General features: G+C 31.7%; 2 protein-coding genes across 2 annotated transcripts; both read left to right on the top strand.

Moving 5' to 3' along the window:
* The first annotated feature begins 18,727 nt into the window (after window positions 1-18,727).
* On the top strand, window positions 18,728-26,263 carry LOC110103149 (protein GAMETE EXPRESSED 3-like). The gene is made up of 11 exons (XM_020831739.2): window positions 18,728-18,865; window positions 22,296-22,480; window positions 23,435-23,447; window positions 23,524-23,732; window positions 24,056-24,302; window positions 24,386-24,670; window positions 24,763-24,849; window positions 25,044-25,076; window positions 25,167-25,226; window positions 25,293-25,435; window positions 25,528-26,263. Exons 1-11 carry the CDS (start codon window positions 18,775-18,777, stop codon window positions 25,999-26,001), a joined length of 1,827 nt encoding a protein of 608 aa, XP_020687398.1. The 5' UTR covers window positions 18,728-18,774; the 3' UTR covers window positions 26,002-26,263.
* A 14,344-nt stretch (window positions 26,264-40,607) lies between these two features.
* On the top strand, window positions 40,608-51,461 carry LOC110103146 (selenoprotein F). The gene is made up of 4 exons (XM_028695651.1): window positions 40,608-40,905; window positions 43,167-43,225; window positions 45,730-45,911; window positions 51,039-51,461. The coding sequence occupies exons 1-4, from the start codon at window positions 40,743-40,745 to the stop codon at window positions 51,112-51,114; spliced, it is 480 nt and encodes a 159-aa protein (XP_028551484.1). The 5' UTR covers window positions 40,608-40,742; the 3' UTR covers window positions 51,115-51,461.
* The last annotated feature ends 20,628 nt before the right edge of the window (window positions 51,462-72,089 follow it).

Here is a 72,089-nt window from a genome sequence, read left to right as displayed (position 1 = left end):
ACGATGTTGCACTCTAAAGCATAACACTATAGCACCCACAGTTATAGTGCAGCAATGCTCTAGTTAAAAAAGTTTAAAATTTTCATATTTTTCATTTTAAGATAATTTTCATTATTATCAGATTGTTACAATCTCTCAATCAGACACAACCACTTGCGTTCAAATAACTTATGAGGAACTCATGTGTAGCTCCTGTTAAAACCCTTCTGCATTACTATTCATAATTTCATCAGAGCAAAAAACTTGATCCACAAAATGGAATATTATTATTTGTTTCATAAACTATTAAATAAGGATAAACTCCACTTACCTTCTTCCTTATAGAAAATTTAATAGAGGGGTGATACTTATGGCTTACCAAAAAAAGACATCTAAAACCACAGACATAATTTGTCATCACCCTTCACACAAGTTTTGAGAAATCTAAATATTAGAATCTTTGTGGCAAACTAGTTGGTCTATTTCAAACATCCACTATAGATGATCGGTAATAGCGGTTTGTGAAACTCTTTAATCTGATCACCAAGATCGATGAACCCTTCAAAGTTTCTTTGAATCTATCTTGTGCCCTTCTATTTATATTGATTTTTGCCTACAACATGCCATATCCCTTTACCAAGGCGTTGAGCTTGTAAAGTTTATTGAGGATAAACTATAACATGGTCAACCCTTTTCATACATATCCTTATAACAATCCCATCCTTCTTCCACTTCCCAGCCACTTCTTATTCCAACACAAAACAAATCTCCCCATTACATTCTTTAGTAATATATGTATAAGAAAATAATTATCTCTTTTAGTAAACTCTAATGAACCCATGACAGATTCCCCTTCTGTAGTTGAACCAACCATGGATGATACCATCACTTACAACCATATTGATAAGCCATATGGCTTCATGCTGAGGAGGGGGAACCAAATCCAAGTAATTTTTATAGGTTCCCTTAACAATTCAAGGTCCAAGTTGATGCAGCACCAAGATAAAGCCAAAGGAAATGGTACAAAAGAAGCTATTGCATTAAGATTTTTCATCATACAAAACTCTCTATGAAAGTCCATGTACATCTAATAATAATCCTTGTAAAATAAAAAACGGATAATTAAGAAGCTTAATATAAGGTTCCTTGATGCATAGGTGGGATATACAAGTCAAAAATGAAAAAATCTTCATTAATTAAATGAGTAAAATTTTTAGAATGGTTAAAACAAAAGGATTTTCTGTATTAGTACAATATAAAGGATTATTGCACACAATTCTTTTAATGATTAAACTTTTAGTAGGACTAATAACTTAGCCAAAGAACATAGGAATGGTAAAAGCCAATGTACTTAAATTGAGATGAATAACTTCTAAAAGCTAAATACTATCCTCGTTTTCATGATAAACATCTATATGCCTGTTATGAATACCAATAAGTCTCTCCTATCAATGAAAAATTTCTTTGACCTTGACTGAAAATTTGGCAATAAAATGTTCTCTATAACTTTAAATTTAAATTGAAGTTAGGTGATGTAGAACAAGGGAAAGAACATATGAAGAGCAAGCCATGAAGGAGCCATATTAATTTACAACATTTTATATTTTTTAATGTATTTTCATGTTATGGATTTAATTTGTGCAATGACTTAGTTTTTTTTTTTTTTTTTTTTTAATGATGCAACCAACTGCATTAATGACTAAAAAAGAAAAGACAAACTACAAACTATTAACATCATATTCCTCATTTAACAAACTAAAGAAGTAAGGATGAACCTTATTCATACTAATATCTTCCCAAAGAAAAGAACTAAAAAGAGTATAGTTAGCACATAAACCCGCTAACTTATTACAATTCCTATATGCATAGTTGAAAGTCACATAATTGAAATCCTTGATAAAAGCAAGATCTTCCATCTCCTGACCAACTCTCCTAATTGCATCTTGAAGAGACATAATGATGTTAGCATTGTCACCTTCAATGTTAAGACACTTATAATTAAACATCCAATTTTGTATAAAATCTTTCATAGATTAAATAGCTAAAAACTCCAATCAAGAAACATTCTAATGAACACAAGCATGTCCCAATGCCAGAAGAAACCGACCTTTGTAGTATCTTAAAACACCACCGATTCCATCTTTATACGAAGGTAATAACAATGCGTCAACATTAACTTTGATCCAATCGGGTGGAGGAGGGTGTCAATGATTACCCAACAGCCTAAATGGCTTATTAGCACCCCAGCGGCCCGAGTTAAAACTATCATTAGATGCAAAAACTGTAGCATGGCTCACAGAATTAGAAGCAATCACCATTGAGCTCTCCTCTTTGCCTTCATGAATTAGCTTACTCCTAGCCTTCCATGAAAAGTAAACAACATTACAATACAATTTAACTAACAAATTATTCTGTAAAGCCAACCACTTACAGCAGTCTTCAAAATAGTCCAAGGATGGAATACCAAAGCCTCATCTATTTAAATGTTAAAATACTTCCTTCAGCTTCTTACATTTGGTTGCAACATGTTCAATGTCTTCAATCTCATTATAGTTTCTAGGATAACAATTCCCCCCTTGCAATCTTCTATATGACAAAAATTGATATGTAGGAATAGCATTGTTGAAAATTCTCCACCAGAAAAACTTCCAACCGTGGGATAAGCTTAGCCTTTTTAATACATTCCCAGATTTGACAACCAGAATGATTATTAATCGATGCTTCAAAGGCCAATGCAGAAATGGACTTTCTAGATTTTTTATAGATAAGCTTCGTCCTGTCTTTACCCTAATTCTGATAAAATCTGTATTTGATGGATCAGATCCGCCCTTTTTTTTTCTAAAGAACTTACTGAGTTCACCTTTCCAATAGCAATTTGTAATGAACTTATCCGTCACTTCAATGTTTTCTAGAGACAACACAAATGTAGGCCACCTATTTTTACTTATATGTGACTTAATATTGGGTAGACTTATATGTGACAAATGACTATTTTATGAGTCAAAGGGTTAGAGAGAGTGTAGTTAAGTGGTTAGGGAGTGATTTGATTGGCCAAAAAAGTTGCTAGAGAGTTGGTTGAGAATGAAGGAGGGAGTAGTTGTTGTTGATAAATAAATTGTAGCCATTTATACAATTTATGCTTCTTTAATCAAATATGTATCACTAACATTACATTATCTTAAAAAATAGACTAATATTCACTATCGATTTGACAATAAAATTGGCATTTACTTTCTTAATCAAATACAACATAGGGATTATAAAATTAATCTTCGAAGATAAAAATAACATTGCCCTATTATTTTAAAAATGATACTAACCAAGGAAGAAAGCTCTAATCTACATCCAAAGATTTTTTCCCATACTTTAGAGAACTAAAATAGTGTTCATTTTTTACTATGCTCTAGAATCTATAGTTAATTTTATCTTAAGATAAGTCTTGAGAAAACCTTTGTTTAAAGTGGATATAAAAACTTTTTATTTAATATTTAACTATTATTTTTAAAAAAATTTAAGTTATTTAATTTAATTTGTTTTGAAAAATTTTATTTAAAATTTCATTTATATTTTCTAATATATTTTATTTATTTAAACTTTATTTGATTTATTATTTGATTTTATTTTATTTATAATTAATTTCTTTCATTTATTTAATTTAGTTGATTTATGTTATTTATTTAATTTAAATTTAATTGATTTAATTTTATTTTTTTATGAGTTTATGTTTACCAAATTTATTTTACAATTACTTATTATTTATTTATTTATTTATTTTGTACTTTGAATTTCATGTGAGTTTTGTTCTTTATTTAGTCTAGTTGCCCGACTTTTTAATTTTACTTAAAATTTTTTAGGTTTATCATTTATAATAAATTCTATATTTTATCAGGAGCTGAAAACAAATTGGTTTATATTTTTTTTTTTTGATATTTATCGATTTCGTTATGATTTTTATAAAATTAGCCTATTTAAATGAGTTAATGAATTCGAGCAATTAGGCTAACTTTGATTTTTGAACCAAATCAATTCTAATAACTTTGAAATCATCACTAGAGGTCATGAGTGATCATTAATAATGATTTCAAAACCTTGGAGTAATTTAAGAATTATTTGGTATTTTTAATTATTTATTTGATCTCTTTTATATTCAATGAATTTTTATGTTGAATTTTTAGGAAAAGGATTTTATTTTTTCTTCAAATATTTGTTCATTTAGAGTTAATTGAACTTTAATTTAGATTTTTAGAATTTAGTTTAAATTTTAAACAATTTATTGATAATTCATTTTTTTTAGGGAAATCCACAGAGGGGCCTATGCACTAATTAAAATAAAAATTACAAGGTCTTTAAAAGGGACCTCGAGCTCAATACCGTTCAAAAAAGAACCTACGAGCTCAAGTTCCCTACTAAGCAAAAGCACAAAATAACCTAGGTATATTCTAGGGTGGCGGGTAGCTATCACCCAAAAAGAAAAAAAGATTAACTTATTATCTTGTAGCACCTTCTTTTCACCAAAAAAAATTAAGGAGGCAAAGTATTTGCATTAAGAAGATCCTGCAAAATAAAGTAAAAAATAAGGGGGGAATGGCTAGGCAAGAAATAGCAATGTAAAATATAATTAGATCAAAGTTATAACATATATAATTAGAAAAACAATATAAAAGATATGACTAAACTGAATCTAGAAAATAATGACCATTAGTTTCAAAAAAAAATAGGAACTCCGCATATCCAACTAGCTAGTAAATTTTAACCCCAACAGCAGTAGGAAAAGAGAGAGCTCAACAACACGGGAAATTATTAGGTTCAGTCATCTGATATAGAGATACATCCGGATTTGTCTCTGTCTACTGTAAAAGCGCAGTCAAAACGTACAATAACTGCATTTTAACTACGCTTTTACTGTAGACAGATAGAAATCCGGATGTATTCTCTGTCAGGTGATCGGACATAATAATTTGCCCAACAGCACATTGCAAAGCATTGGAATATTACCCCCATACCCTCCAGTAAATTAGCAGTATACAGAGATGTTACATAATATTATCTAGGTTTTGTTGACTGGTAGTTTTCAAAGTACTTGAACAATGCTGAATGAGTTCCAAGATGAGGATGAGATCAATTTTTAAGAAAGAATTTCCTTTAGTTAATTCCTTTGGGAATCCATGGTCAGATCTCTTATTGTGTTCATCGGGAGGAAGCTAATAAATGGCCTTAGGCGATTTTGATCACCATAGTTATCGAACTACATGGGCGTGTTTGTCCTCTCTCTCCTAATAACTTCAGTACTAAGGTGAGTAGATATAGATGATCCAAGTTGAATGCTTCTTTTTACGACAGTTAATCCTTGCCAATGCACTTCATGCTGGATAGGATTTTTATTCTTTAACGTATCAGCTTGGAGGACTGATATAATCGATCTCTTTGAGAAAGAAGAGCAAGAGATTATTACGTGCGGAGTCTGGACGGAAAAACCGTCCGATTTTATGACTGTGAATCGTAAAAACACATTGATGAATAGCACTGTGATTTTATTGTTCACGTTCACAAAATTAGACGGTTTTTTTTCCGTCCGAACTCTACATACAAAAATTTCTTAGAATGAGTTGAGAGTGGATGGTTTTTGCATGATGTTAGCTTTCTTCGCCATCAATAGTTCCAACCAATGTAAAATAATTAAAATACCGAAATTGAAAACTATCAGAGAGGAACCAAATCCAAGTTTGCTTACCCTACATGGATTAATTTCCGGCAAGAACAAAAAAGCGACTTGCTATATTAGAAAACACTCATTCTTCGGGGTTGAAACTGATAGTTTGGCAGCAAGTGTCTTAAAATCCATATCCACATATTGAGAAGGAATAACCGACAAAATTGTCACAGCTTGCAATTTATTTCATTTGATTTGACCTTTGTGTGGAAGCAAAAATAAAAATAAAAATAAATCTGCCTTGCACGTGCCGCTCCTCACATCATGCATAATGAAATTGGAATGGACGTTTACAGAGAGAAACTCAAATGTTTTTGCACGTAGGCACTTAAGAGTAGTAAAGCATCAAATTTCGAAAAGATTTTAGTTCAACTTTATTCGTCTATGGCATCCGGCCTTACTAAAAGAAAATGTAAGAGATTGAAAATAAAAAGTTCGTAGTGAGTGTAAGAAGATGATTTGATGGAACTATTTTATAAGTTTAGCAGTATATTTAAAAAGTGCCCAAAAAGACTCAAAACGTGATTCTGTATTTGTAATTTATGATGAATCAAGGGTTATAAGAAAAGTTATATTGTCAAATAATAATAATAATTGATATGTCATATGAAAATCATCCTGATCAGACACGAATCTCGAGGAAAATGCTTGTTGGAAACTTCAAAAATTAAATTCGAGATCAACTTCCCCCGAAATATTACGATCGGTCCCGATGACCACGGGCTTGTGTTCTCTGTGTGTGTGCTAGTTATACGTACAACGTTAAGACATAGAATCAAGTCTCTATCGCCGTGTAATTTCTAGCCCGCAACAATAATAATAATGAGTACCATAATAAATAACATCCAACATAAACTATCTTGAACACATGTCATGTTTTGATTGACACTAAGAATGATCATTATTTTTCTTGTTTAACTCCGCAGCCTCGAAACAAGTCCCATTACGTCGACTACTCATGGGCGAATAAACGAAGTCAAGGTTACAAATGGGGTAGGTTAGAAGGACTATTGTTGTCAAGTCCTTTGGTTGCTCTGGAAAGTATTTTAAATGCAGTCCCATAGGTGCTTCAGTGTGGGGGATGAGTCCGCATACGCTGTGATGGTAGTGCAGTCTGTGGTTGACCAAGTATGAGGAGGTGAGTTTGAGTTTTCTTTGGTGATCCTTCTATGCAAAAAAGTGTATTGGGTCCTCCAATAACTAGTTGCTTGTGGCGACAGCTAGTTGTTTTGGAAGTGTTCATCTCACAAGATGGGAAAGTCGTTCTTTCTAGAAGAATCTTATGTGATCTCACGATGTTTCCCTGAGAAGAGAAACCTCTTTTGATAAGTTCAATGACCTGGGGTTGATGACCCTCTGGTGTGACTTCATTGTTGAGGTCCACAAGGCACGTCTTTATGTATTATAATCAATCAACTAACTGTTAAACACCTGAAAAGACATATATGAGTGTATATTTAGTTTCCATATTTACTTGAACATTTTGTGGGTAATTGATGAAATAAACAAGTGAATTAATGATGAGTATTTAATTATTATACTATTAAATAGTCAATGGAACATAAATTCAAAGTTACTACCCTATTTTTATTGTAGCCTTTATTGTCTCATATTTTTCTCAGATGATAGTGATGTGATGTCACTTATATATGTTTCCTATATAAAGTTATCTAGTGCTTGAGGCTTTTACACCTTTTAACTTTTAGTTGAACCTTTTTGTACTATGAACAGGATAAAAAGGATTCAATCAAGCTTGCAATGTTGAGTGTGAAGCTTGTAATGAGGGATGCAATTCATCTTTTGAAGGGAAAAGAATTGCAAAATGCTTTGACCCTTTGGTGAGTCGAACAATGTTGAGGTGGGTTGCCAAAAACTTTGGGGGTCTACTGGGTGTGTCACACTCCTCTAGTGAAGAAGATAAAAGTGGAGCCAAGTGTGATCAAGGCAACTATATAATTGCAAATAAAGCTATGGAACCTCATAAACAACTATTCAGGGTGAAATAGTGTCGAGTCAAAGAAGGGTGATCCTCTCCTCAAGTTCTAAGTATGTTCCCTAACCTTGAGGATGACAAGGTGAGTTCATTTAGGGGTCCTAAAAGAGAAAGTAACTATTGAGGAGGTAACTTTCATGGAGGTCATGATGACCTCGATCAGAGCATAGTTTGCTACACCCTCCAAATAAAATAAGAACAATTTATAATCCTTGGAAATTATTCTTTTTGGCTGCTAGACATCCTACTAAACTAGTGATCCCATAATGTGCCTCTCCTTATATGAGTTATTTGGTCACTGATCAAGTGAGTTTAAGGCATTGGAGCTGAGGATATGGGCATATGGGATATATACAGAGACAATGATCCTCCAAAATAAATTACTTAAGGTTCCTTTATTTTTTTCTAATAAGGTCTACTCAATCTTTAATCCTTTATTATTGATTACATGGGTGACAAAGAACGCTCATTTCACTGAGCTTGCATTTAGAGAACAAATGTAAATAAGGGTTGAGTTTGGTAAGAATACTACATAGGAATAGGAGAAGGTGACCAATATGCAATACACCCCAACCACCGCTAAAATGGTGATGCTTGGAATGCCACTACTCTTTCTCTTACTAGGTTCATCTAATGATGATATTGTATCATATGATTTGACAACACTTGAAGGCTTGGTAGAGTAAGCTAGTGTTATAGAGAAGGTTCCCTACAGAGGGTTGTTGGTGAAGGAGAAGGAAGTTTCCAAAAGGCCACCATCAAATATGTGGGCATTCAACTTAGAATGAAAGTTATAACATTTCATGTTGAGATGATTGAGACATATCGCCTCTTGCAATCGAGTCCCTTCATTGATGGAGGGTGATCCCACCTGTTGCACCAATAGGAGTTAGGGTTTTTGTCACCCAAGATGGATACTATCCTTGTATGAGAGATTTTTTATGATGGGGAGTAGATTTTCCCTACTTTTTGTTCTTATGTATGTAAAAAAATAATGTAAAAAAAAAAAAAAAAACTTTTTAAGTTTGAAAGTTTTAACATTGAGTTTAATACTTTTATATTGATTATTTGTATAGTACTATGATTTTACCTTTTTCAGTATATATATGTTTTAAATATTATGATGTGTGTTACAAGAAAACATATATTATTTTTATATTCATTATTTTTTGGTTTGATATTATAATGAGTAAATGACTTACCTCTAAGTGGTGAGTCTATTGCTGACTCACCAAATGGTGAGTTCATGGTGTTTAAAATGTTGATTTCCTTATAATAAAATAGATAGTGAAATGAGATGTGTGGCATGATGTTTATAGGTGATTTTTAGATATGCACTAGGTGGTGATTGTTCATTAGAGTGTGTAAGAAAAGGTTCACCATATCTAGATATAATGATGAAAGTATTGGAGAGATTTAGGCATTAAATACATATTTGATTGGGGTGTCAATATTTGTTACTTCCCCATCCTCTATAAGTATACGTCAATTAAGTCATGGGTGTGAGCACTTTGTTATCTATCTCTGCTTTCCTCTATTTCTAAGAAAGTGCTAGGAATTATAATGGCTACCCAATGAAAGTGTGTTGTTGCCTCCAAGGATGTCAATTGTTGTCAAACATTAAAGTTGATGACTTAAATAGCTAAGCGCACCTTCTTATGGTATTATTATGTGAACAGCACATTGTATGTTTGTGTTCCCACCAAGGAAAAACACATTATTGCCTTCTATCAAGAGGAGATTTACAATCCTTGCGGCCATTTCAAGTTGGGGATTTGAATCAAATTCTGCAATTAGTACATAGAGATTTTGATTTACTAGTGAAATTTTTCCATGCAAATTGTGTCAAATGTGGTCTCAAGTGCGACATCCTTTTTCTCTTTCCTATGGAAGCACAGGCAATCATGGATGCTAATGTTCTTCCATCATGTCTTTGTTGTGAGGCATTCAAGGATGATTGTGTGTAGTTTTCCTCCACAATGATGTAGACAAGAAGCTTAGCAAATAAGATCTTAGTTTGGAAGATCAAGTTCATATTTGTTTGCAATTCCACTAAGCGATTCGTACTGTTTGCTCTAATTCTATTTCCTAAGAACAAGTGACTATAGTTGAGTTGAATTATGAGGAAGCCAAAACATTGAAGCATTAATACCTTTAACACCATTTTGTCTATAGAGATATATACAACGTCCTCTATAGTAAGAAACTTGAAATCATTTTAGTATTTCAATAATTTTTTATGTGTTATGCCCACCCTAACTAGTATATCATTTACTAACAAATGATAAGTCGAGTTGCTCCTTCTCTAATTACCTTACAGTACTAGCATACTTGGGTGAAGACTCTCCTTTGGGACAGGAGATAGGATGCAAAGAGAGGGAAGCAAGCTCGATTAATGAATCCCAAAAAGGCATAAAAGTCTAAGAAAAGGGGATGATAGATTGGCAGTTATATTTTGCAAGGATAAATAAGTCATTCTGAAGGTTCATAAAGAAGAGGAGTAGCCAAGATTCTCATCAGACCCTTTACACTTTGAAGAGGCAGGTTTCTTCAAGTGAGGTCAATTTAATCCATCCTCCTAAAACAAGTTAATTCCATAGGGGTGGTCTTCTCAAGTTAGTTGTAGGTAGTAATAATAATAATCCCATAAAATGAACTTGGCTTTGAGATAATAATTTTAAAGAGAAATGCAAGGCTAATCACCTTCACACTAGCTAGCTTATAACTAGTGGTGAGCTAAAATAAAGGTAAAGTCCTTGAAGAAGGCCTACACCAGAATCCAAGGTTATCTAATTGAGTAGAGGTTGGCCAAATTTATCATTAAGGTTGGGAGTGATGAACTATAGTTCATTTTCACTGAGAATGATAAAGCCTTCATGGTAAAGCTTTAGTAGGATTTAGCCTTGGAGGAAGCTACATAGTAGGTGAAAGATCACAGAGAAGTAGATGTCACTTGGTTATCAACAAAGGTGAAGGCAATTAAGGATAGGAATGTTGACTTGTTCTAAATTGCCTTATACTAGAATATCCTCAGCCTTAATTATAAGAAAGGGATAGATTGTTACTAAGGAAGCTCATCTCCATATGTAAGCTCAAATTAAAGTTTGAGGATCTAGTGGACTTCTTTAATGCAACGTTGATTGATATAGAATGTGATAGCTTGAGTGTAACTGGTAATTTAGTTAACTCGCCTCTTCTATAATTTTTTAGCCTCTAAGGCTAAATGCAAATGTAAGTTTATAATGAAATGAAACTTATTTCAAATTTACATTTTCCATTAATTGGATATGTGTTCATTCTAACTATTTTAAATTTCTCTAAGTACTGAACTTGGCTTCTTTAAGTGACTGACAGATATAGCTTGTAATGCAACATCACATGCAAAAGAATAAAATTCTTTTTGGTTTTTAACTCGACTATGATTAAATAACTATGCAAAGTATTCACCTTTGTTGTTAAGCTATAGTTCATGCTTATCAATTTATGACCATTGCATTGGAACATGTTAATGAAAGTTGGCCATTGGAAGGACAAAAGAGCTGGATAGGAAACCACACTTTTTGCAGATGTTATGGTTTTTTTTTGCACGGAATACTATTACAAGCCAAAAAAAGAGTAATAATAACGTACTATATGTAAAAAAAAAAAATAACTTTGGGTTGGAATGTGATGACAAAATTTTGATCAAGAGTGATTTCAAAATTGTTGGATTTGTTATGAGATGGGTGCAATACATGACAAATCAGTCAAAATTTGTATTACACCCATCTCAAAATGAATCCTAGACATTTCACATTTTTATTGCAGGTGGATAAACTTTTTAGTGCATTTGCAGTTAAATTATATAAATAGATAAGCTTAATTTTATTGCATTAAACTTCAAGATTTATTATATTTAATATCTATCACCACCTTAGTTGAAGTGTTAGAATCAATTCTATGATTGTTTCATTGTTTGTTTGCCTTTTTTCATATATGCAAGTCTTTGATTTAGTATTAAGTTGTAAAATTATATTTTTTGCTCTATGATCTTAACATAAATATATATTTTTCATTAATATAATTAATAGTTATAATTACTTATACTGATAAATTTAACAAATTTTTATTTTTAACTAATATTAACTTCTATTTTTAATATTAAATAAATAATTAATATGAAATTTTATTTCATATATGCAAGTCTTTGATTTAGTATTAAGTTGTAAAATTATATTTTTTGCTCTATGATCTTAACATAAATATATATTTTTCATTAATATAATTAATAGTTATAATTACTTATACTGATAAATTTAACAAATTTTTATTTTTAACTAATATGAACTTCTATTTTTAATATTAAATAAATAATTAATATGAAATTTTATTTTTATTTTTTTATTTACAAGCATTTAATATATTTTCTTTGATAGGTTGTGCTGATTTTTTTGTTCGACTTATATTGTTCAGGTGTCAACATACAGAGAGCTAAGGGGAAGATGTTGCAATCGAGTTATCAATTCAGATAAGCTATATTCTGTACAAACATTTGATTGTGTTTTGCTCATGATTTTGTTTAATTTTAATTACGATCTTATATTGAGAGAGTTAATTTAATTTAAGTGCTTAAAATCTTAATCACTACATCATCTATAGCTAATGAAATATTTTCTGCTTCTTAATAAAGAGTTATTCTAAATATGTTATGAATTATCCTAAAAAATGATCATAATTGTAATATTGTCAAAGATGGAAATAAAATTCTAAGTTTTTATGCTAGAATGTAATTAAACTCTATCATTTTTTTACATTGTATTTGTCATTATTTTTTTATTTTCTTTTTATACAACTTGAGAATCTAAATGAGATTAAATTTTAAAATTAAATTAATATTAATCTGCAATCTGAAAGTTTAATTTTAATATTAGATTATATTTTAATTTGTGTGCACTATTAATTTTCATTATAAATTATAAAATAAAATTTATTTTTTCAAATATTTATTTTAAAAATTAAATAAAACGGTTTTATTTATAAATTTTTAATATTTATTTTAAATTTTTTTATTTTTATTGGCGTGCACTCTATGCACAATAAATATTAATAATTTTAATTACTTAATAGAGATATACTTAATTATTTTTTCATTTTAACAATGATAATATAAATAGAATAATCATATATGAATTTTTATTTTTAAAATTTCATTCACGTGCAATTAAATTAGTTTTAAAAATTCATGATGGAGATAATGAACGAGATGAATCGAGCAACTAAGGCTCTATTTGGGACGGTTGTAACTTTTCATAAATATAATTGTAAAATTATTGTGAAAAAGTGACTTTTTTTTAAAGTTACTGTAAAAAATAACTTTCTATCACATAATTTTTTTTTTAAATAATGAGAAAACAAAGAAAAATTCCTTTGATGAAAGTCAATGTGCATGAAGATAAAGAGTTCGAATTTTCTCAACAATAAAGTGATATATTAATATCATATAGTTAGTAATATGCTTTAGTTTAAATGACGACAAGCATAGCTCAATAGCTCATCATCAAATACTATATAATTCTATTAAATTTATATATATATATATATATATATATATAAATTAATTAGTTATTTATAAAAATTAACTAATTAAATAGATACTTATTAATATAATGAGATATTATTTATTAGATTAACACATAAACAAGTAATTTAATAAATAATATTATAATTAGTAATTAAATAATTTAATAATTAAGATAATTTCTAATTAAATTATTCATCTCAACTATAATTAAAATTAAAATTAATAAGCTAATTGTACTTAACATGCTACTAAATTCATAACACTTTAATTTTTATTTTTAATTATAAATTTAATTTTTATTTTATAATTAACTTCTTCACCTTTAAATCTCTAACTATCATAAATCATGAAATATATTACCAAAAAGTTTCTTAATATTTAATTGGATTTAACATTTGTCATACCAAATAGTTTTCAAAATTTAACACCCTTAGGATTTACTAAATCTAGATTTACAGGATTTAGTAAATCCCACTAAAATTAAACCCCACTTGTTGCCCGACAGCCTCTTAGGGTTTGCTTATTTTCATTCTATTTAAATTACGGGCACACATAGGATTTTATCAAAATCAAAAGGCTTGCAAAATTAACGGGTCACACGACCATTGATTTATCATTTTCGATAGCTTTTTTACTTTGTTTCACTTTGTTAGTTAGTGTGGGAAATCTTTCTATTGTCTAAAGGTTTTTATTTGACTATAATAACAGATATCCAATGATTAGCTTAAACTATTGTAGCTGTATTTTTACCAGCTGTCATTTACATGTGTACAAATACTATTTGCTTGCACTTTCTATAAAATACATGTGTATAGTTGTATGCAAGGGAATAATACAATCTTATCTTCTATATTCATTTTTTGGTTCAATTCCTGTTGTACTCTTTTTTATGGTATCAGAGCAGGTTTAGTCCTCTTTCTTTTTCTTTCTTTTTCCGGCCATGGTGAACTCTTCTTCATCGTAGACCGCAGAACAACATTATGTATCTTTCGGTGATCATTGCGGCATACCGTCATCTCTCAAGTTCGTCATCTCCAACCTCAATATCATAGGTCACACTTAGCTATCTCTAGACAACTATTCAGTATGGAAATCACAGGTTCTTAAACTTCTGAATGCAAATGAATTTGTAAACTTTCTTCATCCTTTGGTTTCCCCACCCTCTTGTCTATGCCATCTTCAAGATGACTCCACCGCAATCAATCCCAAAAATAATGAATGAGTTCTCATAGATCAAAACCTAGTGGCAACCATATGTTCGACCCTGTCTCCGGCGATTCTTTCGTATGTTATGCATCTGGAGTCTTGTTCAGCTATCTGGACGACGATCGAGCATCGACTTCAATCATCAAACAAATCTAAAGTCATACAACTTAAAAATGAGCTTCACAACATTCAAATGAAGAATTTCATTATGTCACGATACCTCACAGAAATCAAGTCCATTGTTGAAAACATTGGAGGCGTTGGGATCAACTGTTGATACGGAAGATATCATACTGTACATTCTAAACGGTCTTCTATCTTCATATCAAGCTTTCTAGACATCTATTCGTACAAAGCTTCATCCTATAAGTCTTAATTGCCTACATCCTCTGCTAATAATTGAGGAAATCAATATCCAAGCTGAATCAATCAAGCAGAATTCGGTTGTTGATTCCTCTACAACTCTATACTCGTTACGAGGACGAGGACGTAAGGGGCGTGGTCGCTCCATTACACAGATAGCAAAAATAGCCTCATCAAAGGTCATAACGTGCCAAATTTGTAACAAAAGAGGACATTCAGCGCACAATTATTGGCACAGACTTAACACAAATTACAATCCTCCGGAGATGAATCCACTGAATTCAGCATCCTCTCGAGCTATGATTGCATCAAATCGAGCCTATTAATCCTGATTGGTACTTGGATTCTAATGCCTCAGCTCATTTTACACACTTGCTTGACAATCTGTCTCAAACAGTACCTTACAATGGCAATGACAACATCACCATAGGAAATGGTAGATCTTTGCCAATTGCTCACTCTGGTACTGGTATTCTGCCAACTCCATATCGTAAGATTAATATCTCCCCGCTTCTGCACATACCAAAACTTTCAGACAATTTGTTATTTGTTTTCAATCTAACTAGGGATAACAAATGTTTCTGTTTGTTTTGATGCCTCTAGTTTTGTTATCAAGGATTTGACGACAAATCAACAACTTCTATCGGGACCAAGCCATAAAGGTTTATATCCCATTCGGACGTCTACATCTCTCGCTAGTCAATTTGCATTTGTTGCTTCCTGTCAAGCTCGTCAACCATCCTCAATCTGTCATCAATGACTTTGTCATCCTCACTCTAATACTCTTGCCATAGTATCCAAGAATAATAAACAGCTTCATATACCTAATCACAGCACTGTGTGTAATAATTTTATGGTCTCCAAAGGCCATAAACATTATTTTCCTAATTATTCATCCAGATCATCTCAACCTTTAGACGTGATTCACTCTGATGTTTGGGGTCCGTCACCTATAACCTCACATCAAGGATTCAAGTATTACGTAGTTTTCATTGATGATTTTTCATGTTTCACTTAGGTCTTTCCTATGCAATATAAATCTGAGGTGTGCTCTATTTTTACCAAATTTAAATGTCTTGTGGAAAAGCAAACATCTCATCATATCAAATGTGATGGATGTAAAGAATACATAAATTCTCACCTCATCATCTTTCTCAATCAACAAGGCATTCAACATCAAGTCTCTTGTCCGTATACCCCAGAAAAAAATGACCTTGCAGAAAGAAAACATCGCCATCTCATAGAAACTAAAAGAACTCTTCTGCATACTGCATCCATTTTTCATTCGTTTTGGTCGAATGCGGTGCTTACTGCTTCCTATCTTATAAACATATTCTCATCTCGTACCACAAATTTCAAATCTCCTCTTCAACTTCTATACCAAAAATAACCTGATTATTCTTTACTAAGAGTATTTGGTTGTGCTTGCTTTCCATGGCTTCCAGCAAATCAACGACATCAACTGGAGTTGCACTCTCGGTTATGCATGTTTCTTGGCTACTCAAGTGTCTCCAAAGGTTACAAATGCCTAGATCCAATACCAATAAAATATATACATCTCAGCATGTCATCTTTGTTGAAAATTCATTTCCTTTTCAATCAGCTCATTCACCCATATCTTCGTATACATCTTCCCAATCTCCACCTCATCTCCTTATTCCTAATTCTATGGTTCCCTCTCAAAAATCTCTTCCAAATACCTCCACAAATTGTTCTTCTCCTATCCACTTACAGTGCAATGCACCTGATATTGCTACTCAAGTAACACTACCTCAGATAAATAATCCAGAACACTCTAGTTCTCTAAATTCCAGGATTACTCCCACATCATCGCCTTTACCGTCAAAGCAACCTTTGTCTCATCAGCCAATGACAACCAAATTAAAAATTGGTTCTTTTAAGCTTAGACAAATGCTCAATCTTCTTCATATTCAGGATACTTCATATTATTCTCTGCAACCCGAACCGACTTCATACTCTGAGGCTATCAAAATTCCTCAATGGCGGAAAGCAATGGTCGATGAATTTCTTGCTTTGCAAATGTAAGGCAGATGGCAATTGGTTCAACCTCCTACTAATACTCCTATTCTTGGCAATCGGTGGACGTTTAGAACCAAATTTCATTCTAATGGCTCCAGCAAGATTTAAAGCAAGGATTGTGGCTCAAGGAAATCATCAGCAATATGGTATCAACTATTTGGAAATGTTTAGCCCTATGGCTAAATTTCCCACGATAAGAATGGCCCTCACTGTTGCACCTATTCAATAGTTGCAATTAGATCAATTAGATGTCACCAATGCTTTCATGCATGGACATCTTGATGAAGGATTTGCTATGTCAACAAATCTCCTATGCAGTATCTTACCATCACAAGATCGAATATCTCATATGCAGTTAATTTGCTTTGTCAACATATGCATAATCCAAATTCTCAACATGCCTAATTACTTAAAAGATTGCTAAGATATATCAAAGGCACTATTCATTTTGGTCTCCGTATTTCAACTGGTCTGCTCAATCTTAAATCTTTCTCAGATGTTGATTGGGCTGGAGACAAAGATACTAGGCGTTCTACATTGGGATATTGTACTTTTTTAGGCAATACATTAATCTCTTGGAGTGTTAAAAAGCAACATATCGTTGCTAGGTCATCAACTGAAGCAGAATACCGGGCATTAACAACGACTATTTTAGATATCATATGACTTCGAAGGCTAATGCAGTATTTTCAAATTCTTGTTTCATCTCCCACAAAACTTAGTTTCGATAACACTTCGGCTATAGCCCACGCAAACAATCCAGCTTTTCATGCTATAACAAAGCATATAGAAATTGATCATCATTCATTCATGATCATATTAAGTCTCAAACTTTTACAATATCTATGGTATCAACACAAGATCAAATTGAGGACATTCTAAAAAAGCCTTTCCATGATTTTATCTACTTTGAAACAAGTTCACTGTTCAAACTAATCCATCAGCTTGCGGGGGAGTAATAATAGATATCTAATGATTTGCTTAAACTCTTGTAACTATATTTTTACCAACTATCACTTACACGTGTACAAATACTATTACCTTGCACTTTCTATAAATACACGTGTATAGTTGTATGCAGGGGAATAATACAATCTTATCTTCTGTATTCATTTCTTGGTTCAATTCCTGCCTTACTCTTCTTTAGAATATATCTAAAACCGAATTAAGGGAGTATAATTTTAGTAGTAATAGATATAATATTAGAAATGACTTTTCTTTATTAGATTTAAATGAGAGTTTGACTCTTAATAGAACATGATGGAAAAAAAAAGGGGATTCATGTAGCCACCCCATGCAGTGGGATAAAGGCTTGATGTTGGGATAAAGGCTTGATGTTGTTGTTGTTGTTGTTGTTGTTACTACTGTATAATTTGCACCATTGAACTATTTTAATATCTAATAATCTTGACTTCTAGGTTAGAATTTTTTTTTTTTATAATGTTTATGATTTTTATAATATAATAAATATTGTTGCTATGCTTTCATGACCATAGTTATGTTCTATACCTTGCTAGTTATATTTTTACCACTAGGTTTCACCTAACTCACAATGATTGGATTTTATGATTTTTCAGGTTATTAGTTGTGCATCATTAAAAAGAAAGTTTATATATTCGTGTTTTAGGTATACAAAGAAGGTGATTAAGATTTTAAGTTATTTAATTGATTTAATTGTGATTTATTCCTTAGGTGAGTTATAGCAATAGTTAAATTTTATTTGCATTTTGATAGGGAAATTAGTAGATGTTATTGGATTTAGATGCTATGATGTTTTATTTTTTTATTGATGATTATCATTATAGAAATATTTATATTTATTGGATTAAAATAAATTTATCAACTTACTTTGTTCTACCATGTTACTATTGATTTTCTTTCAGGCATAATGGTCTGGATGTGAAACTCTACTACTTGTTCATAATGGCAATAAGATGTTTGGTGCTGCTATTGATAATGATGAGAGCCCTTTCACAGTCTTTTGATATGAAGAAATTTCTGAGCAGCTATAGTAGTATGATTCTTCTACTTTTTTTTTTTCATTTATTCAAGTAGATTGAGGCAACTTTTTCTCATCTTGCATTGGATTATAAATATTATTGTTTAGTTTGGAATTTGATCTTCTCAAATTGTTCCAGTATTATATTTTCCATCTTAGAATAGTGCTTATTGATTTTTTTTTATATTTATTGAATTTTTGATGTCTTTTATTGCTTTCTTGGTAGGAGAATCCTATTATTAGGAAAAAAGAGAAGAAATCTCTAATTAAATTTTATAAATTGGTTCCCAAATCTTCAGACATGGTTCTACTTTCAATATATGTTAGAACAAATACGAGACTTTGATTCTTTTTTTTTTTTTGTGACGAGGAACTAACCCGCTTCGCGAGTTATAAATCCCGGTCGACCTAGCAGACTACCCACACCAATTAGCCCGAGCCAACACTTAAGGCTTTCGCTGCCGCTCATGGGGATCGAACTCGAGACCTAGGCTTTGCCCAGCCGGTTCTTTCCCACACGAGCTAAGCAACGGTGGGTCTTTGATTTTATTTTGGCTTTATAAAACTGTACATACAATCATTAGGGGAGAAGTATATTGTTTAAACAATTGTTAGATGCTTTTGAAGCTATAGGAATGCTATATGCCCGAAGTACTGGGCTCCTCAAAATGTGTCTACCCAAGCAAAATGAGGACCTAAAAAAAGTTATATTGGTTATTTATTTATTATAATTACGATAAAAAATATTTGAAGACAATAAAATAATTTTCTTATTTTTAAATTATTTTGAAAAAATACTTGTGTTTTAAAGTTTCATTACATTCTAAGTTTAAAAATCTCACTAAATTGATTATTTTAAGCTAGTATAGTTAAACAACATAATTTTGTAGCATGTTTAGTTTAGGGATGATATTAACATCAGTTCTAAGGCTAATAAAAATTCAAGTCCAAATGACTTTTGGCTAATCTTAAATTTAAAATTTTTTATTCCACATCTACTCAAATTAAAAATATTTCTATTTGACTTGACTTGATAAAAATAATTCAATTTCATGTTGACTCAAAGTTAATTTTTAATTAATCTATATAAATATGCTTATTATGCATATTATATATTCCACATAACTACTCATTTTGAGTTAACTTGATCTACATTCTATCGGATTGGAACAACTTGAAATCAACGTCTGGTGTGGAGTTTGAAATTATCTTTAATCGAGTTAAAATTCAAGTTAGTTTTGCATTTTGAGTTATTTAAATAGCCATATTTATTATTATTATTATATATTCCACATTTTTCATCATCTATGCTCTTTTGTCATTTTCTAGATTTATATCCCTGCATCTCTTATTTTGTTCTCTTGGATTCATCCTCTCCATCTTTAAGAAATACTGCTCAAGATTTTGTTATTATTTCATAAGTTTGATTAATTGTTTTCTAGGGCTCATGCTTTTTTGTTCAACACTTGAAGTTCTTCTCATAACATTTTATTGTTAGTTATCATCATCAAATACTAACTCCTTACATTTGAAGTATAAGGTCTCATTTTGAACTCAAAGCAATTTGTGGCCATTACAGCCATTTTAGCTTCATTTTGACATGTTTAGATTTCAGTTCATTATGACCTGGCTCAGTTTAAGTTTATTTTCTTCTTCTCACATGAAAATGACAAAGGAAGATTACTTGGGTCTTAATCATATGAAGAATTTGAATCCAAGCTAATTCTAATAAACAATTAATTTTGGAATCTATATAAAATAAATGATTTAGTTTCTAGTCCCCAAGGTATGTATTTGTTAATGTATTACGAACGGTTGATGTTGGTGACTTGAATCATAAATTTTCTTCAGCCCTGAAGTAAATAAAAAATGCTACATATAATGAGAATATATTTTTGATCTTGTTGATAAAAATGCCCTAAAATAAAAGGCAACATGTTCGGTTGATAAAACACAACTTTTGATATGAAAGTACATCTCAAGGAAACTCAAATGAGCTAAAATAGTGCTCATTTTTTTTTTTTTTTTGCTTAATTGGAGACTAGACAAGCTCATAATGATGAGAAGACCCTTAGATATTATCATGTATGTAGTTGCTCAAACTGCTTGAGATGGCCCCAAACATACCTAAACTAGTAAAATTGACTAGTTTGAATTGAGCTGATGGGTCTAGTATGACCTAACTGCTTCTCCCTCTAAAGTAATTATAAGCTAATCATGAGGATGGATGCTCAATTTGGTGGAGGACCTGTTGTGCTACTATAAAAAAATAGGTGTCAAACAAATTGACTCTTCGACTTTATCTCACAACAATATACATATCCAAGACCTCCAATTGCATTGGTGAGTGCTCTTTTCTTTGTATTTCATCCATGAAGATCCAAATTTCCCTAGGTCACATTTCCTTCGATACTTCATCATTTTATTGTGTCAATCTTTGCTTTTGATACATTTATTTAAGAGATCCGAATCTTTTCAAATTGTTCATGTCAATTCATTTCTTGAAATTTTGATTCGTCACCATTGATGTGCTTTCGACATCATTGACTATGATGTGGTATGCTCATATCATTGATTTGAGATGTGTTTAGTGTTGTCTATTATTTGCCTTTTATCTATTGTTCAAACAACCTTAACTAGCCTAAAAATAGCTACTGTTCAATTGAAATTTGATGAAAGAGGATGCGATCTCCATCATCCTTTTAAGGATAATTATTAAGAATAATTTAGATGGATAATAAAATAGCTTGTCATAAATATATAAATATGACTCTCTTTTCAATTCATTTGGTTAATTTTCTCTATCTTTAAATGGATCTAGAGAATTTCCTTATCATTATCAATGGACTAGTGACTACTTTTTATTATTCCATGTCATCTAGGTGACTGTCGTGCAAACATTCATGGACCAAATATTTCTCTCTGTCTCATTTGAGCATTAACATTTGAGTGATTAATGCACTTGCATTTGTGGATCAAACTTGGCTCTTTAGCACTCTATATTGCTCCTTCATATTGTGCTCGTGCTATCTACCAACAAACTTTTCCATCATAACAATTAACAAAAGAATGTACTGCTCATTGCAACCATCCAAAAGCAAGGCCACATTCAAGATTACAACAAGCAATGCATTATAATTTGTGCTGATTTGAAATTCTTATTCTCCTTCATTGTGTATGAACATAGAGCTAAGGAACATAAGACTCTGGTATCTTAAGAACTCCGTAAATATCTTGCATCTTGAAACAATTTTTAGTTTATACTATTTTTTAGTGAATATTATTTTTCATTTAGTCATTGAATATGATTATGTAAAATTTTCACTCCTTTTTATTAGTTAGTAAATTTAAGTTCTTTTCTTTCCTGTATAGTTATTTAATGTTTTGATGCTGGTTAATTCATTACTGATTTGCATACGTGGTATGCTCTATTTTCTTTCAACAGAAGGATCTAATCCTAAGATCGCTGCTAGACTGTATAAACCTCTTCTCACAGATGATGGAAGAATTTACACTTGCTCAGGGAAGCATCTTTTTTCATTTGATCGTAATGGCACAGTTGTTTGGATTATCCCCCTGGGTTATGTATCAAGACCTGAAATTTCTCCAGTTGTTGATGATAAAGGGAAGGTATTAACTCATATGTGATTTTTCTCATAATGCAGTTTTGTATAGGATTAATTATTTCCTGTCATCTCCTTTAAGAATAATCCTTTTTTGGGGTTAATAGTAGAGATATTAGATAATCAATGATGGAAACTAGAGGTTGTGCTTATTTATGTCAGGTGGTTGTTTGGTTGAATGTATTTAAAATTCATTCATTTTAGAAATGCAATGTATCTTAGTTTTCAGTAGTTATTTGGTTGGTATAAAATAAAATAAAATAAAATTATTTTTTTATCAGGATGTATTAAATAATATCTCTATTCTATTCTCTTATTTGGCTGGGATGGTGACAACACAATTTTAAGGTTGCTGATAGGGATGATAGTGGCTAGGCTGGTTTAGAAATGATGATGGCGGGGGGTTCAATATTACAGAGGGAGCCTAAAATGGTGTTTATGTGGGTTGGTGTTACAAAAAAATTAAATCAAAGGAAAAAGGTGGGGGACAAGAATGTCAATGGTGTCTCGGGCGGTTCATGGATGCTATATACACAGTTTTAGGGCATGGCTTGGGTACAACGATTCATCTGAAATTTAACTGATTTTGATAAATTTGTAATACACAAAAATGGGGTTTTGAGGATCTCAAATCCCTTAAAAGATACTTTGCATTTATTTCATTTAATAAAAAAAGTTTCATACATTCATTTTGCTTTACACCTCCAAGACTTCCAACCAAAAAGTCTCTCAATATATGAACTGTTATGGTACATGTGAGAATTAAATGACTTTGCATACAACAGGAGGAACTACCCAAACTAATATGTTGTATTTGTAAAACAATCCTTCAACTATTTTTAACAATGCAGCAACTATTAGGAATGGTTTTTATTTATTAATTTTATTACCTCTTCATAAACCTTTCTTTTGGATAATTTCTATAGCAATTTTAGCATATATTATCCCTCTGTGATACTAGATGTTTCCACTTTGTATTAACTATAATTTGTGATATATTTGAGGGATGCAATAGAGCAATATTTTGGTTGCTTCAAACTCTACATTGAGGTCAAATTTCAATAAGTATATTGTATGCTTCTATATTTTTGACTATTAAGAATCGAGGACTCTTTGCACTCTCATTTCATGGGAAGTTATTGTGGAGTGCTGGTCCTATTCTTTATCGATTTGGTTATCGCCAGGGTTGCAAAGAAAACTCAAGGGATTGTTATTTTAGTTCAACGCCTGTTGTTGACCAATGCGAGGGAACCCTCTACGTAAAGTCACTTTTTCCCTTAATTTTCTTTCTTTAGTATATCTAGTTTTATACAGAGAGGTTTGATTAGATTTTGTTAATTTTATCATTCTTTTAGTTGATGCAATAAGAAGGTTCCTAAATTTTGATTTTAAATGATTACAGCCGCTACTAATCACAAGCTTGCACTCTAACATGCTTTTTTCTTTTATTTGAAAATGCAAATGGTAATTTACCATTTATTTTTCTCCACTTCATTGAAAAAGTAGAACAAACATCTAGCATTTCATTAATTCTGATCAGAGATGTGGTTCAATGAATTCCAATGATTTTGGGCACTTGCAGATCTTCAACACCGAGGGACAGCTCTATTCCTTGTATATGCGGACTCACCACTTTAGATGGGTCCATGATTTCAGCTCCATTGACAAGTTTATGACAACTATACCCGGAAATAATGGTCTCCTATACGTTATATTTCCTAGAAAGGCTTCAGTGATTGCGCTTGATGTTTATTCTGGAAATATTTTGTGGCAACAGAGTTTTGGTCCTTTGGGTACAGAGCAGAGCTTTCCTGTGGTGGATTCAAATGGTAACTAACCATTATTGACTATTTCATGCATATCTACACTCAAAAGTTAAAATTTCTAAATTTTTATCCAAATAATTTGTAAGGCTGGTTATCTATTGGCTCACTGGATGGTTATTTGTATTCCGTCTCACCTACTGGTGAAGTGAAGAAGCTCCTTAAGTCAACTGCAATTGATTCAGTTATCCAAACCAGTCCAGTTCTAGACTGCTCAGGATTTGCTATTTATGTACTGCAAACGAGGGTGATAGCAAAGTCAATTCGTGATATTGGAAACTACACCTACATTTCAGCAATGAAGCCAGCAAGCCTGGTGCTCACAATGTTGACTCCGGCTACAGGGACTGTTTATTGGACTGGAAATTATCCCGGTAAATGCTACTTATTATTTTTTCTTATGTTTTTAATCAGAGATTTAAATATTGCTAGAATTTGATACCATCTTATCTGCATTGTCTTTCAGGCGAACTGACTAATTTTCTGACCAATAGTGATCTACGGTATTTTACACTAGATGAAAGGATCTTTCTCACCTTCCTATCTTCTTCAAGTTGAGTTTTGTTTCTGTTACCTTTATGTTAAGCTTCTAAAATTCTTCAATAACCATCATTCTCCTCTCTTAAGATGGTAAAAATTGTATGTGATATGTAAATTTCTATAATTTTAGTGATATCAACATTCGAAATTAAGTCCTTTCAAATATTACATTTGACGACTTGAATAATTTTTTTGTTTTTAATGCAGGAACTGGCAGTGCTTTGCCATGCCACACCATGAGTAAGATCCTGTGATCATAAATGCATTCAGAAACTCACATTCTTTCTATTAATTATACATTTTATTTGACATCTTTATGCTTTTAACTAGGCCAAATAAATGCTTGGACCTGCTCACAAGCAAAGCCCAAGTTGGTTAACATGTATACAGGTAAATAAGAGTGCAACACATCCTTTAAGCTGTTTTATGAGAAACTAACTTCACCTTTTATCTCAGGCAACGAGGGAGCAATCCTGCCTTTTATCTTCTTTCAGCTTGCAGTGTTAGTTCTGTTAGCTTTCTGTGTCCGCTTCTGTTTCATATTTTGGAGGAAGAGAAAGCTCCAAGAGCATGGTCTCGCTATGTTCCTTGACAAAAGGGTAAGTTTAAGGATCAAACATTTCAGCTTACATTTAGCTTATACAGATTTAAGATCTAACTCTTTTTTCCGGGAACTTGGATTGATTATTAGAGATCATTACACCATAAAAGGAAGACACTTGGAAGGATGATAGGTAAGCTGGAGCTAAGGGCAGAGGAAGACACAAACGCCCATGAAAATCTGGAACAATTGGGAGAGATGGTTAATATAAAGAAGGGGATCGAACGAAAGCTTTCGACGTCCTACAGTTTGGGCCGTGACACCGTCATTTCGCAACAAGGATCGATTTTGCCATTATCTGATGGCAAGGACAGGAGCCATTCATTGCACAGTGCAAGGAAGGAGGGTGTAACTATGTTTAACACTCTCAGTTCCAGTGAAAGTGGAAGCAGTAGTGATGATAGCATTGATAGAGAGAGTAGGCAGAGCTGGGGAGAAACTGAACAAGTGGATAAGGGAAAAGCAGTTGTTGTGGGAAGTTCTTCCTCAACAAGTTATTTGGAGTCCGAAAATGACAGTGGGGAGGAAAATGTGGCTGAAGAGGAGGACGCTATCTTCAACTAATTAGAATCCTAAGCTTTAAATTCCTTTTTTTTTGTTAATAGGGAACCTGTTGCCTGTATAGACTTGTTTTGTTTTGTATTTGTTCTCTGTTCTAACTTCAGTTAAAAATTTTAGTTGTTACCTATGTTTTGCAGTTAAACCTGTTACTGGAACATCATATGGTACTAAATTTTATCTTGAATATTATAGTAAGAATAAGTCTAACCCTTGAAAGGTTTACATGTACTGTGACAGTTCAAGCAATATAGATAATTACACAAAATGTGAATAAATCATTTTAATTCTTCATTGAAATTGTCAAACGAATTGTTTCGGTAGTTTGTTTTGAATAAGAAATTGCAATATTATTTTATGTTTGAGTCTGATGATGATATTATCACTTGGCAATGATACAGTTTTTTTTTTTTTTCATATTATCACTTGGCAATATTATTTCTTAGGTTATTTTTGTAATCTTAGTTTAAGGATCCACCGGCTCTTAGGTGTTTTATTTTCTTTTTGGATTGTAGCTCTTTCGAGCATTAGCGGTGGAGCCTTCTAAGGACTCTGTAACCGATTTTTTGGATATTAACATGTAGGCCCCATTAGTGGGTTATATTGTGTGTGTGTGTGTGTGCGCGCGCGCGCGCGCACGTGTTTCGGTAGCTACCTTGACTAAGACTCATCCTTCTCATTATAACCTGAAATGATTTCTTTTAATACAATAGAATTTCAAGAATGTAAAATGCATATATTAAAAACATGTATAAAATACATAGTAAATTGAATACATAATTATTTTGAGTGAGTTTTATGCATGGTAATTCTGTAAATACTGTCCATTGATTGGTGGCATAGGTTTTCTAACCATTGAGATAAATAAGTCAGCAAGCTCCTCCCTAACACATCTTCTCAATGACTAAAGGACCCTCTAAGTTAGATACAAATATATCACCAATTTTTTTTGGTGTGGGATCATTGGCCTTCTCAGCACCATGAACAATTCCCCTTCTTAAAATGCTCGATGACACACCCTCTGATCAAAAGATCTGGCCATCCTTGTTTGATATATCTTTAGATTTTATTGAGCCTGCAGTCCAATTTCATTTAGTGTGTCGGGCTCTTCCATTCTCAGGTGAGCATTCTTCTCTAGAGTAAGATCATTCTGGATAGCTACTCAAAGTGATGGTAGCTCAATCACTAGTGGTAGCACTACTTTAACCCCAAACACCAGTGCATAGGAAATGGCTTTGGTTGGCATCTTATAAGTTGTATGATATGCCCAAAGTACTTTTATCATCTTAGTATACCTCTTTCTTTTGTTCATAGTAAGGATCTTCTTGAGCAAATTCACCAATGTTTTATTGAAGGCCTCTACCAAGTCATTCACCTTTGGGTTATATATGAAGGAATATCATTAATCAATTATATGTTGATCGACAAACTTATGAATTTTTTTACTTTTGAAGGTTGTGTCTTTATCTGAGATTATGTAGAGTAGTATACCAAATCTTTAGACAACATTATGGGTAAATAAGTTGATCATATGTTCAGATGTGACTTCTTTGAATCGAGTCGCTTCTGTCTACTTTAAGAAATAGTCACTTGCTCCTAGAATAAAGCAGTGTTCAAGAGATGAAGGAAGATCAATTAGCCAAATTATATTAGTGCCCCAACATTCAAATGGCCAGTATGCCACTGTAGGGTTCAATAGTTTTGATGGTTGTTGTATAACATCATCATGAATCTGACACTCATGACTCCTGTTAGCATGATTAATATAATCTTTCATAAGTTCTATCCAATGTCAACCTTTTCTCTTAATTTTGACCACCATTTTGGGACCTAACTAGTGCACACCATAAAGTCCTTCATGAACATCAGCTACCACCCTATCAACTTCTTTAGTCCCTAAACATCTCAGATACATCTGGTTAAAAGATCTTCGATACAATGTATTATTGATAAATGTGCATCACAGCGTGCTTTTCTTGATTTGTGCGAATAATGACTTGTCTATTGGGAGTTTGATTTCTCTGAATTTGTCGATGAAAGGTTGCCTCTAATCATCTTTCTCTTCGACATCCAAGCAATATCACCATGATTCTGAGGCTATGATAGCTTTATGTCTCCTTTTAGATACTTCATATTCACCTGGTGAGTTTCCAATAATAATTTATTGGGGAGATTGAGGATGTATTTGGTAGTCTCTCCTCTTGCAAAAATTATAAAATGGCTAGCTCTAAGACCCAATGAGTGTGGTCTCCAATCAATATAAGCTAGTCGTTCATACTAATTTGTCCAAATAATTTGCCTTGCTATTTTGGGATCATGGAACTCAAGCTAATTTCATTATCTAGATTTTCTTCCTAAGCTTAAGGACCCACCGGTGAAAGTAGGCCAACTCAAGCTTACTAATCTTACAGATGCTTAACACCTAATTTATCACAAGTTAAGAGTTGCTAAAAATTTAGAGGTTCAACAATTTGAATAAAATAATAATCTTGAGACCCATTATTAGAGCCTCATATTCAACCTCATTATTGGTTTAAGATTCGATTAGACCAAATAAATATCTGATTATGCCTCCATCGGACATTATAAAAATGAGACCAATGCCAACTCGAGCTTTTGTTAGAATTGGACGTTGGGCAAGCTTAATCGATGATGTTGCATCAAAATACATCTCCTAGACTCATAATTTCTCATTTTATTTAACATGCATGATTTGTTTATCTGAAAGATCATCATTAAGTGATGAATCTGCAAAAATGGGATGTGCGGCAAGAACATCTGCCAAGGCTTTTCCCTTCACAATTTTTTATGGAGCATACGTGATATAAAACTACAGAAGTATCATTGTCGATCTCGTTAAATAACCTATCAATGTTGATCTTAACATCAAGAACTTCAGTGAATTAATCTTTGATATCAAGGTAATTTTATGAGAAAGTATGCAGAGAAAAGGTTTCTAAACAATGAATATGAATGCTAGATAATGGTCTCGATAGGAGAATAATGTATATAGTCTCTAATTAATCTTTGATTGATGTAGTAGAGTGAATTTTCCTTTTCTTCTTCATTATGCTAATGTAGTAGTGCTCTGAGGGATTCTTCCAATTCTGTTGTATATAGGATAAGAGGCTTCTTTGGAATTGGTGCTATAAGAATGAGCGGGTTTAACAAGTATTTCTTATTACTATCAAAGGCCTTTTAACATTCTTTGTCCCATATGAAGTGAATATCTTTCTTCATTAATTTTAAAAATTGTTTGCACCTACACGATAAATTCTATATAAATCATTGAATGAAAGCTAGTTTTCCTTATAATGAGCAAAATTGTCGAAGGTTCCTGGGTAGTGGCATCTCCATAATCATCTTAATCTTATTGGGATCAATATTGATTCCCCAGTGGTGAAAAACATAAACAAAAAATTTCCACGAAGAGATCACAAAAGTATAATTGAGGGGATTCATCTTTTAATCAAACTTTTTGATCCTCTTAAATACATTTCTCAAGTCCCTTAGATGATCACTTTGGTCCATGCTCTTATCGATGAGATCATTCATGTAGCATTAAACTTTTTGATGGATTAGCTCATGGAAGATGCATATCATTGCCCACGGATAGGTAGTATTAGCATTCTTCATGCTGAAGGGTATGATTGTATAGTAGAATATGCCAATAGGAGTTTTAAATAATACGTGCTTTTTTATCTTCAGGTGTCATCTTAATCTGATTATATCCTGATAATCCATCCATAAAAAAGAATATATCATAGTTAAAAGTGTTATCTATAAGAGCTATATCACTAGGAACAAAAAAGGCATCTTTTAGGCACGCCTTATAAGAGTCCCTAAAGTCGTTGCAGACATGAATATAATTGTTATTCTTCTTAACGAGGATAATATTGGCAATCCAATTAGCATATTTTTCTTCACAAATGAAGCCGACATCTATTAGATTCTTCATTTTTATTATCAATTGTTCTTTAATGTCCAATCTTATTCTCCTTGGAGCTTTTTAAATGGGCAATACATATAGTTTAATGGCTAATATGTGAACTTCTACATCAGGGGATAAGCTAGGCATTTTAGTATATGTCTAGAAAAAGTAATCCCTGAATTCATAGAGGAGTTTTTTTATATCTTCAACTTGGTCCTCAGGAGGAGAGCACTGATGAAGGTCAATGATGATCTTCTTAAGTCCCTAAGTTGACATTCTTCATTTCATCCATTATGGTAGCGTATTCACCATCTTCAAGATATTTTGGTGCAGGTTTAACTTCTATGGGTTGATCATATAAAAGATTGATCTCTTAAAGTTCTACCTCACTGTTGTCATCAAATTCCACTTCCCCACATATTATTGCACAACTAATCTCCTTTTGGGGACACTTTCGTATAATGATTCTGAGGCCTCTTCTTGTAAGAGCATCCTTCTTTCATGATATTAGAGAACTTTTTGTATACCATAGTTTTAGATGGAGATAAGTTTGTCATTTTATAGCTTTTGAATTTGACGTCTTAGCTTCAAGAAAGCTTGATAATTGTGGCTCTTTTGGAATGAAGTATTTTGTATATTCATATATTTTCACCTTATGGATTACAAAGGATTGTATATTGATGGGGGCAGTGGAGTAACCTAAAGAATTGTGAAAAATGATTTAGGGCTCTATCAATCCCTAAAAAATTCTTAGTATTGTTTCTTTAATAAAAAAATTATAAAAAATCTCTCTTAATATATGCAAGTATACATGTCGAATCAAATAATATAATGATAGAATAGAGTATCAATCCCATGAGAAAAACTATTTACTTGGAAATATTAGAGATGTCTACTTCAACTAGAATAATTATCCTACTCAATAAAAAAAATATTTTTGTAGAGATTCAATTACTTAATTTAAAATAAAAAATAATTAAATGAAATACTATTTCGATAAATTATTTTAAATTGATGGAATATAAATATAATATATTTCATAATAATTCTCTTTTATATTGATGTTATTCAGAGCATTTACATCGCTGACCGCTCAGTTAAGCGTGAAGAGATAAAGGATAGATTAAACCCCTTCCATCTCCAATATCACTTTAAACTCCCATAGTATGTCACCGTTTGAGGATCTTAGAAGAGTAAGTAAAGCATGTACTACCAAAACTCCCTTATAAGAACTCATCTCTATAATTTTGATACATTATAAGAACTATGCCTATGCTTGCATCATACCAATCCAACATACCTGATTATGTCTATTTTCTTATTCATAGGCTTCACATTACACATGATATTAAATACACATATGATCATTATATGCATTAAATGAATATATGATATATTAAAGACATCATGAAATTATTGATGAAGATAATTCATTAATACTCCATATTTTATTTACACAATCAATTCAAAATTAGAGAATTTTGCTAGACAATGAAGAACAAGTGAAGCTATTCATTTTTTATAATTACACAATAACAAAGTATAGAAGAAAAGATCATCGAATGGGTTCAATGATCTCATCTACACTCCTCCTTGAACATACAGAATAACTTCCACAAACACAAGCCAAACACTCTAATGGAATGTATATAGTACTTCTCTAAATTTCTTTAGATATCACTCCTAATGAAAAAGCCGAGGAGCACTATAAATACTAAAATTAAAGGATTGATTGAAATATCTTACTAATAAAAAAATAGACTATTTATAAAAATATATATAAAATGAATTCTGGCACCGTAGTACACGAGACACTTATACTGCAGCACCCAAAAAATGAACTAATGTTGTAGCACTGAAGGGTTCCTTTGCTACAACGCTTGTTGATATGGACCCATTATTTAATTAATTAGCACATTACTTTGTTGGAAGATTATGGCCTGAATAGTTAAAACTATAGCATTGTGGTGTTGCAGACGGTTGAGCGCTGTGATATCCATGTAGCACTCCCTTTACTTAGCGGCACTAAAATTTTGCACTACAGTTTTGTGCATACAGAGACTAGACTTTGTAGTGCAGATACCCCTGATGTTGCGGCACTATTAAACATAGATTGGATGACATCATGTCCATATTTAGATGCTCTAGCGATATCAATGATGGCTCCACGGTAGTATTGTGTACGACGCCGTGGTGTTGTACCATACTTGAAAATTTTGCTCATTTCTTGTATTTCTTATACAAATATAATTAAAACAACTCATTTTTACTAACAAATTAAAATATAATATTATTTACACTTATTATATATCACTAGATACCCTGAACTTAACTCCATCTCTTAGGTACTTCATGCACTAGTATAGCGTTGACAGGACAATGTCGTATTCATGCAACTAAAGGCGACCTAGAAGCTCCTTGAATGAAGTGTCTTCATCAATCACATGAAATTTGGCCTCTATATAAAGTTCTTCAAATACAAGAGGGAGTATGAATGATCCCATAATATTCTATCCCTTTTCTTTAAAACTATGCACCATCAGCACAAGGTGTTGCATATCTAGCATAATCATCTCAGTACTTTGAAGCATTGAGATTTATTGAAGTCCTATAATTAATCTAGATTTGGGTGATTATGATGTCGTCACTCTTTGTAATTATATGGTGGTTGTGATCTTCCATTCCAAGCATCAAAGCATCTTTAAAGATGATTATAATTGTTTCATTCTGAGCCCATATAAATTCAGTCATACTACATTCAATAAACTATGCTTTATATCTTCCAAAATTTTTTAGATCCTAAATTAAAGTTTTTCGAAGATCTTCAAACATTAGAAGAATATTATATATGCTGTGTTGCACTGTGATTTTTCTTGGATGAGATAAGATATTGTAGACTATCCCTTTGTCTGAAGCATATTTCTTCTTAGGGTCTTTGGGGATAATTTCTTTATTCGAAACTATATACTTTCCCTTATCTTTATTGGATACCCCCTCTTAGGTGGAGATGGTAACACCTTTCCACTTCTCAGCTATACTTGGGCCACTTCATCTGACTCAGGTTCTCCTGATGAATCATCTCCTTTAGAACAAGTTTTAGTTGCCTTTGAAGATTCATTTGCTGATTCAGAATCTCCGCCCAGCTTCACAAGATCCATTTGTGATGATATATTAAGATCTGATTCTTCCTCATTTAGGTAGTATAGATCTTTCACTAAATTGTAGTTATGACAACATCAAAAAATTTCAGGAGTTGCATCCTCTACATATTCTCCTTTTATCGACATATTTGATGTCACTAAGATGACTTGGCATGTTTGCACATGAAGTGAATATTCATCAATGTCTTCTAGGTGGAGACCTCAGTATCCCATATCTCATCCTAAGCTTGTTCCTTAGCTTTTTCTTTAGTTGGGGGTATGGAAGAGAACATAACTACCCAAATTAATTTTCTTCTAGGATGAATACAAATATTGTATGATAATGTAAATTATTCTATCATATATTTTCTTTTCAACTAGTCCTTGAAGATGAAAGAATCTTTGATAAGATGGCTACTCACTTGGTGATATGCATAATAATTTGGGTCGCCAAGGTTACTAGACTCTTTAGATCTCTTAGTTCTAGACCCGCTTTGAGTTCCTATCTAAATAGCTTGGCGATACTTTCCTTCTTGAATGGATATTCTTTGTTCATGTTTTTTTTAGGGATATAAATGAAAGTACGAGATGCGCCAAGAGAGGGGATGAATTGGAAATTTTTGATATAAAGAATCAATCCTAAATTGGAGTTCTAAATTTTTTTATCTTAAAAAAAAAACTTAACTTGAAGTGGAAGATAGTGATTAAAACATGATTACAACATAAGTTATGAAATTTTAAATCACAGAAAAAAGATCTATAATAGAATTTTCGCAAAGTAGTTATATTAATTGTAGGATGCAAAAAGTAAGTAAAGTGCAATAAATAGAAGAAGCACACCAGAAGATTTATAGTGGTTTGATCACTTGAGCTACGTCCACTCTCTAGAGTCCTCCACTCTGGGAATTTCACTACTCAAAAGTAATTCTTCTTCTGCCCCCACAGTAAGGAGGAAAAGCCTTTATACAACCTATCTTTCTGTGACGCCCCAGGCATCCATAGTGAAAGGATTCGTCAACAGTCTTGATTAACCTCACTTCTTGCTCCCTTACTTAGATCTGAAATTGTTAACCACATATAATGAGCTTCAAAAAGCCCAGCAGGTCACCAAAGCCTACAACTGAAATCAAAGCACGGTACTGAAATAATATGCATGTCAATCAGTCAATCAAGTCCATAACAGTCAGTTGCACATGATCAGTGAATCTATGCAGATACGAAAAATCAGTACAGAAACAGAATCAATACATAAACAATAGAATCCCAAAAACATCAATGATAGAATCAGTAAACAGTAGAAATCAAATCAATAAAATCATATAAATCAATCAAATCAATACATCAATAATCACGTGCTATAAGAATCAATACAATGAATCAATGTATCAGTGGATCAGTAGTATCGGTATCAGTATCTATAGTATCAATAGTATCCATGAATCAATGAATCCATAATATCGATGAATCAATAATATCGGTATCTGTATCCATGAATCAATACAATATCCATATCCATATCGGTATCAGTATCCATGAATCAATACAATATACATATCCATATCGGTGTCGGTATCTAGTGACATGAATAACATGCAATATCAATGAAATCGTACAGTAACAGTAAACTCGTAAATCCGCTAGTAAATCCATTCAGTAATAAATCAATTCAATACAATAAATCCGTCAATATCAATAAATCCATTCGCTAACAATAAATCCGTCGATAAAATTTGTCAATATCAATCATGCGTAGGGTAATCAATAAATCAATTAGTAATCAATAGATTAATTCATATCAGGAAATCCATACAAGTCAATGTCAATAAAATCCATAATGAGATCATAAGGACAATACTGTACACATGCAATTCAATACAATAGCCTTACTGAACAAGTACAATCACTGGCTATTAAGGTGTTTTTCAAGTCGATAATCTATAGTGCTGTTGTAGAAATCCATAGTGCTGTTGTAGAAATCCATAAACATATCTGTTAGTTCAATAAGAGTCGTCACTCTGTGCCCGTCGGCCGCCCGTCGACATAATAATCTCTTTATGACTCCCAATCGTTATATCAATGATTAATAGAGGATATCGCCAAACCCTTTTTAAAGGAAAGCCCGTCGGCCCACCATCCTATACAGGTCAAGTAAATCTCCAACCAACGGTTCAACCAGTCTTCACTTTTTTTCAGTAACAATAATAATAATTCAATCATATTCACATTCGTATGCATATCAATAAGGTATTGCAATCAATAAATACAATTTAGCTCAATGTAGAAAAACCCCATAAAATATCGTATAGTAGATAGACGTCGTTGCAAAAATGCACAATTGCCGAAAATTGCCGAATTACTAGAAATCAAATAAAACAATGTTTCAAAGCTTTACTTGTACTGAAGCAACAATTTCTAACATCCTGATAATTTTCTATTCGATAAAAATTGCATAGAACTCAAAATAACCGGTATAAACTTTACACAAAATACTCAAATTGTGTAAAATTATCATATCATAAACATATCAGAAGTTGTGTGGTAAAACTTTCGTCAATACAAAATTATACACATTTTTCGGTAACGAAAACACAAAACTGAGCACAAAATTATCAAAACTTGAAATCTTCGAAATTAGAAATAGGATTCGGATTCCTTACTTCGAGACAAACAAATCTTCCAACTGCGTCGTCGGACGAAAAGTGTCGTGTGGCCTCCAAAATCAAGCTTTCCCTTCTCTTTCTCTCTCCTGTCTTCTCTTTCTCTCTCTTCAAATGAATCAAAAATATCTCAAATCCGATACTTATCAAGCAGGATCGTCCAGGACGATGCCCAGATCGTTCCGGGACGATCTCCTCTGGACATAGATCGTACATACGAAATTAATTCCAATTTGTTTCGTCCTTGGACGATGCTCTCGGGTTCAGTTCGTCCCGACGGTTCGTCCCAACTGTTCCAGGTTCGTACAAACGAAACATACAGATTTCTTCACAATTTATTCAGTTCGTCCCGTACTAAGGCCAGTTCATCTGGGACTAACAACACTAAAAAAATCAGCTTTTTAAGGGTTTTACACTTTCACCTTCCCCGGTGTAGCGGAGTACCAATCGCTATGTCACCTTCTCGGTGACGACAACAAACCTTCTCATTTTTATCCCTCATATAGAAGGAAAAGTACCTTTGAGGGTGCGGACCTTGAAGGCTCTCCCCCTTAGAGAGCTTCGATAAGATTTTCTCGGACCACAAGAGCAAGCGTACAACAACCTTTGAGCAATCATGTGATCCCCTCATACTCGTTCTCCCTCACAAACTCACTTTCTCCTTTTTCTCACAAACCCAAAAATATCATCAAGTAGCTCCCTCTCAAGAGTTCCCCTTCTTGTCACATTTCTCTCTCTTATTTTTTAAAAGACAAAATATCACATATATATTAAGCTCCAAGAAACCCTATGTTTTTTAATTTAATTATTTTTTTATACAATATGATTAGTTCAAAATAGATTCCGTCCAGATACGAATGAGTACAACATGTAATATTTTCAAACTGTAACATATAGTATGATATAAATATGGTCCAGTACGATATGATATATTTCTTTTGTTCATACAAGATGAATGCTGGGATGACAAAAGTTTGTCTCTATTCATCATCTGGTATGATCCAATTCATACAGTACGATCTGCTAAAAGCTTCATGTCGTTCGGTATGATGTATACATCGTCTAGTATGATTAGTTCAAAAATCAAGGGATCGTTCGGTATGATGTTTGGGATGATTAAAAATATCATCGGTTCATTGTACAGTACAAACCATGTTGTACAGTACAATCCCCAATCAGTAATTAAGCCTTGATTTAATTTACTAATTATGGGAGTTAATTTAACTAAGTATTCAAATATTCGTAATGTACGATTGGATCATATAGTACGATCACTTCAAAATTCAAGATTTAAAAACTTACTTAAATTAATCTGGCGGCTAGGGTTTCAAATTGAAAACACATTGTACAGTACAATGATGATCATACAGTATGATTAGTTCATAAAGAATAGTCGTTGAGCCTTGATAGTTCATACAATATGATTTAAAATCGTACAGTACGATTTACTGAGAATAAAAAAAATTTCCTTAAACCCTCCCCCCCTATGTATGTGCATGGTTGCTTAGTTTGCATACACTTTTTGTGGCTGAACTCAAGAAAAGAAAAATATGAAGTTACAGACTTCACATCCTATTCTACCCAGCCTCGAGTCTACGGTTATCTTGAGCAATATATGATCTCCCTGAAATGTTAGCACTCACAGATAAGAGCAACATTCAAAATATTCAATGAATAATGATAAAATTCAATCGACATTATTTTTCATCATCAAAATTTCAAGCTAGGGGTCATGGGCTGCAACAAGCTAGAAACATTTGATCATAAGTTTCCATTATTTTTCTTGGGCATTCTCCTCCACCAAAATAAGTATGAGGCTTGTCATTTCCCCCCAACACCAGTTTTGGTTGGGGATTAGGATTGTAGGCCTATTTTATCTTATTTTCATAGTGCATCAGCTGCTTGTCTTTATCTTTTTTATAAACTACCTATTTACTTTTATCAACATCATACACCACTTATTTTCTCTCATCGGCCCGAAAAGAGAATGTGAAGTGGGATTTATTTCTTCTGGCATTTTGGCTTTGGCCTTTTTTGACTTAGTGGCCTTCTAATTTTGATAAATTCAGCATTTTGAATTTTTCCACTCTACCGATCAGATCCTTAAATATGGTGATGGTAATCATGCATAAGAATTGTTACATCTTATCATTGTTGTTTTTTATTACAAGTGGACAACATGATCCTCTTGTAGTTATTGCTCATATTTCATGCTCAAATTATGCTAGTGGGTTGTATATTTTGTTACTGACTCGCCATTCTTCTATTTCTCTAAGGCGAGGTCAGAAATAGTTATATTCTCAGTTGCGCTGGATAACCTATTTATGAATATGGATTCTAATTCTTTAAAATTCTTCACACAATCATTTGGTAATTAAGCATACTATTAGAAAGTACTCGAAGTCAAACTACTGATGAATTGTAGGAAGAGTAAGACGTCGTTACCCCTTGTATTGCAACAGGTGGTTTTAAATTGCGCCAGGTGCTCCTTGGGGTTTCTATTGTCGTTGAAGGTGTAAAATTTTGGAATAGAGTAGCCCTTCAAATATATAACCTAGTCATATTCTGTCGGGTATAGGAAACCCTTACTTATTAACTTCTTTAACTGATCAATGGCTATAATAGCATTGATATTCTCGTTGATTATGCCCTCTAGTTGTGCAACAATCATAGGCTCAGATGTATTTATTATATTTTATATAGTAGGCTAGAAAATTAAGGTATTGACCTCATTTTCATCTTCTGGGGTACCTTACACTCCTGAAACATGAGATATCTAGATTTTTGGAGGATGATAGGTGGAGTGGCTATAAGACTTACAACAACAGTTCTCTATATCACCTACCTCATTGCTGTCATGTGGGTCTTCGCCTAAGTAATTTTTTCATTCAACTCAGATATTTTCCTAACTTTTGCCTTTATTTTTCACCTAATATGTCTTCACATATCTGCCAGTGTGACAGTGTCGGTGATGAAGCGATTTTCTTTAGGCTCTTCTCTTCTTTCTTTTGATTATTATCTACCACTCTTAGCTATAGACCTAACCTTATAGTGACATTAGTATGTTTGTTTGGGTGGTGAAAGATGCCCTTCATCATCATCAACTCCATACCATTGTGTCTTATTATGTCGACAACTTCAACGTCCATGATTCCTTCCTTATCTTCTTCTTCTTTTGATATCCAGATCTCTAAGCAGCATCCCCATTGAATCTATGGGATGATGTGGGTCTCCAACCCACAGGGAAATTCAATGACTCATCTGATATACCCTTTTTTTATGGGCGGCTTCGTATAGAGGTTTACTTAGATTGGGAATGAGTTGTTGAAATCTTTTTCAAATACATGGAAATTAGTCCTGAGAAGCAAGTTAAATATGTGTCGTGTCACTTAAAAGGTGAAGCCAGTGCATGGTGGTTACAATTATTATAAACTCGCCGGAGGGGAAAGCAAAGGAGAAGTGCTAAGCTGATTATGGTCCTTCCATCCACTGTCACCTGAATATGGTCTTTTCGACCTTTATCGCTCTTCGACAACGGTCCTTTCGACCTCCGTTGCTAGATAACAATCTTTAAGACCTCTATCACTCGTCGACTACGATCCTTCCGACCACCCTCATTGGGCTATGGTCTTTCCGACCTTTGTTGCATGTCGACTATGGTCGTTCTGACCACTATCACTAAATTATGGTCTTTCTATTACCCGCCGACTATGATCCTTCTAACCTCCAACGCTAGACAATAGCCTTACGACCTCCATTGCCTATCGAATACGGTCACTACGACCACCATCATCCGACTATGGTCTTTTCGAACTTCATCACCTGCCGACTTCGATCCTTCTGACCTCTATCACCAAATAACAATCTTTACGACCTTCGTCGCCCACCAACTATGATCCTGACTATGGTCCTTCCGCCCTCTGTTGCCTAACAATGTTCCTTCCGACCTCCGTTGCCCGCCGACTACGGTCCTTCCAATCACTGTCACCAGAATATTGTCTTTCCGACCTCCGTCGCCAACTGGTCCTGCCTACCAAAGGAACATATCAATTCTGATTCTTTCAATTTCCACCATATAATGCACTTTATATGATGTATATTTGTTACATCAAGCCAAGGCTATCCCTCAAGGAAGGGTCTCATTTGTGATCAACTGCAAATACTAGTTGATTCATTCAAACTGGGCTAACCAGGCTCTGTAGTTTTTCCCATTTTCAGGATTTTTGATGAAAAAGTCTCTATTGTTTCTTATAAATGTTGCACCCTCTCTCTTATCTGATTGTTTGCTGGATCTTTATGCAAAACTAAGATATTAAATTTTATATTTCTCTACCGCAACAAATATTCCCGGATGCAACAAGACTTAATTGATCTTAATTGAGTTTTTAAAGAGCTTTTTCATGAACTCTATATCTAATAATAATTAAGTTTTTAATGAGCTTTTTATCAAGCTTGTTACGGACTTAAAACGATATTATTAATGAATATAAATGGTTCCTAATTATTCAAATTTATTTCTTTAAGCATAAATAATTAAAAAAATATTCAAACTTCACAGATAAACTTTCATTAAGCCGAATCACTAATAACTTATTCAAAGCTGTTTCATTAGCAGCCTATCTCCACAATGGCAGTCCAATAAACCGACTGTGGCTTTATTTGATTTGAAGTTTTTTGTGGTTATTCCGTTTTAAAATGACAAATTTATTTATTCTTTACTGTTTGGTTTGCTAAATCACGTTCTCAATAACTCTTTTCTTTTTCTGTTATTTTGAGAAAACTTTTTATATATACTTCTTCGTTACAAAACTCCATTTTCTGAATCAATATTTTTTAAACTCTCTTTATAAAAGTAATAAAAAAACCAAACATGACAAACCCCGGTCGGGCTAATCGAAGCCCTATTGGCCAGTTCCAGTTCTCCCCATTGGAATAAATCAAACAAATAAGCACAGAGGCTTTCTTTTTGCTTGGAAATATAGGTTTCACCAGTCCATTTTTCGATTGATCGTGAGGGAGATGTACCTATGGCCATCCATCGCGTCTCTCCTTCTTCTCGTTTACTTGCCATTCGTTGCACTCGGCGATCAGCTCAGTCCAAAGGAGTGCGAGAATCTAGGGTTTACCCGCCGCGCCCTCTGCTCCGATTGCAATACTTTGGCAGAGTACGTCAAGGACGGAGGTTTGCTTTCTATCTATCATAATCTGTTCAAGGGTTTACAACATTGTGATTTCACTATGCTATTATGCTAATTTATATGGATTTATTTTAGCTTCTCTATGACCCAATTTTCGGTTCTTTTGGCTTGATTGTTTTATTCTCCGTCGCTAACTGTGCGAAAGTGAAGGAATGAAGTTCTAAGTCGGTAACTTATATCTTGCAAGTTTTTTGCTGCGGGTGCTGATTAAGTTAGGGGGTAAAGCTAATGGCGATTGTCAAATAATATAATTTTAAACCATGGGAACCTCTGCTATTTAGAGTATCCACGTGAGGATGCTGTATTTGTTGGTGAACTTTGGGGTTTTTTGGTTGGTTGTGATATTGGAAGTTGCTATTCTTGATCTCGACTAGTTAAAATGCATACGCAACAACTGCACATACCTTGTAAACATTCAGTTATGATAGCAATGGTTTCATCAACGTTACTAATCATTTTCTTGACTCCTTTTTTAATAAAATGCTAATTGGAAGAAAAATACGCTGTATTTCATTCGAAATCATACGTAGACTATTATTTATATAAAAAGTTCTATTATTATCCGGAAGAAATCACATAAAGGCTTAGAACTGATACTCCAATTAAACTCATAAGCAACGGCTATTCGAAAGCCCGAACTAATGCTAATTCTCTTGAATTATCTAATTATATTTTTTAAGAATAGTATAATTTAATCTTAAAATCTTGTTAATCAGAGTGCCAATGCAGCACATGTAATTAAATTCAAAAAGTTCCAATTGCAAATTAGGGTAGCTGGAAATAAATAAAAAAAAAAACAGGAAAAATTGGGAATCCTAACCATGCCTAAGAACCACAAACCCTGAACTGAAATAACCAGAAATGATTTTTGATGAAACAACAAATGACCATATTGAAAGAGAAGGAACAAGAAAAGAAGGAAAATCATCATCTCATTGTTACCAACCCAAAGAAGGTATCAAAGAGCTTTCAAAAGGCTTGCCCCATTGATGATCACCCCATTTTCCTTGCTTCCTCCAAAATCTACATTTCAAGGGCTTGAGATGATAGGGCTACATGGTTTTCTTGCTATAGATTAGTTGATGAAACTGTGCAATAAGAAGTAGAATCCATCAAGTAACATTGTAATCTCTCCAAGTTCATATAAAAATTATTACATTGCTGAAAGTCATCAACCTAACTTATAATTACCAAAGTTCATTAGCATCTTAATTAGGGTAATGCAAATCAAGTCCAGTGGCCTCACTATCAAAGGCCGAACCCACCCTTCCTTGACTCCACCCGAAGCAATTGATACAATTACCATGCCATGAGAATTACCCCAATAAACCATCTTTAATTGTAATTGCTCTGTAATTTTTGCTTTCTTTGCATCTATGGTCTACTCACCTTATTAGACCTCCAAATATCATTACAGAAAACAACAATCCCAAGATCACGTTGCTTGCCACCTTGCTAGTCTTTCTTTCATCATTCTTCCTGTCAATTTTTTTAGTCTTTTGGGTGTCTGTAGCTTGCTGGGATGTTAATTTGGCTATAGAAACTTAAAGTGTGAATGCAATTCTAATGGCCTCTTCAAGCGCTAGTAATAGAATTTCTTCCTAGCTATTTCATATATTAATTTTATTCCAGTCCTTTTCCATTGAGTAAGCTTCACTGACATCTGTCAAACTTAAGCTCGGGGCTTGAACTTGTTAAGCACCGTTTGTTTTATGGATTACAGATTTGCTTTAATGTATTAGGGCTTGAGGCACTATTATTATGGTTGATCCTGTTGGAACAGTTCTTTTGATTTTCGTTGTGGTTGATCTTAGTGATACCTATAAGAATTTTGTTGCACTGATCCTTACTTTAGTGCTGGTTGTGAACCCCTGCTCTATATGCTTTTATTGAAACTTTTGGCTAGATAGAAAACATGATATTGTTACTAAGGCAGTATGTGGGGGCGCCTTGCTTTTGTTGTTCTATTTTTGAACATTATTGTTTTTGTTGAATCCAAATTACCCATATTCTTTATTTTAGTTCTAGACTTACAATGGAAGAATTTCATCTGTCTCGAATAAAAAAAAAAGGTGGGATATTGGTTCATGCCATTTACCTTGGCTTGTCTTGATCATAATCTCTCAATTACATCTTGTGTACTTTATGAGCATATGCAGGATATTAGATTCATTTTATAAATGACAGTTTTTGTAGTGAGCCACATGAATATGATTAAGTTCACAATTGTCATTTACCATTGCAGAATTAGTAGCTGATTGCCGTAGGTGCTGCACAGATGATACTAATGATTCCTTGAGTAAGGTAAAAATCCTTTATATCTATCCATGAAGTTTTGGGAAGCTAGCCGTTTCCCACTTGTTTTGTTGGTCACCCAACATGATTGTTTAGTTTTCCATTGTATACATTAATGAAATTCGTTAAAGCTTATAGAATTTTTTTTCCTTTGAAATTTCATAATTTTAAGAAAATATAAATCATCTTTTTCTGAGTTATAATAATTTCAAGGCGTCTAAGTTATGCAAATAAACATTTCTTCCTACAAAGTTGGGTGACTTATGATGTTAGATGCAGGCAGTAATATAAATTTTTACCATTGAATACATTTTGTTTTGGAAACTCATATTATTCACGGTTAGAGATTTATGATTTGAACTCTTTCATATTTCAACAATAGCATATTGTTCTAGTGAGTTTAAACCAAAAGAATGAAGGGAGTAAGTATTTTCACAAATTTATTGTGAATATTTTTAAATTTTTGTTTTTTCCTCACTTTTACTTTTGAAACTAGCAATTGTCTTTCATACAAGTTAGTAATATTGATCCTACTCATAGTTGAGACAAATTGGGCCTGACGTTAGGTTGGCAACTGATAATATAATTTATGTTAATATTTATGAAATAAATTCAAATTTGATTTTTTTAGTGCCAGGATTTCCCATAAATGATGCTTTATGACTAAACTTGATTGTGAAAAGAACTTAGCAAATTTTTGCTAGAATTCGTGCATAAATAACATACTATTGAACTTGATTGTGGTGAAAATAGACAAAAGATTATTATGATGTAGTGAAAAGGGAACAAGGGTTTGGTAAGTGTAGAGCTAAGATTAGAAATGTTATGTGCAATTTGAGGTAAGTTACAGGTTAATATCGATCTTGTTGAAAATATTTACAATAAAATTTAGATTGATATGGTAATAGATAAAGAGCTAAAAGATAGCATTATGAGGTTTTAATAAATTTGGTGATATAATGATCGCTATTGAGTTAGTTATCATCATGACTTAAAATTATGCAATTAGAGGTATGTCTCAAGGGTCATTTTAACACAATTTAATAAAAAAGGCAATGAGACATATGCATCAAGTTTGCCATATGAGGCTTACGCCTTAGTGGAGGTGAGGCATGCCTAAAGGTATGCCTCAATGCAATTCTAATGTAATTTTAAAGTGGCATACGCCTAAAAAATTAGAGTTTAGATAATTTTAAAATATTTATTTGTAAAATTTATTTTTAAATTTAAAATCTTTTTATACCTAAATCAAATCAAATTTGAGAAGAATCACACAACCTCAAACTCGTAGCCACGAGTCCCTTATGTCCCGCACCTGATCCTAGTGCATTGTTGCACTGCGTCGTCGTCTTTGCTATTGCACTACTAACCCTCTTGTAATTCCTCTACTCATGATGTTGGAAACTCATTTTCTTATTTTTAGTATGAGGAAGGAGTTAATGCATCTAACTATAATTATGATTTTGATGGAGACTCTCAAAGTGAAGAGATTTGAGGTGGCTTTTGAATTCATAAATTATAACTTTTAATTACTTGTTTATGCTAAACTGGGAGTGAGAGAGATAATTTATTTAACCTTGAATTACTTTGAATGACATAATTTTGATTTTTATGACCTTATTTTAACATTTTACTTTATTGTTGGTTTGTTACTTATCATTTCATTTTTTTCATTAATTTAATGGTTTAATTATGAGGTTTACACATCAAAATATCTTGCACTCTCCTCATGAGAAAAGAAAAGCGTAAATATATGATTGCACAATTTCATACCTTAGTTAGAAGATAGTTAGAAAAATTGAGCTGACGAAGACATTCATGAACTATTGTAAGTTTATAACATATATAGGTAGAAGGAACGAAAATGATTTTGGGTGACTTTACACTAACATGTATGTTATAATAGTATGTGCTATGATAGAATTCATTCTATGTATGAAATAATCAATAGAAATGCAAATAGAAGTTATAATTAATTTCATAGTAGCTTTTATATATATATATATAGAGAGAGAGAGAGAGAGAGAGAGAGAGAGAGAGAGAGAGAGAATACGATTTTGATCCTTCTCTCTCTCTCTCTCTCTCTCTCTATATATATATATATATATATATATATTTGTGGAACTTTAAATTCTTTCTTCTGCAATATACAGAAACTTTTGGTTGAAGTAAATGATATTATATTATGTTTTGATAATTCTTCCAAATAAAAGCACCAAATTAAACCAAAGAGACCTATTTATATGGTTGCAACATGGCTATTAGATGAATGGTCTTAGATACTATATTGCTCTGCACTCTACATTCTAAAGATTACAGTAGCATTCGTAGCTGTGTTGAATCTAAACCTTTTTATCGATTTATCTTTAGTTTGTGGAGGTGCCCCATCTCAAGTACCATATTTAAAGTGACAAGGCACATATTTCTAAGATTATTAGTTCTATTTTTTTGGGAGACGAATTGCTTAAACATCCCTTCTTGACAAAGTTGAGGTGGCTTTGCTTTTATTTCAGGTTTCATTTTCTGGTGCTATATTGGAGGTTTGCATGAGAAAGCTGGTTTTCTACCCCGAAGTTGTTGCATTCATTGAGGAAGAGAAAGATCAATTCTCTTCTGTCAAGGTTCAGTATGTGTATGCTTCACCTCCAAAACTCGTAATGCTTGATGAAGATGGAAATCAGGTGGAAACAATAAGGTATGTTTGGTTATGCCGTTCCTTGTGTTATATGCATCATCTTAAGTTTTATTTCTAAGTGCATTCCATTGTTTCCGTTAAATTCTCCCTCCAATGTGAAAGTGAATGATTACGAGAATGAATGAATATTGTTTGATTAGCTTAATTTCGTCCCTCATCAATTTGTTTAGTCTTTATAAATTTGCCATGCAATTTATTGACGGGAAAGTTCCTTCCTAGGTGGCGACTTGGTAGGTGTCTCAATACATTTTCAATTGAGCTATCACAAAATTGTGTCTCACACATAAATTTGATACATCCATCTTTTGATACAAACTTGTTAGTAGATAATAGCGCACCATGGTTCAAAGTTTCCCTTGGATTCATAGCACGTAGCACACGGTTCGACACCCACTATTTTAAACATAAGACACAATATTAAACAATTATAGATAAAAATATGTATTAGCATGAAATGCTATTAAATTGAAAGATAAACCATCATGATAATGAAAACAATTAAAGTAATGCTTAAATTTGAGAAATTGATAGCTCAATCACTCAAAATAATAGCAATTTTAAATAACCAAAATAACAATTGTCAATTTAGTTGATGAATTGCGGGTAGAAGAATCTGTTGTAGATGTTGAGGATTCCCTTCAATGCTGTTGAGGGACTTATGTTCATAACCAAGTATGGACTCTCTTACGGATACCTCCATAGTCAGAAATTTTTGTTGGAATCGCAAGGGAATGCTTTCTTTGGGAATGTTGACATTGATTCTTCATGCATTAGTGTAGGGGAGATCGCAGCTTAGGAGCCACTAGAGGCTTGAATCTACCTAATAGCCTAGCTGAATTGTGTTCTCAAGATTGTTGAAGCCCCCTAGATCACCATGCCTGGATTGCCTTACCGAAATCATCGAAGCGGAGCTTAGATCATGTTCTTGATATCGTTGAAGCCTCACTTGGATTGCCTTCTCGAGCTTGGATCCCATGCTGGTGTGCCGATGTAGTATTTAAAGCATTGTTAGGTAGGGCACCATTAATCAATAAAATATATGATAAATTAATAAAAATAAAAATAAATATTTATTTTAAAATTTGAACCATAACAAGCATGTGCTTCATGGTTTTATCGTTATGCGCTATTGCTTATATATTGTACAAATAGCACATGCCACTTTGAAAATATGTGCCAAGCTATACAAATGCTCGATTCATTTCGGAGAATGACACACTTTATAAGGGTTTACAAATGACTTAATTCAAATTCAAAGGGAGAGAAGAGTTATAGTGGCCATCTCTACATGTGATTACATGTGACTACCTTTCTATAGAATAATGTTAGATCATATCCCTTTTGGACCGGTCCCATTGGTCCTTTCCTGTACCGGCTCTTGGGGGTTGATTTGGAGGGGATTAATTAAGAGATATTTTCTAATTGAATAGGGCAGATTTTGGGGCTGATTTGGAGGGGATTAATTAGGAAATGTTTCCTAATTGAATAGGGCAGATTTTGGGGTTGATTTGGAGGGAATTAATTAGGAAATGTTTCCTAATTGAAGTGGGCAAATTTGGGGGCTGATTTGAGAGGAAAATAATTAAGGAAATAGGGCATATTTGGGAGGAAATTAGGGGAGGGTTGTTTGAGTATTTGCCATTTATTGTATGCTTTAAGTAGGGGGTTTTTCATAGGGTTAGGGGTACATGTTGTTTGTTGAAATTAGATTGTTCTTAGGGTGTTTGAGCTCTAGCCGACGACTAGAGATTTGAGAGAGCCAGATTTTCCTCTCCAATTGAAGATCTACCTGAATCTTGTCTTTTCTTTCATAAAACTTTCAATAAAAAATGTTATTGTGTGTTTTATTCTTGGTTTTCTTTTCATTGGTTTTCTGAAATTGCTAAAATTAGATTTCAGCTAAGGTTTTTCCTAAATTTCTGCAAGCACTTCTTATCAAATTGGTATCAGAGCGGTTTCCGGACTATTTTTGGTCTGTTTTTGGAGAATTCCTGCAGAAGTTTTTTCTATTTCAGGCTGTGATTTTTTATGTTTTTGTGGTGGAAATTCGGATTTTTGAGCTTTACAAAGATCCAGGGACTTATGCGGGAAAAAGGTAAAAGTATTAGAAGTGGAGATCGGGTAATTGAAATCTTAAATTTCAGATATCCAAACTCAAGTTTTATATTAAAAAAATGATATTTCAGTCATCCATGATACGATCGATTTAAAAATTTCCATCCTAGAGGAGATGTTGAAGAAAGTGTTTGAGGGCCCTACCAAAATATTGCCGTCGGAGGTAAGGAAAGGCGTTTGCAGCTAGGGAAGTGGAGAAAGCCCTAAGGTGGAGATTTTGGAGAGAACATAAAAAATGCCTTCCCTACTTGGTGATTTTTCTTTCACAGATTCACTATTTGGGGAGTGTTCTTTCACATATTCAAATGGCTGAGCATACTTTGATTCAATGTTGGACTTTTCTTTCTTCTTGAAAGTACTTATAGTAATGTTTAGTTTTATTTGATAGGATATTGTTGGATTTATTGTTTAAGGATTTTACTTTATATGTTGAGAATTCTCGGGTTACTTGAAATTTTTGGATTGGTTGTTAGATTATGTTTAAGAAAATCAGAGTTGTTAAGATAACATCCTAGGAGATGAATATGTTTCTTTTTTTTGGGAATTAGTTTGATTACACTTACACTCTTTTTGAGTCGAAGAATATCATAGGAGGATGCATCTTATAGCTTTTGGATTGAGTTTAGTTTTTTTTATTGTGTTGATGGACATAAACAAATGCCCTCAAAGGTTTTTAGTAGAAGTAATAAGTTTTGTATGCTTGGGAAAATTTAGTTGAGGTTTTTAAGAAGTGTTTCGTTTTATAAAATTCCAGTAGGGAGGCAATTTATTAGAAATGTAACAGTTAAAGTTGCTTCCCTCCGATAAAAAAATTTAGAACGTTGTTTTCGAAGTGTAGGGATCTAGTGGTTTCAAAGAGATGAGTGTTTTCCTTTCTTTCTCAATTAATAGAGTTCATCTCGTTCCGTAGCTCAATCGTCTTCCTTATGATTTGATCATGAAATATACAATGAGCACGATTAAATGTTGCAATGCAATTAAGGTTTGATGCTAGTTCTTGAATAGATTATAGGTTCATGAATAATTTGGATATGTTGACAACAGATGATAATTGAAGGGAAGGTGCATGTTTTATGGACCCCTTTATCGCAATAATGATAAAGCTTCCATTGGCCACTATTATTTTATGGTTTGTTTGGCTGGTATATGTGATCAGGTGCTCCTTATTTATCTAAATTTTATTTGAACTAATACTGGATGCACAACCAAGGTATGCAGTGAAAAGCTTACCTAATTGAGCCATGGAGCACGTATCTAGTAGTTTATCAAATGTTTGTCAAATAGGTTCAGAGTTTCTTTTTTTCGTGCTTTATTCTTTTTATATTTGTAGCAATTTTTTTTCCTCAGGGATGCAGAGTTTGTGGGATGATGTTTGGGTTGGTTTTGACATGGATATTTTTTGTTGTTGTATGGAGGGTTCTTTTGGGATTTCCAGTAGATATCTCTTTGTATATCCCGCCTTCTTACAGTATATGCAAAATGCACATTCTTGATTATCGAAACTTAGTGGCCTAGTTTAGGTTTATATGGCTCAATTCTGCTTGAATTTGGTGTAGGAACAAGTAGAGCAACATCTTCACTAATGGTATCCTTTCTTCACATCTAATGATAGGAAAGACTTCATTTAGGTTAGAAAGGGACTCTTTTCCAAGTATTTAAATGAATATTTGGTTATATTCAATATTCAATTCAGCTAAGGATTCATAAATTCCCTACTACTATAAAAGTTTGTAGCATCTTATTTTGATACAGTAATAATAATCAAACTCAGGCTACAAAATTTTCATTTATAATATTTGGTAATCGAATCTGTACCTTGCTGGTGCGAATTTTAGTTTTCTCATAAACTAAGGCAGCATCAAGCACTTTGGAATATGTTTGCTTCACTGCGTCCCAAGATATCTATGGCTATGATTAGGAAAATGGATGTTACACTGACTTTGGTTATCATTGAATTTTATAGTGAGAACATAACTGAGAAGTCTTCTACATCCCATATGACAAAATTGAGATTATCTTCGCTTTGGTATGGGGCCAATACTACGGCCCAACTTTCTTTCTTTTGAGAAAGATTTTCATAATTTGGGACCAAATGATGTAATTTCTATTATTTAATTTGAATGAAGATTAAAGGTTTTGCTACTCACTATGTTTTAATTAGTTTGAGTTGTCAATACTTCTCATACAACAACAACAACAACAACATCAAACCTTTATCCCACTACGTGGGGTCGGCTACATTATTCCTTTTTCTCCATTGTGTTCTATTAAAAGCCAAATTCTCGTTTAAATCTAATAAAGAAAGATCATTTCTAATATTTTCTATCCAATTCTTTTTAGGTCTGCCTCTATCTTTCTTAATATAAATCAAATTTAATACCTCTACTTTCCTAACCGGGTCATTGAAAGGCCGCCGTTTTATGTGACCAAACCATTTAAGGCAACTCACTCTAATCTTATCTTCTACTAGAGCTACTCCAACCTTTTCACGTATATGCTCATTTCGTATCCTATCTCTAAGGGTAAAGCCACTCATCCACCTGAGCATCCTCATCTCTACCACACTTAACTTAGTAATTATGCTTCTCTTTTAATGGTCAACATTCGACACCATAAAACATTGCAGGCCTCACCACCATCTTATAGAATTTTCCCTCAAGTTTGAGGGGTACTTTTCTAAGGAAAACCCACATAAGAAAAAAAGCTTAGGATTCCTTTGTTTTTTGAGCTCCGATACCATTGAGAGAGGGAAAAAATTATTTTTTGTGAAATTTCTGCCATCCACAACAATTGATAAAATCAATTCTACCTTCCTAATGTAAAAAAAGGCTTGTATCCAGTATTCATGCTTGTGTGTTTGATTGCAAGTTGTTAAACGTTCCTTTGGAGTTTAACGAACTCAATAAAGCTGAAAGTTTTGAATCTGCATTTTCTTTGATTGGTTCTCTGTCCTCTTAGAAAGAGTCTTTGGAACATACTGACAACAAAAATGTTTTCTGTTATGTTCACCAGAATTGATAATTGGAAGCGTGAGCACATACGACAATTCCTGAAAGAGAAGGTGAAAGCTACTTCGAAGGAAATCTAAAATTTCTTCGTTGACTTCAATTTTTATTTTTGCAAAACACGAGGTATGGAAAGACTTTGGCTTTGTTTGGGACGACTTTTTTATTGCTTCTTGAAGCAGCTTTTTAGTACAAAAAAATTTAATTTTTATACTAAAAGGCTGCTTCAAGAAGCAGGAAAAAAACTGTCCCAAATGAAGCCTTTGTATTGAACCTGAAATAAGATGAATCCACGTGTGAATGGGGCTAAAAACTTTGTCCTGGTTGACATGTAAACAGAATGTTTTGTAGGGCTTTCAAAATTGATCAAATACATTTATTATGTGCAATATTTTCTATTGAAAGGTTGGATGTGTGAAATTTTTAGGCATCACTTCCTCAACAAAATTGCTCTCATTTGGGTACCAACTTATTTCCTTTATTTTAAGAGGCTCACTTCATGCTGAATATGCCTCATGCTTTGATACAACTTTAGATCACTATTTTTTTTTTCTATTTTAAAGAAATTTCTATACTAAATACAGCTTTACACTGCAGGAAGAAAGCTGTTCCAAATGAAATCTTATTTTGACTGAAATGTTACTCCTAAGCTTACATGATTGAGGCTTCGTTTGGTTCTTCCTCTCTGGTAAAAGAGAGTTTTAGAAATATTGGTTAAGATAATGGAGTTTTTTTAACGGAGAAGAAAAAAGCTTCTCAAAATAGTAGAAAAATGAAGTTCCCTAAAAAGTATTTCTATAAAATCATTCGATCCAAATGACCAAAAAAATGCTGAAACAAACGAGGCCTGAATGGTAGTGCAAAACCTCGTTGTCTTAAGGAAATAACAACTTTGTTTTGCCGTAATCAACATGTCCTCTTAGGCCTCATTTTGTTACTTTTAAAATCAGAATATAAGAAATGATAGTTTTATTATTTATTTATTGATTTTGTTACTGAAAATGAGATCATTGTGATTGGAATTTTGAGAAAGATTATGGTGCTTAAAAGCAATGTCAGCATTTAAATACTTTCATTTAGATGATGATTTTAATGAAATTTATCATTATGTGATGAATTTAATAAAACTTCTGATTTGTAGTTCTAAGTAATGAAAGGAGATCTTACACTCGAAATTAAATTACTTGCGTGAATGTCTATTTGATCAAATAGCATTTAAAATTATAGTTTTTTGTCCCTGATGAGAGAGAGATAAAATTTACAATTTTTATTTTTCTAATAAAAGTGCGTGTATCATTATTTACGGTATCTGCTTTTAGCGTGGATCGATTGAAATTACGTCAATTTTTATTTTGACAATAAATCAATTATATGTCGATTGTGATCTAAACATAATAACATTTTATTTAATTACTCATTTCCTATATTTATTTTTAACTAATATTATGCATGGATGTTATATTTAAGATTATAATATGTCGATTGTGATCTAAACATAGTAATTATTTATTGATTGAGGCTTAACAAAATTTTAAGATGATTAAACCATTAATGAGGCACATGAAAATGTAAAAATGATTGGATAATATGTAGAAACCCTAAACACATGACTAATGAAGGGGGTTGGGGGGATTGGGCCCTTCTAAACTCTAAGACTTCACTTATATGATGTATGCAATGTATTCAATCTTAAATCAAGAATGAAATAAAATTAAAGGTAGGAATAACAAAATAAAATGCAAGATAAAAGTAGACAAAGAGACAAATGTTTTTCCTACTGCAACATATTATTATTTAATATGCAAATCTAAGAACCTTAAATATTTATGATTCTACTACCTATAATTATCACTCCTTTAATCAGAGCTAGTTGAGATATATAAAGGGTAAGATGACTTGATAGTAGTGGTAGGCTTTATGATTTGATTGATGATTGAAAATGATCATGAATGTTTAATGATATGGAGGTGTGATCTAGAGTTTATGGTGAAAATATATGGTCTTTAGAGGGGTTTGGTGACGCGAGAAACAAGATTAGATTAATTTGAGCTAGTTTGACCTAATTTGTTTTAGTTCTTTTACGAATGGGTTTAATGAGGTTTAAATGGTGAAAATGATGAAAAGACGTTAGTTGAGGATGGGAAAAAGTAAGGGAAATGGGGCTATATAAATTCATGCTTGGAAGCTTTTTCCAAAGCTTGTAACTCTTTGAAATCCAGTCATATCTTGGTTTAGTGAACGAAGCTCCATTGTAAAATAAATTATCACATTTATTATACATAAATAACTTGAAGGGCTCTCACAAAAAAAAAAGTTTTAGTTGTCTTCCTGATGATGAGACAAGGTGAGATAGCAATGTTTTGATTTTGACTAAAATTTTTCGCACATAACCATTGATATTTTACATTCCTTCATTATATTAAAAAATATATTTACACTAATAATTCTTCTTTGTAACATATTAGAACATTACACAACAATAAAATCATACTTAATAAAATATAAGATATTGAAGCTTTATTCTGCATCAACCTTCTTTCACTTCAAGAATTCTACCTTGTATAATTATATTAATATGACAAGACAAATTTGAAAATGCAAAGTAAAATGCACTGATTAATATAGAACGGGAACATACAAATAATAATATGAAAATGAAATGAAATCACTTAAGCTAAAATAACCATTATCTCTTTATCAATTAAAAAAATTATAATCTTATTGCCAATCCAAAAAGGGTTAAGTGAAGTAACCAAATCAATAATCAATTCAGGTGGCCACCAATTTAATGTTTTTAGGGGTGATTGGAAAATAGAATTTTAACATTTTATTGAAGGAGTCAAGATATGAATTTTTTAGGAAAATGAAAACTACATAGAATGTAAGTTTAAAAAACTCACCAAAGTCCCCCATCAAGAAAATAATCATCAAACTCCTCTTCATATATGTGCAAATAAATCCTCTTTAATATCAAATACTAAAATGATGGAGGATGGTGAAATGTATTTTAATCATGATTTTAATGGATGGAATGTTTGGCTCACTTTAGGAAGAAGACAGTACCCCACAAATAAAATACATGCAACTAATTTGCTACTAAAATCCTGGTTTTGCTTCTATAAAATGTTGATGGTGGTGGGAGGTTTTATGATTGATTTTGTGGTTGAAAATGGCTATATACATTTATTTTAGGATGCGTAGACATGATTTAGAGTTTATGGTGAAAAGGTAAGGTCTTTGAAGGGTTGTGGTGTTACAAGAGCCAATATGAGATCAATTTGAGCTAATTTGATTTCTCTTTTGTGAATGGATTTAATAACATTAAATGGTTATAAATGATTATGAGGATTATGTTAGGATATGTTGATTCGTTATGTAGTTTTAGAATGTTTAAAGGCTTGTGGGATGGTGGAGAACATGACTAAGTGAAAGGGAGCCTTGTCTTGATTGAGAGCTTCTAAATTGGTTTGGGGTAGGTTTTGATGGCATGGGTTGTAGGTGGCTAGTATTATGAGATGGATATGATGTAAGGGAATATGATAGAGATATTTTAAAGAGAGGTTATGTTGAGAATAATTAAGAAAGCACTTGATAACTAACTTTTCCAACCAAGAAAATAGCAAGATCAACCACCAAGCTCCAACCATAAGATGTAATTTATCCAATTTTTTTATTCTAAAAGTTTAAGTCTTTTTTAATTGATATGATGGAGTTTCTACAACAATAACACCACTTTAAAATATTCACACAAAAGGTCACAAGATGATTCAAACTAGATTTAAATTTAGCACAAGGAAAGATTACTAGTTTGCACCAAGAATCACAATCATGCTATATCTCTTTAGATTTATAAATAAGATGTAACGATAAGATTATCAATCACATAATCACAAGTATAAATAAAGAATTAGAAAGTTCATTCAGCAGCTTTGGATTAGATAAAGACAATTTAAGTAAGAAGTTACCAAATCTTGATCCAAGCTAAAGCCTTCACCCCACTAGCTTTCCTCCAAGAAAAAATGAAAGATCCTCCAAGAAAATTGAAAGAATTGCTGGAGGATGCCTTTCAGTTGTTGGAGATTCAAGTGAAGGAGTTGAGGTGGGGATCTTTAAGATTTCTCACACAAAAAGATTGCAAAATTTGGCAAGGGAGTATGGAGCAAAATTTTAGCCAGCACAAGAAGAGCTTAGGGTTGAATTGAATTATTTTTAGCCCTAAGTAATCCAAGGGATTAGGAGGGAAGATTGTAAGAAAGCAATTTGAACCAAGGGAAATTATTAAAATGAAATTTGATTAGATTTAATCAAGCCTTAAAATAAAATAGGAAGGAATTAATGAGGGCTAGATGAAAATTTGTTAAGAAGACACTACAGGAAAAACATCTTTTTCCGGCAGACATTTTCGCCGGAAAATTGACCAAAATCCGTCGGAAATTAACATTTTCGGCGGATTTCCGGCGGAAATATTTCCGCCGGTTTGACGCGCGTCGTAAAAGGCCTTCCGGCGCAAAAAAATACGTTGGAAATATTTCCGGCGTATTTCCGAAGGAAAAATATTTCTGGCGTAATTTTTTTTCACCGGAATGTCAAGAAAAATTTGAAAAAAAATTAATAAAAAATAATTAAAGGAATTTAATAGAGTGGGCTGACCAAGGGAGGAGGGATTTCCTAAAATAAAATCCCTAAGGAGGGATTTCGGCCAAGGAGATGGAGAAGGGGTAGGAAATGAATTTTGGAATGTGAGTTCATTAATTAATTATTTAATAAACTTAATTAAACTCCAAAAATTTTAATTAACATAATTAATAACTAATTAACACACACAAACCCAACCATGTATTAATCCAAATGAAGAGAACGAATGAGGGACAAAATATAAAATTTGTATGTGAGTTATTTTAGGAAAGTTTTTGGAATTTTAAAAATCATAAATATTAAAGGGTAAATTCCAAAATTAAATAATATGAAATGATAAAGTATGAAAATTTAAATCACATGAAGTCATGAGACATTCAAAAAAAAAAAAAAATGGTAAGCACAATTTGAACTAGTTAGGAAACATACCATAAATAAACCTAATTTTATATCAAAATAAAAAAGAGTTATCTAATGCTTGATGATATGATATAAAATATGTATGAAATCTTTTAGTTAGTGAGCACATTCATTTTGATTAATTCATTATTAAGTGTTTATAAGAAAAAGTACCCCAAATCTATTATCCCCCCATGCTTTAAACAACTTCTTCTATGATTTGGCTTGATCATCTATGAAGACCTAAAACACTAATTTGAAACATTAGTCACACCTAGCATATGTTTATTATTATCAAAATCAAAGTGGCCTACACCAAGGCTTATGGTGCTAACAATCTTCCATTTTTTTAATGATGACAAACAATTATTTATTTTTGTTATAGAGTGAAGGTGCAAAGTAACCTTCATTCATACATGGAAAAAATATATAGCAAGAATTGCTCAAAATGTCTTAGCAAGAAGGTAAAAACCCAATATTCATAATAAAATCTCCCACTAAGTCTATGAATGAGATAAATTAAGAAACCAAATCGAGTGAAATCATACAAATAATTGAATATTTTCTCCCTCATTATCAACATGAAAAATTAATAAAAGCATGAAATTCATGAAAATCAAAATCAAAGAGAAGGATCCAACGTTCTAAGTATTCGATGTAAAGTACAAAATCTTTCTTCTTGTAATGGTTTTGCAAAAATATCATTGATTTGAAAATCAATAGAAACAAAATCAATGCAAACATTACCTTAAAAACATGACCACGAATGAAAAGATGCCCCACTTCAATGTGTTTGGTTTAAGTGTTGAATTAGGTTCTTTGTTAATAATATAGTATTAGTGTTATCACACTTAACAAGAATGTGGTCTAACCTAGCACCAAAGTCTTTTAACTATTGCTTTAACCAAAGGACCTGTGCTACACAACCACCAATAGCTTGAATTCATCCTTAGTAGTAGATAAAGACACATAGTACTACTTCCTAGAGGACTAAGTCATAAGAAAAGATTCTAAAAACTGACATGTTCCTGATGTGCTTTCTTATCTACTTTGCATCCACCATAGTCGACATCAGAGAAAGCAACCAAGTCACATGTTGCAGAGTTTTTAGGATACTACAAGATAAGCCTACTAGTGCATATGATACCAGAATATATACTTAACTATCATTAAATTAGATTCCTTGGTGGCAGCCTGAAATTGAGCACACAAACAAATAAGAAACATAATAATAGGGGAACTGACAGTGGTCTAGAAATGATCCTATCATGCTCCTATAATTCTTTTGGTCAATGGAGTTTCCTGATTCATCTAAATCTAATTTAATAAAAGGGCTCATGGGGGTTTTGCTTGATTTGAATCTCTTCATGTCAAACTCTTTAATTAATTTGAGAGTGTATTTAGTTTGACTGATGAAGGTGCCATTTTTAAGTTGCTTTACCTGAAGCCCCAAGAAAAAGCCGAGTTCTTCCATCATACTCTTCTCAAATTCACTAGCCATCAAAGGTAAGAACTTAGTGCACAAAGATTCATTGGTCCTTCCAAATGAAATATCATCTATATATACTCGAACCATAATAAGATCATCACCTACATTCTTAAGGAAAAGGGTGGTATCTGCTATATCTTTTCTAAGCCCATGGTCACTAAAGTAATCACTCAATCTCTCATACCAAGCCCTTGGAGCTTGCTTCAAACCACATGAAGCTTTCTTCAATCTATAAACATGATTAGGAAATTCAAACCAGGGGATTTCTCTACAAAGACATACTAGATAATAAATCCATTCAGAAAGGCACTTTTGGTGTCCATCTAAAAAAATTCAAAGTTTTTGTAACATGAATAAGCAAGGAGCAACCTCATGGCTTCTAGTCTTACTACAAGTGCAAAGGATTCCTCAAATATATTCCCTTGTGTAACTAATCTAGCTATATTTTTAACAACCATACCAGAATCATGTAACTTATTCCTATAGACCCCATTTTGTTCCAATAACATTATGATCATCAAGTCTTGGGACTAATTCCCAAACATCATTTCTTACAAATTGATTAAGCACTTCTTCCATAAAAATTATCCACTAATTATTAGAAAAAGCTTGTTCAAAATTCTTAGGCTCAATTATGGGCAACGTGATTAACCTCAACCCTACTATGCTTCCTAGTTGCTACACCTTGGGATGGGTCTCCTATAATCAACTCCTTTGGATGATTACTCTTAAATTCCTTTCCTTAAGCCAAAACTCATTCACTTATTCTTCCAAATTAATCTTTTTGATTTTATATAATTATTCCTCAATCACTATATCTTTCCTCTCATCTACTATATTCTTATCAAAAATAATTTGGATAGATTCTTAAACAATCATCTTTCTTTTATTAAAGATATGTTATACTCTTCCAAACATACAATAACCAAGAAAGATACCATCACCAAACTTAGAATCAAATTTTCCACGATTTTCCTTTCCATTATTTAAGATGAAAATTTTCATAAAAAATATGGAAATAATGAATCTTAGGTTTCTTCCGAAAGAATAATTCATAAAGTGTTTTCTTTAAAATTGGCCTCAAATAAACTCTATTAATCACATAATATGCGGTATTGACTGCCTCTGCCCAAAAATATTTAAGATGATTGTATTCATTCAACATAGATCTACTAAGTTAAATTAATATTTGATTCTTCCTTTCAACAACTTGATTCAACTAGGGAGTCCTAGGTGCTAAAAAATTATGCTTAATTCCTAACTCTTTAAGAAAATATTCAAAATATTTATTCTCAAATTCTCCATCATGATATGATTGCATTCTATTAATCTCTAAACCACTTTCTTTTTTAATTAACTTCACAAAATTTCTAAATTCATCAAAGAAGTCATTTTTATGAGCAACGAACAACACCCAGGTAAACCTAGAAAAGTCATCTATAATAACTCAACAAAAAAGTCTTGCCACCTAAACTCACAGTACTAATAGGTCTAAAAAATCAATATGTAAATGCTCTAACATTCTAGATGTAGAAATTATATTTTTTATTTTTAAAGGATGACTTATGATGTTTATCATGCACACATGAATCACAAATATAATCATATTTAAAGTTCAGCTTTGGCAAACTAATAAAAGCGTCTAATTTTAAAATCTTGTCTAGTGTGTGTGCATATTGATATGACATAGTATCCTATATCATAACCCGCTTTCATTAGTTATTCTTTTAAAAGACATTAAATTTGAACCAATAAATAAATATTCTAAATAAATAAGATAAATCTTTCTAAAACCTTTAAAAAAATTTCCAAGACTAGGTAATGTGGGCAATGAAGTAACGAAAGTATTTGAAAAATGTATGCTATTTTGCAAAATACATATTGCTAGAAATTTTATAAAAAAAATATATTACGATGACAGAAACTTAGCACCAAAAAATTTATTTTAGACTTAAACTCAAAATAATTCAAAAGATATGGCAATACTAGTTGAAAATCACACTAAAGCCAAAGGCAACTAGTCTTACACAAAATTCAAACCAAAAAGTGCTATTTATAAAATTTTAAATTTCTAGAAAAATGAGTTTAAATATGTCTTAGATGATATATAGAGAAATATATAAGATAAACCAATGGTGATTCAAACACAAGGAAAGGCCAAGTTTCACAAGTCACTAACTCACAAAATGATATATAATCATAACATTTTATGAAAAAATGTCTACCATAAAAATATTTCAGATTTGATCTTAAGATAATATAGTAATGATTTCAAATCGTTTAAATTATTAGAGATCTAATTTATAAAATAAACAATCAAAATGGTTTCACAAAACTTTTCAAATCAAGATGTAGGTGACTAGTATACACAATATACCAAGCATCCACTTAAAGAACCAACCAAAATTAATATTTTAAAAATCAAAAGTATCTAGAAGTGTATGATTTACATAAATAACAATACAAATAATATATATCAAGTAAGTCTCCCAAAAATATTTAATAAAATAGCCACTAGTGAAAGAAAACAAGTCTCCAAATATTATCACTAGAAAATCTCAACTAGTTAACTCAATAACATTGAATAATCCAATAGAACTTGATCTTCATAAATTATGGAAAAAATATGAACTAAATCATAAATAAGATGATGAATCTAAAATAATAAAACCAATAAAAAAAATCTCAAATAAAACTACAAATAGATTGAAACTAGAACCAAAACATATAACCTAAAAATCCACAACTTGTTAAAAAAAAAAAAAAGACTTCTGATATTTATAGATAATTTTGACTTAAATAAAAAATGGAAAAATATAATTTTGATTATTGATATGATGGATTTTCTACAGCAATAAAATCACTTCAAAAGATTCACGCACAAGGTCACAAGATGATTCAAACTCGATTTAAATTCAGCATAAAGAAATATTACTAATTTGCACCAAGAATCACAATCTTTCTATATCTCTCTATATTTGTGAATAAGATGTAAAGATGAGATTATGAATCGCAAAAACACAAGTCTTAATTAAAAATTAGAAAGTGTAAGTTTTAATTTTAATCATTTAATTTTTTTATTAAATTATTAAATGATAATTTATTTTATTTTGTTATAATTTAAGTTATTAAATTCTATAATTTAAGTTATTTTTTAAAATAGAAAATATTTAATTTGACATAATTTGACAATAAGTTATTAAATTATAACTTAATTTTTTTAATTTTCGTCGGAAATTCGCTGGAAAGTCCGCCGGAAAGTCCTTTGAAAAAAATCCGTCGGAAAACCAGTCAAAAAATATGTCGGAAATTCGTTAATAATTTTCCGTCGGAAATCTGTCGGAAAATCCGCCGGAATTTGTGACGAATTTTTTTCCGCCGGAAATTCTGTCGGAAATGAGCTGTTTTCCTGTAGTGAGAAAATCCAATGGGAAATTTCGACCAAAGAGGATTAAGAGAGAGGGAATTCAAATCTTCCAATGAGAATTGATCTCATGGTTTGATGAGGTGTAATAGGGATCAAATTAATTTAATAAAAAATAATTAAAGGAATTTAATAGAGTGGGCTGACCAAGGGAGGAGGGATTTCCTAAAATAAAATCCCTAAGGAGGGATTTCGGCCAAGGAGATGGAGAAGGGGTAGGAAATGAATTTTGGAATGTGAGTTCATTAATTAATTATTTAATAAACTTAATTAAACTCCAAAAATTTTAATTAACATAATTAATAACTAATTAACACACACAAACCCAACCATGTATTAATCCAAATGAAGAGAACGAATGAGGGACAAAATATAAAATTTGTATGTGAGTTATTTTAGGAAAGTTTTTGGAATTTTAAAAATCATAAATATTAAAGGGTAAATTCCAAAATTAAATAATATGAAATGATAAAGTATGAAAATTTAAATCACATGAAGTCATGAGACATTCAAAAAAAAAAAAATGGTAAGCACAATTTGAACTAGTTAGGAAACATACCATAAATAAACCTAATTTTATATCAAAATAAAAAAGAGTTATCTAATGCTTGATGATATGATATAAAATATGTATGAAATCTTTTAGTTAGTGAGCACATTCATTTTGATTAATTCATTATTAAGTGTTTATAAGAAAAAGTACCCCAAATCTATTATCCCCCCATGCTTTAAACAACTTCTTCTATGTTTTGGCTTGATCATCTATGAAGACCTAAAACACTAATTTTAAACATTAGTCACACCAAGCATGTGTTTATTATTATCAAAATCAAAGTGGCCTACACCAAGGCTTATGGTGCTAACAATCTTCCCTTTTTTTAATGATGACAAAGAATTATTTATTTTTGTTATAGAGTGAAGGTGCAAAGTAAACTTCATTCATACATGGAACAAATATATAGTAAGAATTGCTCAAAATGTCTTAGCAAGAAGGTAAAAACCCAATATTCATAATAAAATCTCCCTCTAATTCTATGCATGTGATAAATTAAGAAACCAAATCGAGTGAAATCATATAAATAATTGAATATTTTCTCCCTCATTATCAACATGAAAATTTAATAAAAGCATGTTCATGAGAACCAAAATCAAAGAGAAGGATCCAACATTCTAAGTATTCGATGTAAAGTACAAAATCTTTCTTCTTGTAATGGTTTTGCAAAAATATCAGTGATTTGAATAACAGTAGAAACAAAATCAATGCAAACATTACCTTTAAAAACATGACCATGAATGAAAAGATGCCCCACTTCAATGTGTTTGGTCCCTAAGTGTTGAATTAGGTTCTTTGTTAATAATATAGTATTAGTGTTACACACTTAACAAGAATGTGGTCTAACCTAGCACCAAAGTCTTTTAACTATTGCTTTAACCAAAGGACCTGAGCTACACAACCACCAACAGCTTGAATTCATCCTTAGTACTGGATAAAGCCACATAATACTACTTCCTAGAGGACTAAGACATAAGAAAAGATTCTAAAAATTGGCATGTTCCTGATGTGCTTTTCTTATCTACTTTGCATCTGTCATAGTCAACATCAGAGAAAGAAACCAAGTCACATGTTGCAGAGTTTTTAGGATACCACAAGATAAGCCTACTAGTGTCTATAAGATACCAGAATATATGCTTAACTGTCATTAAATTAGATTCCTTGGTGGCAGCCTGAAATTGAGCACACAAACAAATAAGAAACATAATATTAGGGGAAGTGACAGTGGTCTAGAAATGATCCTATCATGCTCCTATAATATTTTTGGTCAATGGAGTTTCCTTGAACCATAATAAGATCATCATCTACATTCTTAAGGAAAAGGTTGGTATCTACTATACCCTTTCTAAACCCACGGTCACTAAAGTAATCACTCAATCTCTCATACCAAGCCCTTGGAGCTTGCTTCAAACCGCATGAAGCTTTCTTTAATCTGTAAACATGATTAGGAAAATAGACATACTAGATAATAAACCCATTCAGAAAGGCACTTTTGGTGTCCATCTAAAAAATTTCAAAGTTTTTGTAACATGAATAAGCTAGGAGCAACCTCATGGCTTCTAGTCTTACTACAATGCAAAGGATTCCTCAAATATATTCCCTCAACCTATGTATTCCCTTGTGTAACTAATCTAGCTATATTTTTAACAACCACACCAGAATCATCTAACTTATTCCTATAGACCCCATTTGTTCCAATAACATTATGATCATCAGGTCTTGGAACTAATTCCCAAACATCATTTCTTACAAATTGATTAAGTACTTCTTCCATAAAAATTATCCACTAATTATTAGAAAAAGTTTGTTCAAAATTCTTAGGCTCAATTATGAGCAACATGATTAACCTCATCCCAACTATGCTTCCTAGTTACTACACCTTGGGATGGGTCTCCTATAATCAACTCCTTTGTATGATTCTTCTTAAACTTCCTTTCCTTAGGCAAAAACTCATTCACTTGTTCTTCCAAATTAATCTTTTTTATTTTATATAATTATTCCTCAATTACTATATCTTTCCTCTCATGTACTAAATTCTTATAAAAAATAACTTGGATAGATTCTTAAACAATCATCTTTCTTTTATTAAAGATATGTTATACTCTTCCAAACATACAATAACCAAGAAAGATACCATCACCAAACTTAGAATCAAATTTTCCTTTCCATTATTTAAGATGAAAATTTTCATAAAAAAATATGGAAATAATGAATCTTAGGTTTCTTTCGAAAGAATAATTCGTAAGGGGTTTTCTTTAAAATTGGTCTCAAATAAACTCTATTAATCACATAATAGGTGGTATTAGCTACCTCTGCCCAAAAATATTTAAGAAGATTGTATTCATTCAACATAGATCTACTAAGTTCAATTAATATTTGATTCTTCATTTCAACAACTCGATTCAACTAGGGAGTCCTAGGTGCTAAAAAAATATGCTTAATTCCTAACTCTTTAAGAAAATATTCAAAATATTTATTCTCAAATTCTCCATTATGATATGATTGCATTCTATTAATCTCTAAACCACTTTCTTTTTTAATTAACTTCACAAAATTTCTAAATTCATCAAAGCAATCATTTTTATGAGCAAGGAACAACACCCAGGTAAACCTAGAAAAGTCATCTATAATAACTCAACAAAAAGTCTTGCCACCTAAACTCACAGTACTAATAGGTCCAAAAAATTAATATGTAAATGCTCTAACGTTCTAGATGTAGAAATCATATTTTTTATTTTTAAAAGATGACTTATGATGTTTATCATGCACACATGAATCACAAATATAATCAGATTAAAAATTTAGCTTTGGCAAATTAATAAAAGCATCTAATTTTGAAATCTTGTCTAGTGCGTGTGCATATTGATTTGACATAGTATCCTATACCATAACCCACTTTCATTAGTTACTCTTTTAAAACACATTAAATTTGAACCAATAAATAATTATTCTAAATAAATAAGATAAATCTTTCTAAAACCTTTAAAAATTTTCCAAGACTAGGTAATGTGGGCAATGAAGTAACATATGTATTTGAGAAATGTATGCTATTTTGCAAAATATATATTGCTAGAAATTTTATAAAAAAATATATTACGATGACAAAAACTTAGCACAAAAAAAATTATTTGAGACAAACTCAAAATAATTCAAAAGATATGGCAATACTAGTTGAAAATCACACTAAAGCCAAAGGCAACTAGTCTTACACAAAATTCAAACCAAAAAGTGCTATTATATAATTTTAAATTTCTATAAAAATGTGTTTAAATATGTCTTAGATGATATATAGAGAAATATATAAGCTAAACCAAAGGTGATTCAAACACAAGGAAAGGCCAAGTTCCACAACAAGTCACTAACTCACAAAATGATATATAATCATAACATTTTATGAAAAAATGTCTACAATAAAAATATTCAGATTTGATCTTAAGATAATATATTAATGATTTCAAATCTTTAAATTATTAAAGATCTAATTTATAAAATAAATAGTAAAAATGGTTTCACAAAACTTTTCAAATCAAGATGTGGGTGACTAGCATACACAATATACCAAGCATCCACTAAAAGAACCAACCAAAATTACTATTTTAAAAATCAAAAGAATCTAGAAGTGTATGATTTACATAAATAACAATACAAATAATATATATCAAGTAAGTCTCCCAAAAATATTTAATAAAATAGCCACTAGTGAACAAAAAAAAGTCGTACAAATATTATCACTAGAAAATCTCAACTAGTTAACTCAATAATCCAATAGAATTTGATCTTCATAAATTATGGAAAAAATATGAACTATATTATAAATAAGATGATGATTCTAAAATAATAAAACAAAATAAAAATATTCTCAAATAGATTGAAACTAGATCCAAAACATATAACCTAAAAATCCAAAGATGATTGAAAAAAAAAAGGACTTCTGATATTTATAGATAATTTTGACCTAAATAAAAGATGGAAAAATAAAATTTTGATTATTGATATGATGGAATTTCCATAACAATAAAATCACTTCAAAAGATTCACGCACAAGGTCAGAAGATGATTCAAATTTGATTTAAATTAAGCGTAAAGAAATATTACTAATTTGCACCAAGAATTACAATCATTCTATATCTCTCTATATTTGTGAATAAGATGTAAAGATGAGATTACGAATCACATAAATAGAAGTCTTAATAAAAAAATTAGAAAGTTCTTATAGAAACTTTGGATCAGATAAAGCAAATTTAGCAAGAAGTCACCAAATCTTGATCCAAGGGAAAGCCATCACCCCGCTAGGTTTCCTCCAAGAAAAGTTGAAAGATCCTCCAAAGAAATGAAAAGAATGGCTGGAGATTCAGGTGGAGAAGGAATTGAGGTGGGGAGATTTAGGTTTCTCTCACAAAAAGATTGCAAATTTTGGCTAACCAGGATGGAGTAGAATTTCGGGCAACACAAGGAGAGATTAGGATTGTACTGAATTTTTTTTAGCCTTAAGTAATCCAAAGGATTAGGGGGGGAATATTGTAAATAAGTAATTTGAATGAAGGGAAAATATTAAAATTAAATTTTATCATGTTTAATCAGGCTTTAAAATAAAATATGAAGGCATTAATAAGGGCTAGAGGAAGAAAAAAATCCAGTGGGAAATTTCAGCCGAAGAGGATTTGGTGAGAGGGAATTCAAATATTACAATAAGAATTGATCTCATGGATTGATGAGGCGTAATAGGGATAACATTATTTTTTTAGTCAAGGGAGGAGGAGAGCCTCGCCCTCTTATCAAGGAGACGGAGGAGGGGTAGGAAAGGAATTTTGACATGGGAGGATGTTAATTTATTAGTTAATAAACTTAATTAAATTATATAAGTTTAATTAACATAATTAATAACAAATTAACATGCACAATCTCAAAAAATAATATTCCAAATGAAGGAAATGAAAGAGGAATAAAATATAAAATTTGTATGTGAGTTATATTAGGAAAGTTTTAGGAAGTTTTAAAATTATGAAAATTTAAGTGAAAATTCTAAAAATAAATATTGTGAAATTATAAAATATGAAAATTGAAATCATATGAAGTCACGAGACATGCCAATAAAAGAACCAGTAAACACAAATTGAGCTAGTTAGCAAACTTACCTTAAATAAACTTAGTTTCACATCAAGATAAAAATAATTTATCTAATCACATGAAATTATTTAATTAGTGAGCACATTTATTGTGATTAAATCATTGTTAAATATCTAAAAGAAAAGTACCCCAAACTCAGTCTCCACTCAACATTTAGCTTCCTCCTTAGTTTGGCTTGATTGTCTATGAAGACCTGAAACACTAAATTTGAAATATTAGTCACATCAAACACATGTGTTTGTTATCATCAAAATAAAAGTGTCCTACACCAAAGTTCATGGGGCTAATAGTTTGTATACATAAATTTTTATGGTCAATCATATGTTTTGATTTACATAAGCAAATATAAGCAATTAAGCTTGATGCATATCAATTCATCCCTTAATTCTAACTACTTAATTATACAAAATTAGAAAACACATAGTATGACATGATAGACATCATGTCATGTGAACAATTTCATTTTTGAATTAATATAATTAAGAAAAAAAGGTTATGTGATGTTTTTAATTTGAATGTAACTCTAACAATATAGTATGGTTAGTTCATAATTATTAATTTAAAAAAACACTTAATTAAAATTGATTTGGTTGGATTCTTGAAATTTGGATCACATAGTACAATAAAATTTATTTTATCAATTTATATTAACAAAAGTTTTAAAAGTTAATTTTTTTATTAAATCCACTTATGTGTACGTGTATTAGGTGTGTCACTCCTTGGGATCTAAAGTAGAAGAATTCCTTTTCTTTTCACTTTATTGTCTTTTTTAGTTAATTCTAGTCATTTTTTTTTTCAGTTAATAACAACTAATCATTCACTTATAACCAAATAAGAATAGGAAAAATATTATTATATTCTTATAGTAAATATTTGTATTCTATAACCATTTTTTAAAATAATATATATAATAGTCATGATAGGCTACAAAAGAATACATATAACTAAAGAACTTAAAATAAAATCAAAACTATAATTATTACTAAATCTCAAACTGCAGGTTCCTTACCTTTACCTAAAATCATATAAAACTATATAAGAGCATAAAAGCCTAACTAGTAATTAAAACTCACCGCTGCCTTCAATGTAAGGCAAAAGAATCAATATTTATAATTCTAATCAAAATCAATCAATCAGTAGTATAAATCAATATGATCAATAAAAAGTCTATAAATCTATAACATGGGTTTCAGTGAAACAATACTAATTTTCTAGCAATTTTAAGTTGATGGTTCTACAATATTCTTCTATTAATCATATCAATCATTTTATCATGTATTATTATCCATCAATATACTATATCAATCAATCTATCAATCAGTTCAATGCATTATCATGTGAATACAATCTTGAATAATATTATAAAGAATAAGATAGGACATCTAACTTTAATGTAGTATTTTTCATCCTCCCACCCTAATTATCACCCGGTTGGTCTTCAATTTTTAATGTAATCTCAACTGTCGACTAAATGGTCATCGATCTTTATCTTACCAATAATATTCATTATTATAAGTTAATTCAGAAGTGACTTTCAATAATTATTTAAGAGTCATCACCCTCTACCCGCCGGCATAATTCAGTCATCAATTATGTATTATAACCATGATAACACCACAAATCATCTTTAAAGGAAAGTCTGTCATCCCACCCTCCTGTATAGGGTATTACATTTAATAGCTAACTTGCATTAATTGTAGTGTTAACATCCAATCTTCTTTCCCTACATGTAAATGTTATATTTATCTTGTAGTAATAATATCATTTCGTCTATAAATATAATGATGTATGAAATACACAAAATATATAAAAATATACAATATCTTTATAAATGCATAAATGTCATTTTACCTAATGAAATTTAAAAATATTTCAATAAAAATGCTAATATTAATGAAATATATCTCATGTACAAAGTTTTGTAGTAAAAAATATTAAAATGGGAGATATAACCTTTTTATCACATTTAGGAGAAAGAAAACACAATAAAATCTAAATCATTAAAAAAAGGTGCAGTGTAAAGGTTACTTACTATGAGTAGAATAAACATCCCGACCAAAATGATGAAAAAAATGCCCAAAAGTCCCCTTTCTCTTTTCTATCTCATCTCCTCTTCTCCCTTTTCTTTCCTGAGCAAGCCCTGGATAATGGGGAAGAGATGAGATAGTGATGGCTTAATGCTTAGGATTTAGAATAAAATAAATATAAAAATATGATTAGTGGCCTAGCTCCACACCACTCTGACCCAACACCATAAAGCTGTATGTTGAGTTCAAAATTACTATAGAAAAGGCTTGAATGCAATGATGGTGATTTTGAGCACCCTTACTCTCAAAGTTTAGTGCCTTGGCACTCACAATCTCAACACCACAACATTCTAATTTAAATATTCCATTGTAAAGCACATTTTCATGTTTTGGGTTATTATTATCTCCCCACCTTAAAAAATGCCAGTGTTAATATTTTATATCAGTCTATTAGGGAGAGAGCATTCTTAAATTAAAATCGAATTTATAATACGCCAAATCAAAATTGATTTGAAAATAAAAAATCTATGTCATATATAAATCACTTAGGAAATCTTCAAAAAACTCAACATATAAAAATAAAATAAATTATACCAGTTGTATCATCAGACACTTTAAGGACCTCCTTTATTGACTCAAACTATCTACTTCCACTTTGAGCATATATCACTATCCATGTCCACACAATGAACATTCTATCATTCGATTAGTGCCCATAATCATCACACCAATAACATTATCCTTTCACGGTATAGCAAGGTCCCACATATATTCTCCCACACTAAATACATTACAAAGTGGCTTGTGCTTTAATAATCTCGCAAAAACTTTTCTTACTACACTTACTTATTTTCTTATAGCTCAGTCCAATGTATTTTAACAGCTTATCACTCACCATTTGAGAAATCATGTCAGAATTTTTTTTCCATATTTTCAAAAGTTAATAAAAAGAATTTAGTATCAAATTTAGACTTCTTAACTTTTAGTTCCATTTTCTTGATAAAAAACAAATCTTTAATACAAAAGAAATCCTTCAAAAAAAAAAATAGAGCACAAATTCTTCAAATTAAAACAAATCTATAAATATATTTAATTAATGAATAATGCAGTCATTAATATATATCTAGCGACACGCAAATACTTCCACTAACCATTGTTGTGATACCGCTTTATTATGCTCTAGGATTTAAAGTGGAAGAATTTCATTTTTTTCTCTTTATTATATTTTTAAATAACTCCATTCATTTTTTCCTTTTATTTAACAACCAATAATCATTTACTTACAACCAAATAATAATAGAAAAAATATTATTATATTTTATGGCCAATATTTACATTCTATGTACAATAGCCATCATAGGCTATAAAATAATACATATGACCAAAGTACTTAAAATAAAACTAGAACTATCATTACTACTAAGCCTCAAACCACTAGTTACTTAACTTTATCTAAAATCAAATAAAATCACATAATAAGCATAAATGCTTAGCAAGTAACCAAAACTCATCGATGCCTTCAATGTGAGAAAAAACAATTAATATGCTCCAATTCAAGTCAATATCAATGAATAAGCAGTATACATCAATATGATCAGTAAAGTGTATAAATGTATTATAGGAGTTACTGTGAAATAACATCAAATAACTATCAATTTCATGATGATTGTTCTACTGTATGCTTCTATCAATCATATAGATCATTATGCCATGTATAACAATCCAACAATATACTATATCAATCTATTTATCAATTAGTTCAATGTACTAGCATGAAAATGCAATCTTGAATACAATTATAAAGAGAAAGAAAGGACATCTAACTTTAATGTGGTGTTTTCATCCTTCACCCTAATTGGTTTCTAGTTGGTCATTAGTCTTTAATGTAACCTCAACTATCAACCAATTGGTCATTGGTCATTAGCTTAACATCATTATTCATTATCATGGGTTAATTCAAATGTGTCGTTTAATAATCATTTAAGAGTCATCACCCTCTACCCGTCGATATAATTTAATCATCAATTACAGACTACAATCAGGATAACACCATAAATCATCTTTATAGGAAAGCTTGTCTGCTCACCCTCCCATGCAGACAAGTTTATCATCACCCTCCCATGTTTTAATAGCCAACCTGCATTAATTATAATGCTAATAACGAGTCTTCCATCCTTAAATATAAATGCTACATTTATCTTATAGAAATAATATAATTTCATCTATAAATGTAATAATGTATGTAGTATAAAAAAAATATAAAAGGTGTTATATCTTTAGAAATGCATAGAAATCATTTTACCTGATGAAATCCAAAAATATTTCAGTTAAAATGCCCATAATGATGAGATGTATCTCATACTAAAAGTTATGCGATCAAAATTCATTTAAATGGGGGTATAAATTTTTTTATTACTTTTAGTTGAGAGAGATCACAACAAACTCTAAATCATTGAAAATAGGTGTAGAATGGTTACTTACTATGATTAAAATAAATTAACCAATAAAAATGATAGATAGAAAAACCCCAAAAGTCCCATTTCTCTTTCCTCTTTCCTCTCCTCTTCATCCCTTCTCCCTTTTCCTTTTCGATCAAGTCAGTCAGGCATATGGGGAAGGGATGAGGCAGCAGTGGCTTAATGATTAGGATTTAGAATAAAAAATATATAAAAACATTATTAGTGGGCTAGCACTGCAAAGCTTTGATTTAGCATTGTAGTGCTGTTGCATATTGAATTTTGAATTATTATAGAACAGAGGCTTCAATGCCACAACAATAATTTCTGGCGTTGTTGCGCTCAAAGGCTTGTGCCTCAGTACTTACAATCTTAGTATTGCAGTGCATAAAATATGTTTTTTTATTTTGGGTTATTACAAGTTGTTTCACCAATTTCTTTGCCTGAAATATGACTCAAATAATATACAAATATAACTCCAAAATTTGAATCTTGATGCTCTCAATTTGAGTAGCCTCCAAGTAATTTTGAAACTTTAATTTAGTGAATTTTGAGCTTGGAATTTTCTCCTTAAACTATAATATTTATTTGAGTCCTTTATGTTCTAGAATTGTACATAACACCTTCATTTTAATTATAAAGTATATACATATAATTATTGGTACTTGGTCATGCACAAAAGTAAATTAGTTCAAAATGATCTCTGCTAAATTATGTTTGTAATCATCAAAACTCTATAATGCAACTCTATGCTCATGGTTTCAACAATCTTCCCATTTTTTTAATGATGGTAAACAAGAGTTATATACACATGATATGGGGTTTTGTAAATCACTTGAATTTATGACTAAGTAAAAGTTATAAATAATATATAGATTGTAAGTGTAGAGTCATAAAAAGTGTGGGTTGGAGGAGCTTTGGGGGGGGGGGGGTGGGGGGGGGTTTGGG

Source organism: Dendrobium catenatum, unplaced genomic scaffold (assembly GCF_001605985.2).
Source record: "Dendrobium catenatum unplaced genomic scaffold, ASM160598v2 fragScaff_scaffold_665, whole genome shotgun sequence".
Classification (NCBI taxonomy): Eukaryota; Viridiplantae; Streptophyta; class Magnoliopsida; order Asparagales; family Orchidaceae; genus Dendrobium; species Dendrobium catenatum.
Note: the sequence above shows the minus strand (reverse complement) of the source record. Positions and strands in the feature narration are given on the sequence as shown.

Coding starts and splice junctions, on each gene's coding strand:
- LOC110103146 (XM_028695651.1), top strand. CDS start 40,743: ATGTACCTATGGCCATCCATCGCGTCTCTCCTTCTTCTCGTTTACTTG. Junction 40,906..43,166: donor AGAGTACGTCAAGGACGGAG/GTTTGCTTTCTA, acceptor TTACCATTGCAG/AATTAGTAGCTGATTGCCGT. Junction 45,912..51,038: donor AATCAGGTGGAAACAATAAG/GTATGTTTGGTT, acceptor TATGTTCACCAG/AATTGATAATTGGAAGCGTG.
- LOC110103149 (XM_020831739.2), top strand. CDS start 18,775: ATGGCAATAAGATGTTTGGTGCTGCTATTGATAATGATGAGAGCCCTT. Junction 18,866..22,295: donor ATTTCTGAGCAGCTATAGTA/GTATGATTCTTC, acceptor TTCTTTCAACAG/AAGGATCTAATCCTAAGATC. Junction 24,671..24,762: donor TTGGACTGGAAATTATCCCG/GTAAATGCTACT, acceptor ATTGTCTTTCAG/GCGAACTGACTAATTTTCTG.